Source organism: Castor canadensis, chromosome 11 (genome assembly GCF_047511655.1).
Source record: "Castor canadensis chromosome 11, mCasCan1.hap1v2, whole genome shotgun sequence".
Classification (NCBI taxonomy): Eukaryota; Metazoa; Chordata; class Mammalia; order Rodentia; family Castoridae; genus Castor; species Castor canadensis.
The window spans coordinates 104,098,454-104,170,542 of record NC_133396.1 but is presented as its reverse complement, the minus strand read 5'-3'; the positions used below and the strand labels follow the sequence as shown (position 1 = coordinate 104,170,542).

The following is a 72,089-nucleotide window of genomic DNA, read 5'->3' as shown; positions in this document are numbered from 1 at the left end:
TATGCTGATCTTTAAACTCCTGCACTAGGTTGTTTTTTGTTAGTGTAAGAAGTTACCTGAAGCAGGCTGTTCACAACAAAAAAGAAGGTTAGTTATATCACAGTTATGGAGGCTCAAGAACATGGCATTGGTATCAGTTTGGGTGAGAACCTTATGGCAGATGACATCATGCTGGGAATACACACAAGAGGGAGAGATCATGTTATCAGACTGGAATCCACAAATCAGGGAGGGGCTTTTTAACAACAACTAGCTCTTTTGAGAACTAACTCAGGCTCCCCTTTCACCTCTTATAAGGGCAGTGCCCCCAAATAGCTAAGGATCTCTCACTATATCCTACATCTTAAAGGTCCTAAAATCTCTACACTAGTACACTAAGGACCAAGCATAAAACCTTGGGGGACAAAACACTTGAAAACTGTTGCACCACCTTTGTTAAATTTATTTCTGTGTATTTTGTGTTTCTTTGAAGCTATCATGAATGCCAGGATTTTTATGATCTTTTTTTAAGATAGAATAGGATATTTAGGGTCTTCTATATATAAGATATGTCATCTGGTGAGAGGATTGTACTTGTTCCTTTACAATTTGGATGTCTTTTGTTTTTTGTTGTCTAATTGCCCTGGCTAGGATTTCAACTACTGTACTAAATACATGTGGTGATTGTGGGCATCCTTGTCTTGCTTCAGATCTTAGAGGAAAGCTTTCAGATTTTTTATAGCTGAGTATGATATAGTTGTGGGTTTGTAACACATGGATTTTATTATGGTGAGGTACATTTCTTCTGTCACTAATTTGTTTAGTATTTTTATCATGAAAAGATTTTGAATTATGTCAAAAGCTTTACTGTATGTATTGGGAATCATCATAATATATATATATTTTTTTGGTGGGACTGGGGTTTGACCACAGGGTTTAGTGCTTGCAAAGAAAGTTCTCTGCCTCTTGAGCCACACCTCCAGTCCACTTTGCTTTGATTATTTTGGAGATGGAGTCTCTTGAACTATTTGCTCTTGAGCTTTGATCCTACCTATCTAAGCCTCTCAAGTAGCTAGGATTATAGGTATGAGCCACTGGTGTCTCTGGCTTATGATTTTTATCCATTCATTCCTGTGCTAATATTTTGTTGATGATTTTTTTAAGTATCTATTTCTATCAGTGACATTTCCCTGAAATTTCTTTTCTTATAATATTTTTGTCTGGCTTTGGGTAAATCTATCTTCTAAAATGACTGGAAGAGTTTCTTTTCAATTTTTTTGGAAGGATTTCAGAAGGATCGTTTTGTCAAATTCACCATTAAAGTCTGCTGGTCTTAGGTTCTTCTTTTTTGAGAGGTTTTTAATTACTTGTTCAATCTTCTTACTCATTATTGATCCACAGAGATTTTTATATTTCTATATAACACAGTCTTGATAGGTTGCATGTAACTGGGAGTTCATTAATTTCTTTTAGTTTATCCAGTTTGTCAGCCTATAATTTTGTATAGTCATATATTGTGATCCTTTCTGTTTTTATGGTATCAGTTGTAATGTTTCTTTTTTCATTTCTGATTTTATTTGTCTTCATCCTCTCAAAAATTCAACTGTGGCTTTCTTCTGTTGTGCGGAGCTGACAGGTGTATCGAATAGCTGTGGGTTTGAGTTTGGCACAGGCCCAAACAGCAGAAGGGAGCAAGCATAGTTATACCCAATAAATTGCACTCTTGAGTTGGCACAGCCTCAGCTGCAGAAGTGGGCAAGATGCAGTACAGCTGTTTTTTCCTAAGATGTTTAAGTTGAGAGAGAAGCTGTCACAGGTTTCTCCTGTTCCGGAGGGTTACAATGTCATGCCCTTCCCCTCAGAAATGCCTCTTACCTCGTGTTGCAACTATGTATAATAAACTCACTGGAGGTGGAGGGGTTGGTGTGTCTCCATCTGAGCACCCAGCCTACCTGGACCCAGCTTTATGCATGTTTGGTCTTCTGTCGGTTGTCTTCTCTGCATCTCCCATTGCCCTCAGTTAGGTTTCTAGGACAAGCTTGTGAGGGACATGATACTCTATCTTTTTTATTGTTTTCTTAATCTTTATTTCATTTATTTCTTCTCTGATTTTTGTTATTTATTTCCTTCTTCTGACTTTGGGGGTTAGCTCCTTTCTTTTGAGTTTTTTGAGGTATAAAGGTAGGTTGGTCATTTGAGGATCTTTGTTCTTCTTTAAGGTAGGTTTTTTTTTTCTTTTTTTTTTAAAATTTTATTATTCATATGTGCATACAAGGCTTGGGTCATTTCTCCCCCCTGCCTCCACCCCCTCCCTTACCACCCACTCTGCTCCCTCCCTTTCCCCCCCACCCCCTCAATACCCAGCAGAAACTATTTTCCCCTTATCTCTAATTTTGTTGAAGAGAGAGTATAAGCAATAATAGGAAGGAACAAGGGTTTTTGCTGGTTGAGATAAGGATAGCTATACAGGGCATTGACTCACATTGATTTCCTGTGCATATGTGTTATAAGGTAGGTTTTTATTACTATAAAGTTCCCTCATAAGACTGAGCACGATGGCTCATGCCTGTAATCCTAGTTACTCAGGAGGAAGAGATCAGAAGGATCATGGTTCAAAGCCAGCACAGGCAGATAGTTCTTTTTCTTTTAAAATTCATTTATTCACATATGCACACATTGTTTGGGTCATTTCTCCCCCCCACCCTCTGCCCCAATCCTTCCCCTTCCTCTTCCAGGCAGAACCTGTTCTGTGCTTTTCTTCAGTTCCATTGAAGAGAAGACATAAGCAATAATAAGAAAGACATAATGTTTTTGCTAGTTGAGATAAGGATAGCTATACAGAGAGATTCCTAGCATTGCTTTCGTGTACAAATGTGCTAAGGGCCTCATGCTTGATAGGCAAGTGCTGTACTACTTGAGTTGTACCCCCAGTCCAAATTCAAGATATCTTTTATTTTTTTATTCATTGAATTTTCAGGAATGTGTTGTTTGATTACCATCTATTAGTGATTTTTCCAATTTTCCTCAGATAAGCATTAAGTTTCATTGTTGTTGGAAAAGATAGTTGATATGACTTCAAAATTCTTCAATTTGTTTAGCCTCTGTTTGCAACCGAAGATAATATCTGTTCTGAGGCTCTCGAGAAGAATGGTGTTCTGTTGGAATTGGGTGGAATGTCTGGTAGATGTCTTTTAGATCCATTAAGTATGTAGTGTTATTCAAATCCACTCTTTCTTAATTGAGCTTCTGTGTGGAAGATCTGTCCATTGTTGACAGTGGCATAATAATAGTAAAGTCTGTTACTATTATAGTATTGCTGTCTATTTCTCCTTTTAGTTGTATGAATATTTGCTTCATATATTTAAGTTTTCTGATATTGGTGCCTACATATTTACAAATGTTATGCCCTCTTGATGGGTTGATCCATGTGTTGCTATGTAATGATCTTCCTTGTCTCTTCTTTGACACTTTTTGACTTAAAGTATATTTTGTGTGCTGTATGTACAGTGATCAGTGTCTATTTTAGTTACCATTTGTGTGGTATATCTTTTTTTAGCCGTTCATTTTTAGCTTATATGTGTCCTTAAAGCTAAAATAAATCACCTGTAGGCAGTATATGGTTAGAGCTTATCTTACTTATCCATTCAGCCACTCTCTGTCTTTTGATTACAGGATTTTTATCTTTTTACATTTAAAGTGATTATTGATAGATAAAGACTTTCTGCAGTGTCTGTTTTGTAGGTACTTTCTTTCTTCCTCTCTTACTGTCTTTTTGGGATTTGCTGTTTTTGCAATAACATGCTTAATTTCTTTCTCTTTTGTAAATGTATGCAGATTTTTCCTTTGTGTTATCATAAGTCTTATTTAAAAGCACTTGTAACAGTTTTAAGCTGATAACTGATTTTAAATTGCATACCAAACCCTACACTATATATTCTCCTTTCCTCACATTTTACTTATGTCACTTTTTCATCTTTATTTTATGCCTTTCCACATCCCAAACCTGCTCCTCCCTCAGGATTGAGCCCAAACCCTAGAAGTCATCTTTGATTCTTTTTCTCCTTTACTCTGACATCCAATCCATCAGCAATCCCTGACATCTTTATCACTAATTTTTCTTTGAATTCCTTCATTTATCCCCCTTTCCTGTCACCAGAGAGGGATAAAACTATTAGATTGTGAGGTAGGCAGAGAAAGTAGGCTAGTGAACATTCTCCATTTTAATCCTCTGAGAGGGTAATGATAAGGAGGAGGAATTTGAGGGTGACTTGAGGCTTGGTTAGAAGTATCATTTGGAAATTTTAATATAAAAGCAGAGTAATATGTGCCTTAGGATAACTCTGAGGCTACTCATTAAGGAATCACATTTTAAGTCATAGCACGACAGCTCATACAGAGAAGTTGGCCTATCCCTGCTGGCACAGACATTATAGCTCACACCCCATGGTAACTGACTCTGGGCACTTACTCTCCTCTTCCATAAAAATGGAGATAATATTCTCTTTGTAAATACCAAATTAATGTGATGTGAAATCATAGTGTAAATACAACATACTGTTCACTCTATTGCTTTCTTCTGCTGATCTTAGCTCTTCTTTTACCAGGTTTCCACACTGTCACAGATGCCAGTTCTTCCTGTACCTTGGCCAGGACCAATGGGGAATCTGTCCAGCTGTCATTGAACTCCTCCTTGGGCCCGAACATCTGAGAGATAGATTGGAGTTGGAACTCTGAGGGTAAAAATAAACAGTTTCTGGTGTCTTGGAAGTCTGATTTCCATAGTCCTAAGTGGTTTGAATTTGAAGACAAATATAAGCACAGATTCAATGTGACAGAGACCTTTCTTTTGAGCATTACAAATCTCAGTAAGGAAATGAGTGGACTATACACAGCAGAAATTAAATTCCACTCAGGAAAATACCAGGAGGAAGCCTTTAGACTCTGTGTATATGGTAAGTATGGTTCCATGCCCAAAAAGACATTCCAACAATCAAATGTGACTGTTGTCACTTTTAAAATCATTTTGTTGACATTTTTCTAGTCTATATTTTTCCATCTTTTAAATTCTTTCTGTGTCATTAGAGAATGTAAATAGCACACTGGATTTACCAATCTGAGAGTCTTGGCCTAGTATGCAAGAGATACAATGCATTCAAGTGTTTTTCAACTTTTCACATGTATGAACCTACTCCTGACATTTTATTTGATGCTTTCTATTTAACATAGTTTCTTATTTTTTTCACTTTTGTTGAATTAATAAGCTTTTCTTTGATCCAAAGTTCTTTAGGAATTTGGAAAGTAGACAACCTTTTGCTACTGGTTAGTAAACTTAAAAAATTTTACTTTGGCATTTAATGATAATCGATATATTTTTTCTTTCTCTAAAAAAACAAGGATTTTGCCATGGTTTTCTATTATATTCATATATATATATATTTATGTATTCCATTTGTATATGTGTGTATATATAATGATTACTTATTTTGATTTAACTATAGGTTTCACTGGTTTCTTTCCTCACTGCTGTACCATGTTTCTTCCTCATTCTTGAGTTACATCTTCATTTTTTTATGTACATCTTCAGGTTTCATTTAGAAAAGTGATTAACTTCCTAAGGACTTGTACATCTTAAAGTGTGTATTTTTGCTTCTTTAGTTTAATGCTAGATGGGAAGGGTACAGATTCTAGATATAAATCCATTTAGGTATAAATCTATTTCCCTATGGTGGTCATGGAAAATCTCTGAGTAGGGTCACTTGAAGGAGCCAAGGAGCCATAAGACAGTGATGGGGCATGGACAGTCTAGGGAAGGTCCAGGAAGTGATCCTCACCTTGCTTTTTAAAGTAAACCAACAGTCCACGCTCCAGCTCCCCTTTCTGAACAACAAAGGCCTCTGACTCTGGGCTGGAGTCATAACTGCTGGGTAGGGATGGGGGCATGGGCTCCTTCTTCAGGTCTGTATTTGGAAACTGGGCAATCCCACACTGCTGTATCACAGAGGGCAGAGTGGTTGGTAAGTGTGTGTGTGCCACCATTCCTGAAGCCCATTTTTCTTTTGTCCTCTTATCCCAGAACCCATCCTCCACCCTCAAATTCTGACTCATTCATCATCCAAAACATCAGCATGGTGCAATGTCAGCCTGGAGTGTAGGACCCTAAAGACCACGGATAACTTGACAGTGATCTGGCTGGGCACAACCCTTCCCAGGAAGCTGGAGAATAGAGAGATACTGGCAGCAGGCCCCAACTCCAGGAATCTAAGTCTGAGCCTGCTTCTGAGCCAGGTGAATGGCCAACTCATCTGTGTGGTCAGCAATCCTGTAGACCAGAAGAATGCAACCATAGACCTGGAGAGTCAACTGCCGATGGATGGGTGAGTATGATCTTCTAGGAAGAACTGTGGAAACGGACTGGGAGCTAGTGGGTGGTGGTGGTGGTGAGGAAGACAGGGAAGATGCAGGACAATGTTCAGACTGAGGAACATCATGAGGCTGTTCATGTGATACACCTGAAGATCCTCACCTCAGTGAACAACCACACCCTTATGACAGTTTTCAAAGCTCCAACTCTAGAAGTTGGTCAATATATGGGTTTTGCTGCATCTCTAAGAACATGAATGTAGGACAGGCTGTGGGGAGCCCAGTTCCCAGTGTAAAGGATCCCAGAAACTTAAACAAGTTTACAGAATTCAGGCAGAGAAGGGGAAGGACTTGAAGAGTAAGGCGAGATGATCTCTTAGCACACCCACAGCTTTTGGAATACTCTTATCCCCCACACTCAGGATTCCTCCCAAGATGGGCCAGACATGCATGGTCCTTGCAGGCTAATAGATGTGAAGTGTTTTTACTGTTCACAAGGCATCACTTCCTAAGGATGGTTACCACCTCTGACTATAAAAGTCACAGTTAGCTTCCTCTGAGTTGTTTGAGCACTTGCAGTCACTATGGCTATTAACCACATCCCTCTTTTGGCGTGAGGTCCCACCTTGGATGTATAAATAGTGGATTAGGAGGTGAAAAATTTTACAAAAGATCTGTACCCTCAGCCCTGCTTTCATATAATACCTTTCTTCCTTCCCCAGACTACCCAAAAGGAGCAACTGATGTAATAAAGGAGATGTAATCATCAGGTCAGCTGCCCTGTCCTGCCAATGTCCTCCTGATCTCTGCTTGGTCAACTGAGGATCTCATCTAAACAGTTTCTCACTTGCCATTTCCTAGTTCTCCACTCAGCACTCCACTATGAACTTGCACTGAGCACCTACTATGTGCTGGGCGGGGAGGGAGACACATAGTGTAAAATAAAACAAACCCCTGCCCCTAAGGAACACACAGCTTTGGAGAACTTGTATTAATTTTTATGCCTTTCTACCAATATGATGGATAATAATTGTACCTATTCCATAGGGTTGTTGTGAGAGTTAAAATAGGTAATCCATGCAAATTTTATCAGTATAGTATATGAGCATGTCAATAACTATCGGTTAGTAAATAGAAGAGGTAGAATATATTTCTAAATATAAAGGTGGGTGTTGAAGTAAATCTATTGTGTGGTTCAAGATAAAAAAAGAGAACAAAATAAGAAACTAGTATAGGAGTTGGGAAAGGTATCACAGAGAAGGAAATATCTGAGTTGGGCCTTGACTGATGAATAGGAGTTTCCTGTAGTAGTGTAAAAAAAGATGTCCCAGACAAGGCACAACATGCTATGAGATGTGGAGAGCCCAAATCATTATATCCTCTCTTCCTCTTACAATGTACATTGCTCCTGGGTGTCTGCAAAAAGAAAAAAGAGGCAGACTGAGGGGTGAACAGTGACATCTCAGTCAGGGAGAGCCCCTGAGGTTTCTAGTACAGAAAGCCTAGATGCAGAAATATTAATGTGGCAGTGGTCAATATACAAAGATAGTAGAAGGGAGGAAACCCACTCATGCTGCGGCAAGGGTGTACACTGGTAGACAGGCACGGAGTCAGGCTTGGCCAGGAAGCTCTGACATCAAGTTGTCATTGACCCCAGGTCCTCTTCAGAGAAAATGGCTTTGGAGAGGACTCCTTCCTGTGGTTCTGATGGTGAGTCTGGGGGCTGGAGTGTGGATCTGGAAGAGGAAGGAGATGAAGATTGCGAGAGGCAGGTGCTGGGGAGACCTTGAGGGTTGGGTGTAATGTGGCAGGAGCAGTGGATCGAGGAAACTCCAGGGAGAGTGGGTGGGTTGGCTGTGGGTGGCTGGGAAGTACAATGGCTACATAGAGTCTTTTTTTTGTAGAAGCCTGGAGTGTGGCAGTGTTGAGGGAAGGGGGTATGAGTGCTCCAGATGGAAGGTTGGCTTGTGGCAGGACAGGGCGTGGTCTGTGGGCCTGTGTTTACATCCTGAGAGACAAGGTTGTCTTTGGGCTGAATCTGATTGAATTTTACCTCGCTTGTACTCTCACTGCGTGTCTGTTGTATTAATATGAGTCCACTCTCCTGCCAGCAATGCCAGGTTCAGCAGCTGCTCCCCAGGTCCTTTCTATAGAAGGTTCTGCTGACATGCAAGCTTTTGCATTTGACAACAATGATCCTCCCTATACAGAGATCATCCCCCTGAGACATCCTATGGTGAGTATAAGGGAGTAAAATCAGGACAGTCCACATATACTGAGAGGCCAGGAGCCCCATGAAGTCCAGGATATTCTGCTTCACAGTCAGTCTCTAGATCCAGTCCTTGCCTTGGAGACTATATATTTGTATGCCTGGCCTCCCGTAGCATGTGGAGAGCTGTGGTGCAAAGGGAGGTTATCTTGCACATACGTCTCACATCCACAATCCCAGCAGATCTTTATTCTCACCTACTGAGATGGGGTGGCAGAGAAGTGGAGAGGAGAACAGGTAGGCTAAGTGAGGTAAGTGACTGACCCAAGGGCACACAACTTGGCAGAGGAGTCAGAGAGATGAGAGTCTGGGGAGGGGGGGTGGTTCCCATGCACAGGATGAAATCCAGACCCCAGTGAAGTATATAGAGGACCAGAGGTTTGCTGGGTTGGTGCTGATATACAAGACCCAAAGGAAGTAAAAGCAGGTACCCCTTTAGTGCCTGGAACAGGGCAGACACAAAGATCTGAGGATCACCAAGAAAGGCCCTTTTCTTGCAGGCCCCCCACTCTGTCCCTTTCCCTTTTTTTTGACTGAGCTCCCATTATTAATGCTCCCATTTTGTGTAAAGAGTCTTTTGCTCCCATGATGAAATGTTCTGAAGAGGACAACTTGGTGCCTCCCTGTCTTTAATTGGAAGTTGATGCTATGGTTCAAGATGGATTGATTCCACTCAGGGAAAGACGTGAAGACAGGATGAGATGGGGGAAAGGGCACTGAGGGGAATCCCCAAAATAAATTATCTGGAGGGCTTGGCAAAACTAAGATTGATGGGCTAATCACAGAGTCTCTGATCCCTGAGTTTAGGGTGACTCTGGGAATTTTTATTTGTACCATGTTCCCAGGAGATGCTGATAACCTGACCTCACACTTTGGGAACCAGAAGTGTGATAAGAGTGAAGGCAAGTAGAGCTGTTGTCTGGCTCCCAGGGTCATAGTAGCTGTGTCCTCTCCTCTTGCATCCTTTGACTTCTCTAACAAGTGGATGACTCTGAGTCATTGAGGCAGTGAACTTGAGGGGCTTAGAAATCCCTGGTCTAGTGCCATCAGTTTATATTGGAAAAATGTGGGACCCAGAAAGGTCATTGGAACTTACTAGAGAAGAACAGTAAGGAAGGCAGATGAGGGTTCTCTTCACTCCCAGTCCAGAACTTGTTCACAGTCTCCAAATGTTTCAGTGTGTTGCACATTGTGGCTTCCTTTGTTAGCCTCACTGAATTATGTCACTAATTCTCTGGAGTGTCATTTGAGCCCTTGTCTCAATTCCCTACTGCCAGGGAAGTATAGCAGGGCTGAGGGGCAGTAGTGATTTGGTGGAGAAAAACAAATCAGGTAAAATAAAACCCAGGCCCTGGGCCCTATTGAAGCCCTAGCTTCCTCAGATACTGGCCTTGAGAAGGTCCCAGCCTGCTGGGGAAATCAATGCCCTCTCAGGACACTGGGAGACAGCACAGAAGAGGACATAATGGAGCAGTCAGCAGTGATTGGTGTAAAACCAACTCTGATACTGAGTTCCTGTTTGACTTAGACATATTACTTACCTCCCTGGAACTCAGTTTCCTCTTTTATAAAATATGGATAATAACAATACCTTTCATGTAGGTCGTAATTTGCAGGTTTTCAAAGTACTTTTGAACTGAGCATAGTCCAGATGACATGCAAATTTGTTCAAAAATTATTTATTGAGTGCCTACTGTGCTCCTAGAATTATTCTGATCTGATCCACAGAAGTTAAAAAATCAACAAAAAAGTCCTTTACCTCAAAGGATATACATTGTAGTGAGGATGAGGGTAAGGGGAGAAGAATGAAAAATAAAATGTGTGTGCAATGTATGAAGTATTGGATGATGGTAAGTGATAAGGAGAAATAAAAAGAAAGATAGATATGAAACATGACCAGGTATTTTTTTAAAAAAATTGTAATCTTCACTAAGGATGTCAGAAAAATGACACTGAGAGGGACTGAGTGAGCAATGTAGAGATGTCCAGTGGTCAGCATCTTAGGCAGAGGACAGAGCAAGTACATACTAGAGTTCAAGAAAGGGGCATGGGCTATAAATGTATTTTAGGAGTTATCAGGGTTGAAGCCAGAACTATCTGGTTGAGCAGAAAAGGCCTACAAGAGATGTAGTTTGACTGATCCTGTACCTGATTCTGAGAAGTTGACCAAGACTACTCCTTATACCTATTTGAATTGTAGAATGACATGGACAAGAGCAGCTGCCAAGCACGGAGCCCCAAGCAAACTCTGGCAGTCCACACTGTCTATGAGAAGATCCAGAAACCCAAGGGGACACCTAAAGCATGAAGGCACCTGGGCAATAAGGACCCACCCTCTACCCCAAGTCTTCAGTATATCTTCCTTAAGGTGAAGCTAGACTAGACCCCCCAGTCTTCTTGTCCCATCTTACAGAGACAGCAAACTAGCATGGGCTGTTCCCTTGGGCTCCCCACTGCTATGGTTTGAACAATGGTGTTCCCTCCAAAATTCATGTTGAGACCTAATCCCCAGTACTAAGAGGTGTGGGCCTAGATGCTGGCTGAGTCTTGAGCACACAACTCTTATGAATGGGACTAAAGGCCTGACAGAGGGCACCCATTCCTTTTTGCCTCTGCTACCTTCTGCTGCATGAAGACACAAGACTTTATCCCTCCGGAGGACCCATCAACAAGCCCCATCTTGGAAGCAGACAGCATCCCTCACCAGACACTGAAATTACTGGTACCTTGTACTCCCAGCTTTCAGGATGATAAGAATTCTGGCATAATTGTTATGTGTTTGACAGGGAGAACACACAAGTTGCTATCCTCAAAAAGGCAAACCAGTTAGGCTTCACTTGCTCCTGTCATGTACCAATAGCTGTGCTCTTGAAGTGCAGATCTGATTTGCGTCTTGAACAATTTTTCACACCAGATTCTGGATGGGGAGTTTTTGAATGAAAAGTTCAGTGGCGTTCTGATAGCATCTAATTTCATGGCGTGCCACTACCATCTTGGTGGATTTGTGGGAAGTCTGCTTTGTATGAGTCAGGGTATAGGGATCTCCTTACTTAGTCCCCTTCTCTTTTGGCTGGAACATGATAAGCTAGAGGTTGGGATGGTGGTATTAGCTGTGAATGTTGGGCTGAAAAACACAATTGAAATATCTATATACTATATATTAATCTATATTACTAAATTTCCTAAGTTTTTCATTTTATCTTCTTGAATTCCTAGCTATTAACAAATAACTAGAATTTTTGCTTCTTTCCAATTTTTATTGGAAAAAATATATTTATTTTATCATTAAATATAGTAATGATAAAAGATATAATGATATGCATTGAAAGCTGTTGAAAATGGGAGGTGGGAGGGAAGGGGGAAGGAAGCATTAGGGAAGGGGTTGAATGGACCAAGCAAAGTATTCTCACAGCGGGGATGCATCAAGAAACCCTTTTGAAAATTGACTTAGAAATTAATAATGAAGGACAGGATTGTAAAGTAGGTACAGTGTGTGTGGGGGAGTACTTGTGGGAGGGGCTGACGGTAAGTGGAGTTTAAAGTGAGAAAATATGGTTGATAGACTTCATATACTTATACAAAATATAACAATGAAACCTGCAATTGGTTTTAATGGGGCAGGGAAAGGGTCAAGGAAGAGAAATGGTGGGGAGATCTAACCAATGTACAATATAAGCCTATTTGGAATTGTCCCAATGAATTCCCCCGTACAACAAATATATCCTAATGAAAAAAATTGAAAAAACACAATTGTTTCACTTTTAACTTTCATATAAATTGCTTCTCCATTATCCAGAGTGTTTGGGGTAACCTCCCAAACATATATATATGTATATATATATATATATATATATACAAAATATAATAAATAAATAACATAAATACTAAATATTATAGAATAAACATTTATTGTACACATATTTTATATAAGTAATAATATATTATATAATGCATCAAATATTATATAAGTAATATAATGAAATATATTTATAATATATAATATTGTATATAAATACATATATATTTTATCACATTATGAAAATACCAATTGCTATTTTGACAAAAATTTTATTCAGAATAAAATGTCAAATTTTATCATTTTTTGGTACCTGTGAATATATGGTAAGGTCTTTCTTATATATTAACAATACATTGATAGAATTCCATTGTTGGGATGTATTGGAATAAATACCAGTTTCTCCCTGGGTTGGTACCAGTGGAGAGTGGTGGGTATAAGATTAGGGTGGAGGAGGGAGAATATAGTGAAAGTATTATATATTCATGTATGAAAATGGAACAATAAGACCTGTTGAAACTGTCCTAAGAAAGGGAAAAAGGAAAAGGGAAAAGGGAAAAGGAGAAAGATGAATGGTGTGAAACTAAAATATATTATAAGCAGTTTTGGAAAATGTCACAATGTACCCCCAGTACAACTATAATATACTAATAAATACGTAAAAGAAAAAAACCCAGTTGCTATGTTATTCTTTTAATGAGACACTATTAGATATTATTTTTATTTGGGATTTTTGTTTATTTATAAATGAAATGCTATTGCATTCACTGTATTTTTCATTTTGGTCAGTTTGCTTATTATATATCACTTTATCCTAATTTCTCACAATAATTCAATTAAAAATTAATTTCTAGTTCCTTTTAAAGAAGATCTATTTTAATGAAGAATTCTCATCACTCAGTATGGATTTAAATTATTTTTATTACATTACCTAAATACATACAAATATAAAACTATGTATAAATGTCTTATGCTTATTATAAACTAAAAAGATATACATAATGAGAATAAAAACAAAACAGGAGCACGTGGCAGAGGAACCCATTCACCTCGTGGTGGCAGGAAGCAAAGGGACTGAGCAGAAGGGACCAGGATCTCCATGTTCCCTTCAAGAGCACGCCCCAGTGATCTAACTTTCTCCATTTAGGCCTTATTTCTTAAAGGCTCCATCATCTCCCAAGTGCCATAGGCTGGGGAACAAGGCTTTAACACATTTAGGGAACACTTCAGATCTAAATTGTAGCACATGGTTATTCCAATTAAGCTTCTAACCTACAACTTTAGTGTGATGTGATGATTGTTCTTATTTTCCTGAAATCAAACCATGGATGCTATACATTAATAGGAAAAATGAGGACTTCATATCAGGTTCTATATTTGTTTTTCATTTCTTCTAAACTTTAATGCAAAGAATGCTACTTTATATATGCTTGTCATACAACATTTGATTAAATGGTTTACTCAGTCAAGACAATCAAAATGTTTAGTTTTCTATTATAGCTTAAACACCTCTCTTTATCTACTGATAGAGTTTATTTAATTTATTTTTTAAGGTTTTAAGGGTTTTCTCAACATCTAAAAACATTGCCAATTTAGTCCAGTGGCTTTCATACATTTTAAATGACATATTCATCCATGCATATAATGTTCTTTGATTGTATTTGCTCCACAAACGATTCTGTTCTTGTTTACCCTCCTCCCTCCTAGTTTCCCTTCTACTTTCATATCTTTTAAAAAGTCTAGATTACACATCTGAGAGAAATCATATGATGTTTGTCTTTCTGAGTGTGGCTTATTTGGCTTAATATGATGATCCCCAGTCTACCCATTGTCCTGCAAATGACAATTTTGTTCTTCTTTTTGGCTGAACAATACTCCATTGTGCATATATACATTAAAAATCTATTTATCAGCCAATTGATCCCTAGACTGATTCCTTAACTTAGGCTTTGTGAATACTGTCACAGTGAACTGGTGTGCAAATATCTCTATTATATGCTGACTTAGATTCCTTTGGGTATTTACCCAGGAGAGGTATAGCAGGATCATATGTCAGCTTTACTATTAAGTTTTTTGAGGAAGCTTAATACTGGTTTCCATAAGGGCTACACTAATTTACATTCTCACCAACTATGTAAAAGGATTCCTTACCCACAGGCCCCCCATCCTTGTCAGAATTTGTTGTTTACTTGAATATAGCCATTCTAACTTGGGTGAGATGAATCTCAGTGTCACTTTGATTTATATTTCCCTGACGGCTAAAGATGTTGAACTTTTTTCATGTGTTTTTTAGCCAATTGTCTTTCTTTTGAGAGCCATATGTTTAATTCACTTGTCCATTTACTGATTGGATCATTTGTTCTTTTAGTTTTTAATTTTTTGAAGTCTTTACATATTCTGAATAGAAATCCTCTGCCAGAGAAATAAGTGTCAAAGATGTCCTTCTATTCAGTAGGCTTTTTCTTCACTCTGGCAGTTTATTTCCTTTGCTGTGTGAAAGCTTTTAATTTGAAAAGCAAATTTTTCAATTCTTGCTCTTATTTCTTGAGCTATTGGAGTACTTTTCAGAAAATCCTTGCCTAACTTGAAGAATTTCCTATATGTTTTCCTCTAATAGTTTCAAAATCTAAGGTCTTCCATTCAAGTCTTTGATTCATTTTGAGTTGAAAAGTTTGAGGTGACCTTCAAAAGTTTATTGGGCCATCTCCCCCATTACTGATGAATGGATTAAGAAAATGTAGTATTTTATACACAATGGAATTTTACTCAATCATGAATAAGAATGAAATCTTATCATTTGCAAGTAAATGGATGGAATTGGAGAACATCATTCTGAGTGAGTTTAGCCAGGCTCAGAAGACCAAAAATCATATGTTCTCCCTCATATGTGGACTTTAGATCTAGGGCAAATACAGCAATGTGGTTGGACTTGGGTCACATGATAAGGGGAGAGCACATACGGGAGGTATGGGGATAGGTAAGAAACCCAAAACATGAAAGTGTTTGATGTCCCCAGTGCAGAGGAACTAATACAGAAACCTTAAAGTGACAGAGGTCAACATGAGAAGGGGATCAAGAATTAGTGAAAAGATCAGTTAGAGAGAATCAACTTGGGATGTAACACATTCGTACATAGAAGCAATGCTAGGAATCTCTATGTATAGCTATCCTTATCTCAACTAGCAAAAACGCTTTGTCTTTCTTATTATTGCTTATGTTTTCTCTTCAACAAAATTAGAGATAAGGGCAGAACAGGTTCCGCCTGGAAGTGAGGGGGGATAGGGGAAAGTGGGAGGGGGTGGTGGGGGTAGGGGGAAGAAATGACCCAAACAATGTATGCACATGTGAATAAATGAATAAAAAAAGTATATTGGGCTATCTCAGCCAATAAAAGCTGAGAATGTTAGCATGTGCCTGACACCCAAACTACACAGGAAGCATAAATAGAAAGATTGAGGTCCAGGGATAAAGGAAGACCCTGTCTCAAAAATACCCCCAGCAAAGGGTTGGAGGCATAGCTGAAGCAGTAGAACATCTAGCAAGTGTAAGTCCCTGACTTCAACTTCCAGTACCACTAAAAAGCAACAACAGCAAAGTTACCTTTGCTGTATCCTAAACTGGCAAGGTCTGTTTTCATTTTCACTTGATTGTAGAAATATTTCAACATCCCTCATTCCTTCGAGGAACCCACTAATCATTCAAAAGTGTGGTGGTCATTCTCCATGTGTTTGTGTAGTTTCTCTTGCTATTGATTACACATATATCCATTATGATATGATAAGATGAAAGAAATAATAAAGATTTACTTTGTGGATTAAAATATGCTCAATTTTGGAACATACCATAGTGTTCTGAGAATGTGAATTCTTTAGCTGTTGGATGAACTCTTCTATTGATGGATATTAAATTAATTTGATCTATGGTATAGTTTAACTCTGAGGTATCTTTGTTGAGTTGTTGCCTGTATGCTATATCTATTGATGAGAGTGGAGTACTGAAGTCACCTACAATTATTCCACCTTAGCCTATCTGTCCCTTTCTGTCCAGTAGTGCTTATTTTATGAAACCAGACACACCAATATTTGGTTCATATATATTTAAAATTGTTATATCTTCTTGATGGATTGGTCATTTTATTAATATTTTTATTATCCCCTTTGACTAATGTTTGCTTGATATTTGCTTTGCTAGATTTGAGCTGAGCTACTCCTGCTTGTTTTCAGATTTCATTTGATTGCAATATCATTTTCTCTCCTTTCACTTTGAGTCTATGAGTATCTTTGCTAGTAAGATGAGATTCTTGTATACAGGAAAATGTTGGATCTTGTTTTTATTTTTTAAATCCATTCAGCTAATGTATGTCTTTTAATTGGAGAGTTAAAACCACTTACACTTAAGGCCATTATTGGAAGATGTAGTTTCTGGTCTGAGTTCTAGCATGGAGTGAGAATTAATACCTGCCTCCATGCGCAGTGCAGAATTGGATTCCAATTTATTACAGTTTCCACTCATGGAGCAGAGAAGATGGAAGAACACAACTCGGTTTTGCAGGCCAGAAGACAGGCAAATTTTCTTCCACTAACATCCCAAGTCCCTCATCCAACTGGGTATAGCATCCCAATAACCATCCCATATGTGGGCCTCTTAAGGAAGTGTTTGGTTCTGATAGCTGTTAAGGCCTCCAGAATATTAAATCCCACTCAGTCCACCTGGCACTGAGTTCCTTCTTGTTTCTGTACCTGGTGTTTTCCTGAACCTAAGTTAGATTATTAAAACATTTTTGTTATATATTAGTCAACCACCGCTATGTGATCTGAGTTTGAGAAAGGGCTTCTGGAGTAACTTCAAGTGTGTTCTTTTCTCAAAGTTTGTAAAGTATGTTTCCTCTTCCTGTAATTCCTGCTGCCTACAATCTTCCACACTTCAGGTGGAGGCAGAATTTGTTCAGGCAGAGGCTATAGCCCTACTGAAAACATGACTTACAATGTTCATCTTTTGGTTTCCAGAATAGTCATAAATCCTATATTAGCATTAGAAAAAGTGTATTGTGTAACCTAAAACTCAAAGAATGTGACACAGAGGAATAGCTTCATGTCTGGAACTAAAAAGAAAAGATCTCTGGTAAGATATATGTGTAGTTTTCTCCTAAAATGTGGATGATGGGGAGAATACACACACACATGCACACAGACAAATAGAATTATGGAAGGGTCAATGACATTCATTTGAGACCCTGAAACTTGAAGGGAACTGATAGGGCTACCTGCTGGGGTAGGGGTGATAGAAATTTTGGATAGGTTAAGAAGAAACACAGGGTGAGAGCTGGTTACCATTTATCTGAAAGAGTGCTGCTTTCATTCAGAGATTCAGTAAAGTAGCAATTGTGGTGAGTTGTGTTTTGGCAGAAAAGGTCTTCTAGGATGGTCCGAGTTCCCCATAGCCTGCACGGGATGTTGGGATTCACTAGGGAAAACAAATGTTCAGAAAGGCTTTGGGTCAGAAGGCACCAACTCAGGACAAAGAAGGTCAGAGTGTATATTAACTCACTATAGGAAACTGTACCAGGGACCATGGACATTAGCTTTGGTTGTTTATACTCTCCCAAGAAAAGCAAGAGCAGACACATCAGAAGACCATGCAGAAGATGCAAGCCCAGCATCACCATAAAAGGTACTAAATGTTAAGAGCAAAACAACCTACTAATGCTTAATCTTGAGAGAAAGTCATATTTGCCATATTGCTTTCCACCTGTAGCAAACAGTGATGTACAATTGTGAGCACCCAAGCATTGTTCTTTTATTTTATTCTCACTGCACTGTATGTAAACTGACATAGAAACAAACTCCCTTTCTTTACATTGTCCCAGATCATTAAACCACATAAGCAAACCTGAAAGAAAAACCTACCTACCTAAAGAGACTATCTGAGGCAATTCCACGCCCTATATTCCCAGAATACATACTCCAATGTTAGATGCTCAGCACCCTTTTTCTCAGGTGTGTCTGCACCCATGTCTTGGTTGTAATTTTTTCTTCTTTGCTTTGCTCTGCTAATAAACTTTCTTGGTCTGTAATGCAATGTATTTTGTAATTCTTTAACAATGCTATGAACACAAAACTCCAAGTTGGGGACTCCTTGGCCTTGGAAGAAACTTCTTGGCTCATCTTTGTTCCCAGTAATATGAATATCAGAAGAAAATATTTTTAAACATCTCAGCCATTTTCTACGCATTCCTTCTATGGTATCCATGTCCAAGGACAGAAATTGTCTGAAATTGACCTGGAGTGAGACACTCTCTCCCTTGAACTTGGAGTCTTCTTTTGGGGTCTTTCACACACACTCCATTGTCTGGCAAACAGACATTTTTTTCTCCCATTTCTGATACTACTACCATCTCACTAACTCACTTCAGAGATGAGTACTTTATATAGAAAGTCAACTTTAAAAAGTTGTATTTAAAAACCTACAGAAAAAACATACTCAGAGAAACTGAACAAGAATATTTATGGTGGCTAGTTTTGTGAGGCGTGATAAATGATTTTATTCATCTGCATAATTTTCTATGTTTTACCAATTTTCTATAGTCAGCATGACTAGTTCTAGATATTATTCAGTTTTTATGTTACAAAATAATGGATTTCATTATGACATTTTTGTACATGCATACAATGTACACTGGTCATTTTTACTCCCTCGTGACCCTTTCTTGTGCCCCATTGTGGCTTTTTATTTTAAAGTCTTGGGTTGTCAGTCACAGGGAGGCCTCCGTGTATGGAGGGGTGGGGAGCGGGGTGGGGTAGAGGTGGGGCCAAGGTCTCCCCTCTCAACACTGACCTCCTCAGGTGGCAGCAGCATATGGCTCCCCACTCAGATCCTGGTGCTGATCCTGATTCATCCCCTTCTTTGTGAGTAGCAGAACCAGCCAGTGTGGCAGCTCCATATTGGTCTAGCCTGAAGCTGAGCAATCTGCAGTAAGGAGACAGGTAAACTTCTGTGACTCAGCCTCTTGATTCCTTAATGGGCTGTGAGGGTGAGCGAGAATAAAGGGGTCTTGAGCCTTTCTGGGATGGCTCGACTTACCAGTCCTTTGCACAGGAAAATGAATATCAAACCCCTACTTCAAAAGACAATTAGTTTCCTTACAGCTGTGACCCTGAGAGCAATATCGGGTCACTTTTTTTTTTCTGATTGCATTGGCGAAAATAACTTTGGGGGCTTTGTTATTGCAATGGGCTCCCACAGAGGCTTGGGAGTACCCAGCAGCAACCCCAGCTACCATAAATTAGTTGGAGGGGGTGCATAGTTCGCATCCTTTGTTTGAATCTGCTGGGGAACAGATACTTCAGCTTCCAGACTTACCAACAGATCCTGCCAACTACACCAGCTTGTCATGCCCACCATTTTGGCCACTGGGTCCAGTGGAAAATTGAAAGAATGCACGCAGGACAGGAAGCAATTGCATGTATAGGCAGCTTTACTCCAAGCAACAACACATCAGACTGCAGGAGGATTGAGAGATGGGGGGAACTTGCTGTCCCTGCCTCTTAAAACCTTAAAAGCCAGTTATATAGCAGCCCAGGTCATAAACACAAATACTGCTATAGAAGTGTATTTTGGCATCCAGCTGATGGTCCAAGGTTAGGCTACAGAAGTTAAGGAACACAGTACTATGTGTGGTCTCACACTTCGGGAACCTAAAGAGTGAGTAGAGGGAAAGCAAATAGAGACGTTCTCTGGACTCTCCAGGGTTCCAGTAGCTGTGTCCTCTACTCTCCCATCCTTTGACTTCTCTAACAAGGGAATGACTCTGACACCAAACTTTAAGGCCTTAGGAATTCCCTGGTGTAGTGCCATCAGTTTATAGTGGGAGAATGTGGGACCCAGAAAGGTCATTGGAACTTCCTCAGAGAATATAGCAAGAGAATACTTATTTCCCTTGAACTCAGTTTCCTCTTTTATAAAATGTGGACATGTAGATAGTAGCAATACCTTTCATGTATGTGGTGATTTTCAGGTGTTCAACGTACTTTTGCACTGAGAATACTCAAGATCTTATACAAATTCATTCAGCAAATACTTATTGAGTACCTACTGTGCTCCTAGAATTGTTCACATCTGATTCACAGTAGTTTAAAAAAATCTACAACAAAATTACTTCACCTCAAAGGATATACATTCTACAGAGGATGAGGGTAAGGGGAGAAGAATGACAAAATAAATGAGCAATGTATGAAGCCTTGGATGATGATAATTGAAAAGGAGAAATAAAACAAGAAAGATGGATAGGAGACATGGCCATGTTTTTGAAAATTGCAGTTTACACTAAGGATGCCAAGGCAAATGGCACTGAGAAGAGAGGGAGGCAGTGAGCAACGGGGACACATCAGGTGGTCTAGGGAGGAAGTAGCGTCCTAGGCAGAGGACAGAGCAAGTACAGAGACTGCTGTTCAAGAGAGGGGTCTGGGCTATGGCTGTATTTTAGAAATTATCAAGGTTGAGAGCTAGAACTACCAGGTTGAGCAGAAGAAGCACACAAGAGATATAGGTTGACTGATCCTGTACCTGATTTTGAGAAGCTGATCAAGACCACTCCACAATACTACTTGGATTGTACAATGACATGGACAAGGGGAGCTGCCATGCACAGAGCTGCAAGCTCAGTCTGGCAGTCCACACTGTCTATGAGAAGATCCAGAAACCCAGGGGAAACCTAGAGCATGAAGGCACTAGGGCTAGGAGGGACCTTGATAAAGTCAATCTTGCCCAGTCTTCATCCCAAGCCTTCAGCTATCCTTCCTTAATGTAGAACTGACTAGATCCCCAGCTTTCTCGACCCATCTTATTGAGACAGAAAAGTAGCATGGGCTGTTCCCTTGGGCTCCCCAGTGCTATGATTTGAATGATGGTTTTCCCTCTAAAATTCTTATTGAGACCGAATCCCCAGTACAAAGAGGTATGGCCCTAGAAGCAAGTAGGCTTCACTTGCCCCATGTCAAGCTCCAATAGATGCACTCTGGAAGTACAGATCTGATTTGAGTCTTGAGAAATTTCTTATGCCAGATTCTGGATGGGGAGTTCTTAAATCAAAAGTATAGTGGAATTCTTACAGCGTCTAATTTCATGGTGTGCCCCAGTACTCTCCTGGTAGATTTGTGGACAGTCTGCTTTGTATGAGCTAAGGGATAGGGATGTCCTTACTTATCTTCTTTCTCTTTTGGCTGGAGCATGATGAGCTAGCCTTGGTGGTAGTGTTAGTTGTGAATGCAGGGCTGAAAACACAATTGAATTATGGATATACTACATATTAAGTCTTATTACTGAATTTTCTGACTGTAAGTTTTTCATTTTATAATCTTGAATTTCTAGGTAAATAACCATATTATTAATAACTATTATTTTTTTTAATTTCCAATTTCTATGCCTCATTCTTTTTTCTTATGTTCTTGCTTTGGTTAGTACTTCCAAAACAAGGTTGAATACAGTAATGATTAAAGACATACTCGTTTTGCTTCTAATTTTAATACAATTTTTTTTCATTATTCATAGTACTTGGGGTAACCTCCCAAACATAAATATATTTTATATATATATGTATATATATATATATATATATACATATATATATTTATACTTATATAGATAATAAATAATTCTAAGAGGAGGGATAAAGGAGAAAGATGGAGGCACAAATCTAACTAAGGTATATTGTAATCACTTTTGAAAATGTCACAATGTACCCACAGTACAAATATAATATGCTAATAAATAAATAAAAGAAAAAAACCCAGTTGCTATGTTATTCTTTGAATGTGAAATTATTTGATATCATGCTATTTTGGGTTTTTATATCATCATTCATGAATCAAATGCTTTTGTATTCATTTTTGGTATATGTGTTATACTTCTTATGTATCACTTTATCCTTATAATTTCTCATAATTATTTAATTAAAGATTGATTTCTAGTTCCTTTTAAAGCAGATCCCATTAATGGAGAATTCTTATTATCCAGTGTTGATTTAAATTATTTTTACTGTGTTGCCTAAAAATATAAAAACATAAAACTATGTATAAATGTCTTATGCTTATTATATACTAAAAAGCTCACATAAAGTGAATAAACGGAAAAATGATACCTGTTGAAACTCTTCCAGGAATTAGGGAAGTGGGGGATAAAGGAGAATGGTGGAGGGGGTGAATTCAAGTATAATATATTTGATATATTGTAAGAACTTTTGTAAATGCCACGATGTACCCCCACATAGCACAATGATAAAAAAACAAAAAACAATAAGCCATGATGTGCTATTCATCCTTGCATTCTGTATCAAACACTTGAGGTAAATCACCTTATAAGGAGGAAAATTTAGCTTTAGCTCATGGTTTCAGTGGTTGCCACTCAAGGTCACTTGGCCCTGTTACTTTTGGACCTGTAGAGATGAAGTACACCATAGTAAGGAGCATGTGGCAGAGAAAGCTGCTCACTTCATGGAGGCAGGAAGCAAACGGAATGAGCAGAAGGGTCCGGGATCTCCATGTTCATTTCAAGAGCACGCCCCGATGATACAACGTCTTCCATGTAGGCTCTACTTCTGTTTTTAAAATTTTAGCTCTTTTAAAATTAAGATGTATTTGTTGCATGGGGAGGGTTTCATTGTGACAATTCCAAATAGACTAGGCCCTATTTCTTAAAGGTTCCATCACCTCTTAGTAGTGCCATGAGCTAGAGAAAAAAGCCTTTAACACATTTAGGGAACACATCAAATCTAAATTATATCAAATGGTTATTTCAACTAAGCTTCTATCCGACAACTTTAGTGTGATGTGATGAGTGTTCTTATTTTCCTGAAATCAAATCACGATGCTATGGATTAAGAGGAGAAAACATGGACTTCATATTAGGGACAATATTTATTTTGCATTTCTTTTAAACTTTAATGTAAAGAATGCTACTTCATCTATATTTGTTGTACAACATTTTATGAAATGGTTTACTCATTCAAGATAATCAAAATGTTATTTTTGTATTATAGACTAGGCACCTCTCTTCATCTATTTATGGAGTTTATTTATTTTTTAAGGTATTTAGGGTTTTCTCAATATCTAAAAGCATTGCCAATTAAGCCCAGTGGCATTCACACATTTTAAATGACATATTCATCCATGTGCATAATGTACTTTGATCCCATTTTCCCTACAAATGACTCCTTCTTGTCTACCCTCCTTCTTTCCCTTTCACTTCCTAAATAGTTTCCCTTCTACTTGCATATCATTTAAAAAGTCTAGATTACACATTTGAGAGAAATCATGTAATATTTGTCTCTCTCAGTGTGACCTGTTTGGCTTAATATGATGATTCCCCCGCCCATCTATTTTCTTGCAAATCACATAATTTTATTCTTATTTCTGATTGAATAATACTCCATTGTGTATATATGCCACGTCAAAAGTCCATTTATCAGACAATTGGCCATCAGGCTGATAACTTAACTTGGCACAGTAAACATGGGTGTACAAGTATCCCTATTATATGCTAATTTAGATTCCTTTGGGTATATACAGGGGAGAGGTACAGCTGGATCTTATATCAACTATGGTTTTAAGTTTTTGAACAACCTTTGGACTAAATTCCATAGGGGCTGCACTAATTTACATTACCACCAAATGTGTATAAGAGTTCTTTCCCTCAATCCCTACCCCAATTCTTCTTGTTATTTGTTTACTCGTTGATATCCATTCTTACTTGGGTGAGATGGAATCTCAGTGTCATTTTGATTTGCATTTCCCTAATGGCTAAAGATGTTGAACATATTTTCATGTATTTATTAACCAGTTGTACTTCTTTTGAGAACCATCTGTTCAATTCATTTATCCATTTATTGATTGAATTATTTGTTCTTTTGTTGCTCAATTTTTTGAGCTCTTTATGTATTTTGGATAGCAACATTCTGCCAGATAAATAGCTGTCAAAGATTTCCTACTATTCTGTAGCTGCTTCTTTCCTCTGGCAATTTATTTTCTTTGCTATTCAAAACTTTTAATTTGCATAGCAAATTTGTCAGTTCTTGCTCTTATTTCTTGAGCTTTTAGAGTCCTTTTCAGAAAGTTCTTGCCTATCTTGAAGTATTTTCCTCTAATAGTTTATAGTTTCAGGTTTTACATTAAGGTCTTTGATCCATTTTGAGTTAATTTTTTTGTAGGATGAGATATAGGCATCTGGTTTCAGTCTTCTACATGAAGATATTCAGTTTCCTCAGTGCTATTTGATAAACAGACTGTGCTTTTGCCAATGTAAAGAAAAGGTTTGGGGGACCTTTATTGACAATCAGATGGCACTGTGTGAGTTTATTTCTAGATCCACTTTTTTTTCAATTGATCCATAGTGTTATTTTGGTGCTAATGCTGTTTTTGTAATATGGCTTTGTAATATAATTTGAAATCAGGTATTATGTTACCTCCAACATTATCCCTTTTGTTCAGAATTTCTTTGGCTATTCTGGGTCTTTTGTACTTCCATATGAGTTTTAGAATTGCTTTTTCTGCTCCTGTGAAGACTGTCACTGGAATTTTGATGAACATTAATAGAATCTATAGATTGCTTTTACCTGTATAGCTGTTTTTACAGTATTAATTCTGCCAACCTATAAACATAGAAGTTCTTTGTATTTGCTAGTGTCTTATTCCACTTATTTCTTCAGTGTTTTCCAGATTTCATTGTAGAGGTTTTTAGCCTGGTTGGTTAGGTTTATTCCTGCATGTTTTATTATTTTTTGAGGCTATTGTGAATGGTATGGTTTTCCTGACTTCATTCTCAAAATATTTATTATTGGTAAAATAATAGTTCTGATTTTTATATGTTGATTTTGTATACTGCTACCATGCTGAAAGTGTCTTTCTAGCCTTGGAACTTTCTGGTGGATACTTTAGACTCTTTTAGGTATAGGATCTTATCATCTGCACATAGGGATCATTTGACTTCCTTCTTTCCTATTTGTATACCTTTTATTTCTTTCTCTTGCCTTATTGGTCTGGCTAAGAATTCAAGTACTGCATTTAATGAGAATGGTGATTTACCCCTGATTTAAAAAAAAATGCTTTCAGTTTTTACCTATTCTGCATATTCTTGGCTATAGATTTGAAACATATAACCTTTATTATCTTGAGGTATGTTCCTTGTGTTCCAGTTTTACTTAGTGATTTTTTCTTGAAGGGATGTTGAATTTTGTTAAAGGATTTTCTGCATCTTTTGAAATAATCGTACAATTTTTGTACTTGATTCTATAGTATAGTTTAACTCTTAGGTATCTTTGTTGATTTTTTTGTCTATATGCTATATGTGTGTGTGTATATATATATGAGGGTAGAGTATCAAAATCACAATTATTATGGTTGGGCCTATCTGTTCCTTTCTGTCCAGTATGCTTATTTTATGAAACTGGGTTGCTCCAACATATGGTGCATATGCATTTAAAGCTTATATCTTCTTGATGGGTTGTTCATATTGTTATTATTATTATTATTATCCCTAATGACTAATTTTGGCTTCATGTCTGCTTTGTTAAATATTTGTCTACTTACTCCTGCTTGGTTTCAGATTCCATTTGCTTGGAATACTGTTTTCTCTCCTTTTACTTTCAGTCTAGATGTGTCTTTGTTAGTAAGGTGAGTTTCTTGTGTATAGCAAACAGTTGGCACTTTTTTTTTTTTTAATCCATTCAGCTAGTCTGTGTCTTTTAATTTGAGAGTTAAAACCTCTTAGATAAAGGGCTATTTATTGAAAGGTATAGTTTTTTTTTTTTTGGTCTGAGTTCCAGCATGGAGGGGGAATTAATACCTGCCTCCATGCACAATGCAGAATCTGATTCCACCTTCTCACAGATTCTACTCATGGTACTGGGAAGATGGCAGATACAAACCTGTTTTCCCAGGCCAAAAGATGGACAAGGTTTCTTTTAATAACAGCCCAAGCCTCTCATCTGTCTGGGTGCAGTATCCCTATAACCACTGACTATGTGGACATACAATCTGGACCTCTTAAGGAGGTGTGTGCTTCTGATAGCTAGTAAGGCCTCCAGAATATCAAATTCTACTCACCCCATCTGGCACTGAGTGTTTTCTTGTTTCCATACCTGGTGTTTTCCTCAACCTAAGTTAGATTATTACAACACTTTTGTTATATTTTAGCCAAGCACTACCATGGGGCCAATGTATGAGAATGGGCTTCTGGAATAATGCAAGTACCTTCTTATCTAGAAGTTTGTAAAATATCACTCCTCTTCCTATAATTCTTGCTGTTCATAAACCTCCACACTTTAGGTGGAGGCAGAAGTTGATTCAGGCAGAGGCCATTGCCCCACTGAAAATGTGAATCACAATGTTCAACTTTTGGTTTCCAAAATTGTCACAACATCTATACTACCAATAGAAAAAAATATATTGTGTAACGTAAAACTCAAAGAATGTTGATACAGAAGAGTTCCTTCAAGTCATAAACTAAAAAGAAAAGATCTCAGGTAATATAGGCACCTAAAATGGTGAGGATGGGTCAACACACACACACACACACACGCACACACACACACACGCACACACACACAAAATTATGGAGACATTAAAGAAATGCATTAAGAATGAGACTCTGGAGGATTCCAAGATGGCGGCTAGAGGTAGGAAGCAGAAAGTGACCCTCCTATAGTGAAATCTTGGAGAGACGCTGGAGACACACTTTGCAGGCATAATCACTGAGAAAAGGCATAACTTTGACCCATCCACATCTCCAGCTGGTGCAGAGAATCTCCACTTCACATTAGACAGAGAAACGAGGAGGGCCCCCGGGGCCGCCAGTGGCCGGCGCCCATATGGCTTGGGAAGACGCGGACCAGGTGAGCTTCGTGGTACCGCGGTACCCCCACAGACAAGCCTGGGCCAGAGCAGCATAGCCCTCTGGACAGACTGACCTCCACCCGGGGAAAAAAGAGAAACTGAGTAATAAGCAATAAGAACAGTTAAGACATGCTGGAAAGAAGGTGGGGCACCCTGAGCGCTGAAGATTGGGGGAAGGGAATCCTTCCCGGGACTGTAAATAAACAAGCCAGGCAGGCCGGAGAGGCTCTGGCGGGAGCGGGGCGCGCACCCAGCAACCAGGAGCAGGGAAGCTTGTGAGAGTGGCTGAGGGAGGAAAACTCCACAGGAGAGGAGGAAAGACCCACTTCCCACATGAACTGTAAATAAACATGGCAGCCGGCAGGAGCAGCAGCACCGCCCAGTAAGCAGGAGCAGGAAAACTTCTGAAAGTGGCAGTGGGAGGAAAACCTCAGAGGAGAGGGGGGAAGACCCACCTCCCACATGAACTGTAAATAAACACGCAGGCCTGACAACGCTGGGGCAGTGTCACCTTTCCCAGTGCTTGGAAAGGGGAAAGCTTGTAGCAGAGGCTCCCGCACAGGAGAAATCTGAGCAAACAAAGCCTGTGGGACCAGGTGAGTGCTAAGCTCACCCCTGAGATCTGCATAAATAACGCCACCAGCTACAGGCTGAGAGCAGCAGGCAGGCAAGCCACAGTTGCAGATACCACTCTCAGAACTGTCTCCAGATGCTTTTTCTTCTTTTTCTCCCTACCTTTGATGAGAGAACTGAATTACACCTGCAAGCTGAAAAACTTACTGAAACTGTATTGCATTTGAACTTGGGACACTTGGTGGGGCTTTTGTGTGTGTGTGTGAGTGTGTAGTTTTGTTCTACTTTATGCATCCCCTTTGATGAGACAACTACAGAACAACATCTGAGGCACCAACTCCAGGACTGGAGATTGAGATGGACACCCAAATTATTAAGACTGAAACTGCATTGCATATAAACTTGGAAGTTTTTTGATTTTTTTTTTAATTTTCTATTTTCCATTTTATTTTAATTCATTTCTATTTATAGATATTACTTTCATTTACTTATTTTTTATTTTTTTATCTTTGATTTTCAATCCTCTCTCTGTCTCTCTAATGTCTGTTCAGCTTACTGTCAATTAGTACACTAACACTCCCTGTTTATACCTTTGAAACTCTCTTGTCTGATACCTTGTTCTGCTTTCTCCCTCTTGTCTGTATATTTGTTTTCCCCTTTTCTTTAACTTCTTGCTTTCCATCTCAGCTCACCCTTCCATTCTAAATATTACCATTGTTATTATTACAAGTTAGAAAATACTTAATTGCACACAGTACAGGGACAGTAACAACACCAAGGACAATGACGGGAAGACAGAAAAAACAGGATAACCAGTTTCCCCACAGCAAAAAATTAGTACAGGAACCAGAGGGGAATGAAGAGAACAGAAACTCAGATCCAGACTCCAACAAAATGAAGATAAACTATGCCAAAGGACCCAATAAAGCCCACAAGAATAATTTAAAAGAAGACATACTACAAGTACTCAATGAGAATTTTATAGAGATGATACTGGATAGGGTCAACCAAAATGTACAGGAGACACTCAAGAAGTTCCAAGACAATAAAAATAGAGAATTTGAAAAAGCAAAAGAAGAAATAAAGGAAACCATAGAAGCACTGTATAAACACCAAGTGAAAGAGAGAACACAATGAATAAACGGATAAATGAACTCAGGACAAAAACAGACAACATTAAAGAAGAAAACTGCCAGGATATGGAAAACCTCAGAAAAAAGAACGAAACAGAACTGCAAAACAAAACAGAAGGCCAATCCAGCAGAATAGAACAAACAGAAGACAGAATCTCAGAACTTGAAGATGAAATGGTAATTAAAGGAAAAACCAAAGAACTATTAATTAAACAACTCAAGACCTGTGAAAAGAAAATGCAGGAACCCACTGACTCCATCAAAAGACCAAACTTGAGAATCATGGGCATCGAAGAAGGAGAAGAGGTGCAAGTGAAGGGAATGTGTAATATATTCAACAAAATAATAACAGAAAATTTCCCAAATCTAGAGAAAGATAGTCCCATACAAATGCAAGAGGCCTCCAGGACACCAAACAGACCAGATCAAAATAGAACTACTCCACGACATATCATCATTAAAACAACAAGTTCAGAAACTAAGGAAAGAATATTGAAGGCTGTAAGAGAGAAAAAACAAGTAACATACAAAGGTAAACCCATCAAAATCACAGCAGACTTCTCAACAGAAACATTAAAAGCAAGAAGAGCGTGGGGTGAGATCTTCCGGGCACTGAATGAAAATAACTTCAACCCCAGGATACTCTACCCAGCAAAACTATCATTCAAATAGATGGACCAATAAAAGTCTTCCATGATAAGCAGAAACTAAAACAATATGTGACCACAAAGCCACCATTACAAAAGATTCTGCAAGGGATCCTGCACACAGAAAGTGACACCCAACTTAACCATGAAAAGGCAGGCAGCACAAACCACAGGATAAGAAAAAGCAAGACAGTAGAGAGTAACATCAAGTTAGGTACACACAATCAAACCTTCAAACAACTAAGACAACTAAATGGCAGGAATCACCACATACCTATCAGTACTAACGCTTAATGTTAATGGACTTAATTCACCCATCAAAAGACACCGTTTGATGAAATGGATTAAAAAAGAAGATCCAACAATTTGTTGCTTACAGGAGACTCATCTCACCGACAGAAATAAGCATATGCTTAGGATGAAAGGCTGGAAGAAGATTTACCAAGCCAATGGCCCCCGAAAACAGGCAGGAGTAGCAATACTTATCTCTGACAAAGAAGACTTCAAACCTACATTGATCAAATGAGATAAAGAAGGACATTCCATACTAATAAAAGGGGAAATAGACCAAAAGGAAATAATAATCATCAATCTGTACGCACCCAATGTCAACGCACCCAATTTCATCAAACATACCCTGAAAGACCTAAAAGCATATATAAACGCCAACACAGTGGTTGTGGGAGACTTTAACATCCCATTATCATCAATAGATAGGTCATCCAAACAAAAACTCAATAAAGAAATCCAAGATCTAAAATATGCAATAGATCAAGTGGACCTAGTAGATGTCTACAGAACATTTCATCCAACCTCTACACAATATACATTCTTCTCAGCAGCCCATGGAACCTTCTCCAAAATAGATCATATCCTAGGGCACAAAGCAAGCCTCAGCAAATATAAGAAAATAGAAATAATACCATGCATACTATCTGACCACAATGCAGTAAAAGTAGAGCTCAACAACAAAAGTAAAGACAAAAAACATGCAAACAGCTGGAAACTAAATAACTCATTACTTAATGAAGAATGGATCATCAATGCAATAAAAGAGGAAATTAAAAAGTTCCTGGAAGTCAATGAAAATGAAAACACAACCTACCGGAACCTATGGGACACAGCTAAGGCAGTCTTGAGAGGAAAGTTTATAGCCATGAGTGCATATATTAAAAAGATTGAAAGATCCCAAATCAATGACCTAATGATACATCTCAAACTCCTAGAAAAACAAGAACAAGCAAATCCCAAAACAAATAGAAGGAGAGAAATAATAAAAATAAGAGCTGAAATCAACGAAATAGAAACCAAAAAAACCATACAAAGAATTAATGAAACAAAAAGTTGGTTCTTTGAAAAAATAAACAAGATCGATAGACCACTGGCAAACCTGACTAAAATGAGGAGAGAAAAAACCAAAATTAGTAGAATCAGGAATGCAAAAGGGGAGATAACAACAAATACCATGAGAGTCCAGGAAATCATCAGAGACTACCTTGAGAACCTATATTCAAATAAATTTGAAAATCTAAAAGAAATGGACAGATTTCTAGATACATATGATCATCCAAAACTGAACCAAGAGGAAATTAATCACCTGAATAGACCTAAAACACAAAATGAAATTGAAGCAGCAATCAAGAGTCTCCCCAAAAAGAAAAGCCCAGGACCTGATGGATTCTCTGCTGAATTCTATCAGACCTTTAAAGAAGAACTGATACCAACCCTCCTTAAACTGTTCCATGAAATAGAAAGGGAAGGAAAACTGCCAAACACATTTTATGAAGCCAGTATTACACTTATCCCAAAACCAGGCAAAGACACCTCCAAAAAGGAGAACTATAGGCCAATCTCCTTAATGAACATTGATGCAAAAATCCTCAACAAAATAATGGCAAATCGAATTCAACAACACATCAAAAAGATTATTCACCACGACCAAGTAGGCTTCATCCCAGGGATGCAGGGGTGGTTCAACATACGAAAATCAATAAATGTAATAAACCACATTAACAGAAGCAAATACAAAAACCACTTGATCATCTCAATAGATGCAGAAAAAGCCTTTGATAAGATCCAACATCATTTCATGATAAAAGCTCTAAGAAAACTAGGAATAGAAGGAAAGTTCCTCAACATTATAAAAGCTATATATGACAAACCTACAGCCAGCATTATACTTAATGGAGAAAAACTAAAACCATTCCCTCTAAAATCAGGAAACAGACAAGGATGCCCACTATCTCCACTCCTATTCAACAGAGTACTGGAATTCCTAGACAGAGCAATTAGGCAAGAAGAAGGAATAAAAGGAATACAAAGAGGTAAAGAAACTGTCAAAATATCCCTATTTGCAGACGACATGATCCTATACTTTAAAGACCCAAAAAAACTCTACTCAGAAGCTTCTAGACATCATCAATAGCTATAGCAAGTTAGCAGGATATAAAATCAACATAGAAAAATCATTAGCATTTCTATACACTAACAATGAGCAAACTGAAAAAGAATGTATGAAAACAATTCCATTTACAATAGCCTCAAAAAAAATAAAAAACTAGGTGTAAACCTAACAAAAGATGTGAAAGACCTTTACAAGCAAAACTATACACTTCTGAAGAAAGAGATTGAGGAAGACTATAGAAAGTGGAGAGATCTCCCATGCTCATGGATTGGTAGAATCAACATAGTAAAAATGTCGATACTCCCAAAAGTAATCTACATGTTTAATGCAATTCCCATCAAAATTCCAATGACATTCATTAAAGAGATTGAAAAATCTACTGTTAAATTTATATGGAAACACAAGAGGCCACGAATAGCCAAGGCAATACTCAGTCACAAGAACAATGCTGGAGGTATCACAATACCTGACTTCAAACTATATTACAAAGCAATAACAATAAAAACAGCATGGTACCTGCACAAAAACAGACATGAAGACCAGTGGAACAGAATAGAGGACCCAGATATGAAGCCACACAAGTATAAGCAACTTATCTTTGACAAAGGAGCTAAAAATATACGATGGAGAAATAGCAGCCTCTTCAACAAAAACTGCTGGGAAAACTGGTTAGCAGTCTGCAAAAAATTGAAACTAGATCCATGTATATCACCCTACACCAAGATTAACTCAAAATGGATCAAGGATCTTAATATCAGACCCCAAACTCTAAAGTTGATACAGGAAAGAGTAGGAAATACTTTGGAGTTAATAGGTATAGGTAAGAACTTTCTTAATGAAACCCCAGCAGCACAGCAACTAAGAGATAGCATAGATAAATGGGACCTCATAAAACTAAAAAGTTTCTGTTCATCAAAAGAAATGGTCTCTAAACTGAAGAGAACACCCACAGAGTGGGAGAAAATATTTGCCAACTATACATCAGACAAAGGACTGATAACCAGAATATACAGGGAACTTAAAAAACTAAATTCTCCCAAAACTAATGAACCAATAATGAAATGGGCACGTGAACTAAACAGAACTTTCTCAAAAGAAGAAATTCAAATGGCCAGAAAACACATGAAAAAATGCTCACCATCTCTAGCAATAAAGGAAATGCAAATTAAAACCACACTAAGATTCCACCTCACCCCTGTTAGAATAGCCATCATCAGCAACACCACCAACAACAGGTGTTGGCAAGGATGTGGGGAAAAAGGAACCCTCTTACACTGTTGGTGGGAATGTAGACTAGTACAACCACTCTGGAAAATAATTTGGAGGCTATTTAAAAAGCTGGACATCGATCTACCATTTGATCCAGCAATACCACTCTTGGGGATATACCCAAAAGACTGTTACTCCAGAGGCACCTGCACATCCATGTTTATTGTGGCACTATTCACAATAGCCAAGTTATGGAAACAGCCAAGATGCTCCACCACTGACGAATGGATTAAGAAAATGTGGTATCTATACACAATGGAATTTTATGCAGCCATGAAGAAGAACAAAATGTTATCATTCGCTGGTAAATGGATGGAATTGGAGAACATCATTCTGAGTGAGGTTAGCCTGGCCCAAAAGACCAAAAATCGTATGTTCTCCCTCATATGTGGACATTAGATCAAGGGCAAACACAACAAGGGGATTGGACTATGAGCACATGATAAAAGCGAGAGCACACAAGGAAGGGGTGAGGATAGGTAAGACACCTAAAAAACTAGCTAGCATTTGTTGCCCTTAACGCAGAGAAACTAAAGCAGATACCTTAAAAGCAACTGAGGCCAATAGGAAAAGGGGAACAGGTACTAGAGAAAAGGTTAGATCAAAAAGAATTAACCGAGAAGGTAACACCCACACACAGGAAATCAATGTGAGTCAATGCCCTGTATAGCTATCCTTATCTCAACTAGCAAAACCCCTTCTTCCTTCCTATTATTGCTTATACTCTCTCTACAACAAAATTAGAAATAAGGGCAAAATAGTTTCTGCTGGGTATTGAGGGGGGGGGGAGAGGGAGGGGGTGGAGTGGGTGGTAAGGGAGGGGGTGGGGGCAGGGGGGAGAAATGAACCAAGCCTTGTATGCACATATGAATAATAAAAGAAAAATGAAAAAAAAAAAAGAATGAGACTGTTATATTGAGGTACATTCCTTGTATTCTGGATGGAACTGAAAAACATCATTTTATTTATTTATGTATTTTTTTTTATTATTCCTATGTGCACACAAGGTTTGGGTCATTTCTCCCCCCTGCCCCCACCCCCTCCCTTACCACCCACTCCGCCCCCTCCCTCTCCCCCCTACCCCCTCAATACCCAGCAGAAACTATTTTGCCCTTATTTCTAATTTTATTGTAGAGACAGTATAAGCCATAATAGGAAGGAACAAGGGTTTTTGCTGGTTAAGATAAGGATAGCTATACAGGGAGTTGACTCACATTAGTTTCCTGTGCGTGTGTGAAAAACATCATCTTAAGCAAAGTTAGCCATGTTCAGAAAGTCAAAAGCCAAATGTTTTCTCTCATATGTGGTATATAGACTTAACGAAAATACAGCAATATTATGAAAAGCAAGTCATACTAAGGGGCGGTCATATATGAGAGGGGTAGGGTAAAAGAAGGAAATTAAGAAGATGAATATGGTTGATATACACTGTATAGAAGAAGGAATATAGAATTTTTAAATTGGTTGAAACCACCATGAGAAAGGGACTAAGGTAAAATGAAGAAAAATAGAGGACATGAACCAAATCAGGTTATAATACATATATACATGGGTATGTCAAAAGGAAACTCCCTATGTACCATTCTTAAACAAGAAAAAATGTCATTTTTCTCCTACAAAATCGATGAAACAAGACTGCCTGGGAGGGTTGGTACCAGTGGCAGGGGAGGTGATGGGGGAGAGGGTGTAGGAGGGTGAATATGGTGCGAATACTGTGTACACATGTATGAAAATATAAAAATGACACCTGTTGAAACTCTTCTAGGAATGGGAGGAGAGGGGTATAAAGGAGAACAATGGAGGGGATGAATTCAAGTCTGATATATTTGATACACTGTAAAAACTTTTGTAAATGCCAAAATGTATCCACACCAAGCAAAACAATTTAAAAAAATGAGACTGACAGAAACTTGAAGGGAACTTATATTGCTATATATAGGGTAGGGAGTGATAGGAATTCCAGATAGGTTAAGAGGGAACATGAAAGCACACCATGTGAGACCTGCTTACCATTTATCTGATAGGGTCCTGCTTTCGCTCAGAGATTTGGTAGAGTAGCAATTTTCTGGCAGAAGAAAAGGCTTCTGGAACGGTCCAAGTTACCCACAGCTGCACAGGATATTGGGAGACTCAAAATTGCTCATAGGCCTCTTCAGGGAAAACTAATGTTCAGAGGGGCCATGGGCCAGAAAGCATCAACTCAGGACAAGGGAGGTCAGAGTGTACAGACTCACTACAGGAAGCTGGGCCAGGGATCATGGACGTTAGCTTTGGTTGCCTACACTTTTCCGAGAAAATCAAGAGTAGACACATCAGAAGAACATGCAGAAGATGCACAGAGAGATGCTCAAAGTCGAGGACCAGGTTCCCTGCAAAGGCCCACAATGATTACAGAGATAAGTAAGAAGTATTGAACTCTCTCCCTCAATTTTACAAGGGCAGGGAGGGTGAGAGGAGAAGAAACAAGCATTGATTTAGAGGAGTCTAACTAGTCCTACTGTGCTCACCAAGTGGTTGCTTCTCTGGAGTAGATGCTGCCTACGTTGACTGTTTGTTTTGAGGCATTTCATAGGCTCAATGGCTACCCCATTTCTCCCATGCTAAGAAACTAACACTCACTTTGTTATAAATAATGATTCCAAGTGGCTACCCCACTTCTCCCATGCTAGGAAACTAACACTCACTTTGTTATAAATAATGATTCCAAGGAAAGACACTACTGTCTTCCCCTTCGGCCTCTGATTCTTGGATGGTCCATTTACACACAGAGCCTCATTTGGGGTTCTATTGCTTCTCCATTTGGATCCATCAAAACAATTTCTTTAAGGTCTTATATCCACGAAAAACATGTTTGTTTGACCTATGAATGTTGATGTGACATCTTTCCAATTGGCAGTCCTAACTCTACTTCCATAGTCAGATTCTGGAGCATCTCCCAATTTGGGTTTCTCAGGTGTGAGTCAGACACCTGTCCAGTGCCTTTCCAATCTGCCTTTCCAACTCTCTAAATGTTATCACTGAAGCCCTTTTCACCATGATGAACATAAGTGACTGGTTCTATAGAGTGGGGAAGGGACTTGTAGTACAAATTTCTCCAAAGAAATTTTCCCTCTTAATATCCAACCTTTTTATGCCTTCACTGTGAGTGACAATGTAAGACTCTCAAACCCAGTTTTTATAATTGGGTTTTGCTTGGTGAATGTTGTACCTAGAAGTTCTACTCCAAGGTGTTTGATTGCATTCTCCAATGTTTTCGGGTTTGTGAAGTATTTGATGAATATGTGAAGAGAAAATGGATGTGAATTCAGCTGTGTAGTGTGGGTAACTAATAAAGATAATGGAGAAAGCAGAAAACTCTGGCGAACTTCCCTTCTTTTTAGTGTTCCACTTTCTTTTTTGTGTCACTTGTTCTTCTGTATCATTTTTCTCATGTTTTAATTTTGAGAAAACTTTCACCTGTACAAACCTCAGTTTTTTTTTTTTTTGGTTGCTACAAGCACAATGCATCCTGCAGATTGCTCTGAAACTAAATGAAAGAAAGGTTAGTAATGTGCTTTACTTTATCTCCACCTGCTGCAGAGCGTGTGTCCCATCCCAAGATCCTTGCTGAGTCACTGACCATTGTACAAGGCTGAGGCAATGTCGTCTTGGATTTCAGGGCCATGGGGCCACAGGGGTCTGCTGGAGCAGAGAGGCACAGTAGGACTGGCCTGCAACCCCTGGATCCTGGGTGTGAGCCTGTCCCTGAGCCAGCCAGCCCAACTCCAGTTTCACATGTGGGGTCAGCATCTACTAGGAACAGAAAAAATGATAGCTTAATTCTTGGAGAAGGCTGTTGGGCTCATAAAAGTGTCCAGCAAGGTGAGTATGCTCAGCTCAGGGGAAACATTTTTCTCAGTAGATTGGAGCCATGTTGGGGTGTGATTATCATCCTCTGCCAATCTTCCTAGCCACAGGGAAAATACTAGGTGACAAAATCCAGACACAGAACAGTGTGGGAAAGGGATAGAATCAGGGCTTTTAGGAAGAGAAAAGAACAGCTCTACCAGGCACTGGCGTTTAACTCTGCTCTACTCTGAATCCCTCTTGAAGGGCCACTGAGAACATGAGGAATCAATTGTGGTGGGTGGTTTTGAAATGGGAACTTGAACAAGATGAAAAGAAGCAAGTTTTGAGTCATAATGCTAGAGGAGAACCAGAATCATCAAAAATTCAAATATTTTCTTTGGGACATGGAGAGCTCCCTGTGTCTGGTGCAGTGATAGCTCAGGCACAGTCACTTGATAGAATTGCTACAAATCCCAGGATGGGGTAAAACAATTCTCAGCCACAAAGTCCATGTTTACCCAGAGCCATCAGGTAGAGGAAATACCTGGCACTGAGACAGCCCCTACAGGGAGCATGGCAGCCCCTCTGTCCTGCTCTGTGTCTCACCCAACAGATGACTGCAGATGATGCTGACAACAGGCCTTCTGCTCTTCAGGCTCCTTGAGAAGCTGGGAGTAGAGCTCACTAAGTAAATGTTTGCAGCAGAAGAAGGAAAGTAAGAGCGGCTCAAGCAGCTTGGACAACAGGAGGGAAACTTCATTTCTTTTTGTTGTGCTTTGTCAAGTTTTCCAGATCACATGTAAAATTTTTCTACCTTCTCTCAAGTTTTAAAATATATTTGTGATCACAAAGAATTATTCCTTATGCTTTTGCTCGAATGTGCTAGCAATAGGATTTGGCTCTTAAATTCTTGAAGGAGAAAAGTATAAGTTTTGCAATATTTTCTGTGCCAGATTTTGAGGTTTACATTACCATGTAAATCAGTTTTAATGATTTACAATCCTAGAATCATGAGCTCCAGAACTCTTGCCCAAAGTGCTACAAACACTTAGCGCATCAGAAAGGGAAATGTATTTCCTGAACAAGAACGAATGAGAGACACACACAACTTTTCTCCTCAGTAATCCATCCAATACGTCCCCTTGATTCTAGGAAGGCAGCCTAGTACAGTGAATTGGAAGCAATTCTAAGATCAAGCTCTGGTTATACTGTAGTGTGACCTTGGATGGGTTAAATAACAGGACTAGACATCAGTTTCCATATCTGCCTTAAAATGATGCTATAGAATAAATGAGATTGAGCATTGAAAGCACCTAGCGCATTGTCTGGCCTAGGCTAAGTTGCATAAGTGTAGAAGGCAGCTCCTAATGTGGCCTCCAAAGATACCCCTGAGATACCCCTGCTGGTGCTCACGCTGTGTGTAGTCCCTCCCCGGAGTGAGTGCTCCACCCAAGACCAGCTTCTGATGAGCAGAATGTAGCAAAAGATGGGGTGTCACTTTATAATAATCTACAGAATTAAAAGATCAAGACTTCCTAGTGGCTTACAGACACTTTCTCTCCTTTATCCTCTCTCTTGCTTAGTTTGACGAAGCCAGCTACCATGTTTGAGATGCCCTGAGGAGAGACACAGGTAGCAAGGTATTCAGTATAGTCTTTTCCAATAGACAGTGAGAAACTGAGGTCTTCTGGTCAGCAGCCAGTAGGAACTGCATCTAGTCAACAATTCTACAAGTGAAACTGAAGCAGATCCTTCTCAGGTGAGCCTTGAGATTTCGCCACCATGGTGAGGGAGGGGTTATATCATAAAAGGGGTGTGCGTGTTCTTCTAGCTTCCTGAAGGTGAGCCACAGGGATCCCACAGCCTCCTCAAACCCACAACAGGGAAGTGATCCATGCAGTTTTAACTGCAGCAGTCTAGGGGAGAAGATATCTGTGCTGGTATTTTGTGGTCTGAAATAAGGAGTCAGCAGGACCCACCTAATTAGCAAGTACTGAAACGTATGGGAAGAAATTCACTATTCTGTGAGCATTGTCCCTGTCATTAAGAGAGCACTTCCCTGAAAAGTCCCCAGGTACCACTACCTCAATTCTCGTCACCTTCAGAGTCCTGAATACTGGTCACATGACCTCAGCCATGCCTCCCCTGTAGTCCCTCCCACCCATCAGACACAGGGACCCATTGTTCTTCCGAGGGACCACAACCAACATGGGCAATGTGTCACAGAATGGCCTTGTTCTTGAAGGAGGAATCATCTCCTCCTTTTAGTAGGCAGATTTCACCTGGGTGTGCTGAACCCAGTTCTCTCCCCAAATCTGTAAATTCTTGCTCATGTCAGGTCTTTCCTTCTTCTTAAGGCTGTGTAGTTTTCTGTTGTATATACAGACCTCATTTTCTTTATCCATATTTTCTTCATTTGCTGATGGACACTAGAGCTGCTTCCATACCCTGGCTGTGGTGAATAGTGCTGCTGTTGTGTCTATACACCGAAGCAGGGTACCTGGGTCATACGCTAATTCTAGTTTTTTGAGGAACCTCCTTAGTGTTCTCCACAATGGCTATATAATTTACATTTCCACAACAGCCCACAAGGAGTCCCTTTCCTCCATATCCTTGCTGGTGCTTATGATCATTCTTCATTTTGGTAATTGGATTCCTAATAGGCATGAGGTAACATCTCTTTGGTTTCAATTTACCTTTCCCTGCTTATTAGAGATGTTGGGAATTTTTCATATATTTCCCGGTCATCCATTTCTCTTCTTTTGATAAGCGTCTGTTCAAATCTTTTGCCCATTTTTCCTAGGGTTAGTTATTTTCTTGCTATTGGTTTGCTTGGGTTCCTTACTTGTTTTGGATATCATTAGCTTCTTATCAGATGTATACTTTGTAAATATTTTCTCTCAAGCCATGGTTGTTTCTTTACTTTGTGGTTTCCTTTGCTGGGATTTTTAGAATGATGCAACCTTGTTTGATAATATTTGATTTTGTTGCCAGTGCTTTTGGAATCCCAGCCAAGAATTCATTGCCTCAACAACTGTCATGGAGGTTTTCCTTTTTTAATATTCTAGTTGATTCATAGTTTCAAGGGTTATGTTTAGTTCTTTATCTGTTTTGAACTGGTTTTTATATATGGAGTGAGATAAAGGTCCAATTACATTCTTCTGCACATGGGTGTTTATACTTAGTACATTTGCCAAAAACCAAATCAACTGATTGTATATACTTGGGCTTATTTCTGGGCTCTCTACCTTGTTTCATTGGTCCATGTGCCTGTTTTTATGCCAGTATCAGATTGTTTTGATTATAAGAGCTTTATAATATATTTTGAAATCAGAGAGTGTGATGCATACAGCTTTTTGTTTTTGTTTTATTTCAGTATTAGGGGTATTTTCTTATTTTATATGAGTTTTAGGGTATTTGTTCTATCTCTTTGAGAATCTTCATCATTGGAATTTTGGTAGTAGTTCCATTGAGTTTGCTACAATTTGTTTTACTCCTGGAAAAAATGTTATTTTCATGAAATCAAATGTATCAAGATTGTAGTATTTATTGGTTTCATATTTTGCTTAAAAGGTTAGCCCTCACTTTAAAATGTTAATACCAGGTATTTGGTAACCTGAGGAGTTAATGGGGGCTGTGTGGGGAATCAGAGTGACAAATTTCCTTTGTTTTCTTCAAATACTGTTGTGGTTTAAATGTTTATGTTTAAATCTTTAATCCACCTGAAATTAACTTTGTTGTCAGCTGGGTGACATCATTGGACAGTATAACAGAGTGACTGAAATATTGGACTTTATAGTCAGTGAGATCTGAGTTAAGTCTGGGTCCTCCATCTTCTGACTATGCAAACTTAAGCAATTACTCAACCTCTCTGGCTTTAGCTTTCTCATCTATGAAGTAGAACTAATAGTACTTACATCATGAACTCTTTTTTGGATTGAAGCAGAGAAAAGCTTCCAACATTCAGTAATTCTTCTATGAATATCAGCTGCTGTCATTATCATAATGTGTATTACTGGACCACACATAGTTGGGTCAGAACCAAACACTTTCAGTTTTAGACTGGTGTCCTTTCCTTCCCACCAGATATCCCTTCCCCAATCTCAGGGGTTGTCTCCTGAACATAAAGATGAGATGCAGGAAGTCAAAACTCTTGTAGGCCAATCTCATAGAGGACTGTAGGTGTTAAGGTCCAAACAGGGTTTTCCTGTTTAGCAGGATTGTCCTGTTTAGCAAAACCCTATGTTTACAAGGAAATTTGTCACTTTGATTCCCCACCAGCCTCAATTAACTCCTCGGGTTATTGAATACCTGAAAACCTCCATACATGAAGGAGAGGGGAACTGGGCATCCCAAGCTTGGGCTAGGACATTTTAAATTTAAATTTTCTATTATCAAATCTATTTGGTTGGGTCATATTCTCCTGTCTTAAGTGAGTTGTTTTGATACACAAATTAATTTTATGTTATATGAACACATTTATATGATTTTTGGCATTCATCAGGTGAAAGTTTGAAGTATGCCTCACTCCTAAGGTGAACACTGTCATTGATGTGTAACCAGAAATACTATAAACCTATGAGATCAAGGGCATCTGTTTATGAATGATTGCAGTGCTCCTGATGGCTGGATTTTCTTGGACTCCCCCTTTGAATTGTTTGTAGCATCATATAGTGTTCTCATTAATTAGTGAGGGAAATAAAAGTATTGTGTAACGCTTTGGACATACATCACATTCTGAGTTCATACATTCAAATGTATAAGTTTTTAGTCTGGGTGTGGTGGCTCACACTTGTAATTCCAGCTATTTGGGAGGCAGAGATCAAGAGGATTGTAGTTTGAGGCCAGTCCTGACCAAAAGTTAATGAGACTCCCAAACAAACAAAGCCAATAATCCTAGCAACTTGGCAGTCAGAGGAGGTACGAGCCCAGCCAAGGCAAAAATGTTAAGCCCAATCTCCAAAATAGCTAGAGTGAAAAAGGCTGAGGTTGTGGTTCAAGTGATAGAGCTCCTGCCTAACAAGCACAAACCCCAGTACCACACACACACACCCCAAAACCAAATGTACAAATTTCAACACTGAAATCAGGCTGAAGAGGAAGAGCCCTTTCTGATCTTGGGATCTGGAGAAGTAGCCACAGGGACAATCCAGGGTCTTCTCTCTGAAGGAGTCCTGAATGAGCTCACCAGTTATTAGTCCCTGTCAGGATACAGGAACAGGATAGGTCACAATAAGACAGGGTAGAGACCTTAAAGTAGCCACAGGAAACTCCTGTCTGGGTGGAAGTAGGGAACCCTAGCATTCCATACTGAGAGGGGCCTGGTAGGTGATCTGTCCCAGAAGAGGGGACTCCACAGAGGAGGGGACTTGTCCTGAGTCACATAGGGCAGAGCCAGACTTGGACCCCAAGATGCACCTTATCAGCTCCCTTATCCTGTGCCTATCCTACCCAGGTTTTCAAACCTTTCTGCACTGTTGTCTGACTCCACTAGGACCTGCACAGCTGATGGAGTCTCATTCTCCTACTGACCTTTCCTGGAAAGGGCACAAATACATGCAGTGTTTATCAGAGCAAAGACTTCTGGTTAGATGAAGGTTAAACAGCCAGCCTGGCCAGACTCCTCACTCCCTGGAAGAAGAAACCACAGAAACACAGGGGTTTCAGATCTCAGCCTATGGGGAAGCATCAGCCACAGAAGCTGAATGATGGTCAACATCTGTGAGGGAGAAGAAGAAAGACAGAGAGACTTAAAGAGAGAAGGGAAGCAGCAAGAGTTCCCTGATCTATAAGATGCTAATCCTGAAGAAGAAGAGAAAGAAAGGGCAGGAAGCAGGTGGGAATTTACAAGGTAGAGTTCAAATTCAAAAACTCAACAGTCAGCAAAGGCATTGTTCATTTTTCTGACACATCACGATCACCACTCAGGAACTAACAGTAGTTTTCCTTTCACCTCCTGTTTGGAACACTAACTCCTCTCTCTGGTGCTGTCTGCACTGTCTCCATGTCTGTCTGGAACCCATACAGGCAGGAATCCTTCTCCAGCAGACATAGGGTCAGCAATCAATCAATGTGGCTATCATCATGGTGAGGAAGTCCCCAAGTCCAGGACAACCCTCACTGAAATTACTGTGTTGATGAAAAATTTTAGTGTAAATTAGGCACCTTCTTTTTTTTTTCTTCCACAGGTCCCCTTCCACCCCAATGTGCATGAAAGGATTACACACACACACACACACACACACACACACACACACACACACACACACACAGAGTATGGGCATTGAAAACAGTGTCTTCTGCTTGCTAGGCAAGAACTATACCACTTGAGTCATGCCTTCAGTCCTTTCCTTTAGGTTGTTTTTCCGATAGAGTCTTATGGTTTTTTCCCTGGCTGGTCTTGGACCATGATACTCCCAGCTATACCTCCCAGGTAACTGGAATTACAGGTAAATGCCATCATCCTTGTTGAGATAGAGATTTCACTAATTTTTTTGCATCAGCTGGCCTTGGACTATGATCCTTCTAATCTCTGTCTCCCAAGAAGCTGTGATTATAGGTATGAGTTATCATGCCCAGCCCAATGTGTTTAATATTTTAAGAATGGTAAGGACAAATTTTCTACCACCACCCTCATTATCACACTTTCATCACCCATCTTTCTCCCCGAGACAAGGGTGAACTTGAACAGGGGAAGATCCATAAACCAAAGAAAATTGCATCCAACTGTGGAATGTCCATCTTCTAGAAAAGAAGCAGAACCAATTAGGGGTGGTATTCCTTCTGACAGCCTCTGATCAAAGCAGTTCAGAACCATGGAGGTCAGGCTCATGGGACAAATAATTTCTTCACTTCCTAGTTCCTGTATGACCCTGAACTGATCACTTTCTTTTTCTCTCCTTAGATTATTAACCATTAAGCATGGCAGACTCTTAGAGACAAACTCTTGTATTAGTATACCTTCAATGCATTCTTTCCTTTTGTGTCAGCTACAACCTTCTGGAGAAACCTAAGCATGACCAGAGGTGCTTCTGTCTCCCATTTCAACATTTTGAACATGTGCTTCATGACCTCAAGTTGATGGTGCCCCAGACCATGTCTGCTGTCTTTCCTTCCTGGACTATGACTTTAAACTGAGCATTGTAAGGAACGTACTCCTTAACTGAGCAAGCTCAGGGATGTGCCACCCCTACAGTGCTTTGCTATAGGACTATATGTTGGCTCCTAAGTAAAACCCCATTTCTTCTGTTCAGGGAGGGCGTTGTTTTGGGAGTTACTCCTTTGCTCTCTTGAACTCCTGCAGGTAATAAACCTTTCTCTACTGTTTTATTTTTTTTGCCCTGCTTATTTTTGACTTTGTACTCACCAAGGTGCAAACCTATTGCATTCAGTTACAACATTGCCTATCCCTAAAATGAGAAATTCTAAGTCCTTTTTTCCCTTTTTTCTTTCATACTTCTTTCTTTTTCCCTTTTGTCCATCCTTCCTTCTCTCTCTTCTTTCATTCCTTTTGTAATTTTCTATCCCCAGTGCCTATGAAGAAAACACTGGTACAATTTAACATATTTATCCATTTAAATATCATTGTAAAAATGCTAAAGATCTTTATTTTGCTGTGCTCAAGTTATCTTCTGAGGGGATCCAACCCCCTTGGTATTGCAGAGTTTATTACTCATTCAATACCTGTTTCTCAAGTGCTCTCCAATCCACTACATTTCATATTATTAAAGTAACTTGTGATACTCCAAGGAGGAGGTCTCCAAAAGGGAGGAGGCCTCTGCCTGGCCTTTGTGTACCGAATTCATGATGTTGTTACCAGAAAGAATTTTAGAACACATCAAGGTAGAGACTAAGGTTTATTAGTAAAACAAAGCAAAGCAAAGCAAAGGATAGACAGGAACATAGTACACAGCAGGCACATCTGGTAAGAGGTGCAATGGGTGTTTTAACACCAAGAATGTATGTATGGTGAAAAAGTGGATTGAGGTTTGGCTTGAATTTACCTTAGGAAAAGTGATCCTCATTTTTCTGACACCTGGTATAATTAGTTGCTTTTGTTGTTATACTGCCTTCTCAATTTGGCCTAAAGATTTTAGATTTTAAGGTTGATCTGTTGATTAAATTTGAGTCACTACGGCACAGATGTTTGAACATCCCTTTAAATAAAGGATGAGTCCTGCTAGATGCTCCCTTCAAGACATGTGTCCATCCTGGAATTAAGTATTTTTCTTTGTAGACATGTTTTATGCCCAAAGGAGTCATTTCCACAAGGGTTCTTTCCCAGGATAAATGTCTTTCTTTAAGATATCCTTGTTCTGTTCTCAGAACACACTATTTTTGGGCAAGTGGACAAGGTCAGGGGAAGAGAGATGCTGTTTTTTCCTTTTTTAAATTTTTAGTAAATGTTTCAGTTTGCTGAGGAAGTATAAGGCTTAAAGCAGAGAAGACAGTATCTGTATGTTTTAATTGAGCTATCATTAACATAACACATATTTTATAAATTCTTGGCTGCTGTTTTCCATGCCTTTATTTCCCTGATCTATCCTAGCTCAATATGATTCCTGAAAGTTCTTTTAGTGAATGGTATATTTAAAAAATTCCAACAGTAACTTCCTTCACAAAAATTCAGATCCATACATCTTGTTATTTTCTCATTAGTTTCTGTTTTATTTCTTTAGATGTTTAAACATAATCTTATGTCATAAATGTGACATAAAGTCATAAATGTGATGTATAGCTTATGTGACTCAGAATAATTAGGTCAGTATCTTTTTCAGTTCTTCTTTTATTTAACTTCCCATAACCTCTTTGCCCTTCCTCATTTTTATTTTTATTTTTGTAAATGGAATTTATTAAAAGTTAGGGAGGGGGATTACAAAAGACAGGGTGCTTTTCTTTTCCAGGAGCTTTGAAAACTATGCTCACCTATAGGAAGGGAAGAACCTGATGATTTCCAACCAATAATCAATGAGTGGGAAGGGACATGGGTGATCCCTGGGTCAGGTGAGGGTGTTTTGTGTTGTCCTTGAGCTAGGGTGTTGATAACCTACATACATTTGTAATTGAATAGAAGCCTCAGAGAAAGAGAGGAATGTAATATGAAATGCAATAATCTTCCTCATTTTTATTACTGCTCAGTTTCTGCTCAGTTTCAGTTTCCTGTAAAACCATATTTTCTTCCAAATACCCATAAACATGTGGGTATAAAACCCACTTTGGGAGGCTGTTTGTTCTTTTTTATAATAAGGAATTAATGATATCCAGCTTCTTGAATCTATGTATCTTACCTCATGGAAATTGGAACCACATTCTGGCATCTCCATGAATCTGAAATAAAGACTAAGGTACATGGCTATAAGGAAAGGCAGGCAATTTAGAAAGGCAAGGGAGAGCATCAGTAAAAAAATAGAGACCAGGGAAAAATCGTAAATATTAAACTTTGGAGGCGTAAATGAAACAAAGGGGAATCTTTGGGCAGAGCCAGAGCAGCCCTGTGCTCTGAGCCACTCTGTCTCTAGATCCACTTGAGCCACACCTCCAACCCTGCTTCCATAGTTATGTGGCCAGAGCTAGTTGCAAATTAAATATCAGTCTGGGAGTCTTGGGGGGAGATGGCAAACCTTTCTTCAGATGAACTGGCCTACCAACAGCCCTGAGTCCCCCACCTCCGATAAGGTGCAGGTCCAGTGCAAGCCATTGGAGTAGCCAAACTCCATCCTTAGATCTGGCCATATGTCAGTGCTAGCCACATGGTGGACACTACTTTACAAATGGAACTCCTGCCTGGTGGTGAGGCAGGCTAAACTTAGGGAAAGTTCAGGACTCGTAGAAACTTAATATTACATTTCAGATTGACTACCTTCATCTGGCCTGGGAACTGCCCATGCCCCTCCCATTGAGTGGAAATCACCTGGTTCTGCCTTTCCCATGGGTAGCATAGGTTTTAAAAGTACTTGGAAAAGAGAAGTAGGTTCTCTTGGCCTCCAGATTCCACCTGGGCCCCTCCACTCTTCCTTTTCTAGTTCCCTTCCTTAACTTTTAATAAACTCCATTTACACACATGTGTCCGGTCATGGATTCTACCTGTGGGACACAAAGAATTTGGAAGTCTTCTGATCATGTTATGGGAAACTTGAACAGAGACACAAGACACTGAGACAAGGAAGCAACACTTTATTGTGCCGGTACAGACTCAGTGGACTCGTGTCCAAAGGCTGAGCACAAGAGCAAAGGAATCTCACCTTATATACTGTTGCAAGCAGGTTACAGAGGCAATAATTAAAAAAAAAACCCCACAAGGTTTAACCCATATATGGTTACATGTGATTCTATTGGCTACTTCAGCCTAGTGCTAAGTGCCCTTCTATCCCAGTGCTACGTGACCCACTTCACATTTGGGTTCTTTAGGTTTTATCTCTCTGCTATGCCATTCCTTCCCCTCTGCTATTTTTTTTATCAGAACGTAGGCCTGTCTGTTTCTCTTCTGGTCCTCCTCCCTGCTACATATTCCCCACTTTGATGCTCAGATCCACCTAGGGACAAAGAGCATCATCTTGACTTAGCAGTTTATATTTCCATAGCATCATTACATGGGAGGCCGTTTTTCTTTTGACCATGGCCTCAGTAAGGCTGGAGAGAGACCTTACAATCTGGGCGACCAGGCAGGGCAAAACCAGGCAATCCTCTAAAATCAAAAGTATAACACTTATGAGGGTTTTGAATCCCCCAAAAGTTGTAAACCATCCTCCAAATAATTCTGGAGGGTACCAACCTTTCCAAGTCTTGACTGGGACATGGGCGATTTTTCTCATTCGGTCTGTGATTTCTTCTATGACCATTACTTCATCACCTATCTGTAAGCAGCAGTTGCTCAGGTTAAATTTTCTACATACTCCTCCCTCAGATGCAAGCAAATATCTAAGGCCAAGCGGTTTTGATAGATGGCATTACGCATTTCAGCCAATAAATTGAGGGTAGTCTCATTAATTATAATCTCAACAGCTTGTAGCCTGTGATATGGCTGAACATATAGATGGGAGTATATTACCCACAGGGCCCGTCTTGTGCCCAGGTATTTGGGCCATAATAATGGATTATGCACTCAGGGGCCATTCATCATCCTTCCAGTTGCCAATTTGTAAGGCATGCTGTTTTCTTTGAGTTTCCCAGCTGTCATATTCTGGAGCTCCTGAGAACCTCCTGGCAAGTGGAGCAGGAAGAAGAATGGATGGATTACACACAGTATTCTGGGGGAAGTACAGTGTAGGCTGTTTTCCCACATGTCCAGTATAGTCCACCTGGGCCTTGCCATATGATGTCTGCATTGACATCGTTCCAGGCCTGTCAGAGATAGCAGAAATTGGACAAAGGGTAGGGTTTCGTTCAGTATGGTTTGAGGATCCCCACCATTGGGTTTTCTGGGTGGTTACACTGTAGAATCTTTAGTCTAGGCATGTCAGGCTTCCAACGGAAGTGTTAAATTGTCCTCCCCATCAGGCAAGACAGTTCTTTTTGATAATTGAGGTTTTGAGAAGCCAAACCCCAGTGGCCGGCTGGGGCTATCTTGCCTCATTATAGGGCTCATGGGGATCCAGCTCTCTAGCTCCCAGGGCCATTGATCCTCCATATTAGTTCCCCCACAGACATATCAGGAAGTGATTTTTTAAAGATTGAGCTATAATTCCTGCTAATTCTAGAAACAGATTTCTGGTAGTAGTGAAGATGGGGGACACAGATCTTTCCATTTCTTCATAGAAGGAGTGAAAAACCTGGTGGGACCAGGCTTTATGAGAATCTGTAATTCTTTTAAAGAACAATACAGTCCCCAGGTCTTTGCCCCACCATAGATATATATGGCAATCTGCTGGTCATTTTTCCACTTAGGGTCTTCTGGATTAAGGATGGTAAAATTAATAGGATTACAGGCCCCTAAGTGACACCCTGAGGTAGTGACACCCTTTTGAAGGAGTGTTGTCTTATCTTTACTTTGCCAGGTGGCCCAGGAAATACCTTTCCAGATGGGGCAGGGTGGGGCACATTTGTAAGTCTCGGTTATTTCACACATATACTTATCATTGAATCTGTACTCCTGTTCGTAAGATAGGCCTCCACATGGACTTTCACAGTTGGTTTCTATTAGGGCTCTCTTACTTACTGCATACAGATGAGATGACTTGTCATGTTCTAGGGCCCCACACATATCAAATTGTGTTGACACTGGCTGTCTTGGATTGGTGTTCTGGACCCTTTGAATTATGCAGCCTTTCTTGTCATGGCTCTTGACTTCTAACCGTTCATCATTTGGGGAGTACTGTGGGTCAAAACAAGTTTATTGGTCCTCTTGCAGGCAAATAGAATAGGTGGTTTTGTTATGCCTGCAGATCCCCAAGACCGTTCCTTGGCAGGAGAAATGAGCATGATAAAGCAGGGTCTAAGTAACTCCCTGACGAGATCAAGCTATGCAAATACATGGGTCACAGGATGAGGGCTCTGGGACCATGGAGGGAAAACACACAAGTAACAATAAACAGTAGTTATGCATCCTGCTCAAAAGAGGTAGAAGAGAGCTAATAAAAACTTTTCACTGAGAGTCCATGTGGTGGGGGTGGTTTTGGCCAAACTTATGGTGAAGATTAGGGTAAGAACTACAGCAATAGACACAGACAAGGGGTGACAGTGCATTACGGTAAAATAACTGACATAGAAAACAGTTTGTCTATCCCATTAGACAGTTGATTCCTCATGCTTCTGCCATGTGTAGACTAAACAGCTTCTGGAGTGACTAGAGCAGGGCTTCCTCTTGTTATCATGGTCCTCTATTGTTTCCTGGGAAGTGGAGTTCTGCTGAGGAAGGGAGTTGACATTCTGGTGGGTGATCTTACATGGGGATGCACTCCCACTTGAGAGAAGCTGGTTTGACTCAGCTGTAGTGGATCCAAGGAGCTATCTGTGCTACTTTAACTGTGGTAGGGGTAGACAAAATAACAATGAAAGGACCTCTCCAATGAGGCTTTAATGGTTGGACATTCCATTCCTTTATCCAGATGGCATCCTCTGGCCTATAAGGGTGTGTGGGAGTTGTCAGGCTGACAGGAATTCTCTCCCAGACCCAGTCATTGATTTTTGAGAGAGTCAACCCAAGGGCCTGCGTCTCTTGCCTCAAGGTGAGGTCACCTATTTCCTTAAGGTCCCACTAAGGCCCTTGACTAAGGAGGATGAGCATCCATAAAGGACTTCCAAGGGGGAGAGCCCTGTGTGCTTCATGGGTCAAGACTAATCCTTAGTGATGCTATGGGCAGTATTTGATCCCACTGAAGATGGGTCTCCTGACAGTTTTCCTAACTGTAATTTTAGGATTCTAGTCATGTTTTCCACTATTCCTGAACTCTGGGGGTAGTAGGCCATATGCAACTTCCAGGTGCTTCCTAAGCCCCTATCCATTAGTTATACCACCTCTGCCACAAAGGCTGGCCCATTATCTGACCCAATAGACACAGGTATTCCAAAGTGAGGGATGATTTCCTTTAACAGACACCTGGCCACATTCCAGGCTTTTTCAGTTTGTGTGGGGAAGGCTTCTAACTATCTTCAGAAGTACAGGCAAACACCAACAGATAGTTGCAACCTTGAACTCGTGGCATTTCAGTGAAGTCCACAATCAAGTTTTCAAGAGGAATTCCACCAACACTCTGCACTTGAGGAGGTGCTCTTGGCCCTTGTCTGTGATTATTTTTGGCACATAGGCTACATCTCTCACATACTGCCTTACTTATGCTGGAGAGCTTGGGGACATAAAAATGCAGGGCCAGGGTGGTCTCAAGGGCTGTTTGCCCTGAATGAGTTCCTTCATGGAACTGATTGACAAATACATGGGCTAGCAACTCAGGTATGGCAATTCAGCCATTGGCAAACTTCCATTGTCTGTTTGGTAGAAAATTTCCTTCTTCAGTTCTAAACCAAACCTGTTCTTATGGTGTGTACTGTATGTCGCTAAGGTGCATGGGAACAAGGCCATCAGAACAGCTGGGGCTGGTCCCCTCATAAGGGCCACTAGTTTGGCCTCCTTATCAGCTTTCTGGTTTCCCAGAGCATCTCCCTTCTGGTGCCCTTGGCAGTGTATAACTGCCACTTGTTTAGGTCCCCACACAGTGTCTAGCAATTAAGGATTTCCTGCCCATACTTGATATTTTTTCCTCCTGAGTTAATGAGTCCACTCTCTTTATATAAGGCCCCAGGGACTTGAATGGCTGTGAAGGCATATTTAGAGTCAGTGTAGATGTTTACAAGTGCAGCCTTTTGTGCAGAAGCCCTAAAAGCAGCAGGTGAGACTCAATGACCAAGTCCAAAGTCACCAAAGTATACCTGGCAAAGCGTGTGCCATCCTGGAAAAAGCTGCTGCTGTCTGTGAAATATTCAATGTCCAGATTGCTGATAGGCTGAATGGTTAGATCTGGCCAGCTAGAGAAAACCACATCCATAAGCTCTAAGCTGTCATGCTCTGGGGAGCCTGAGTCAACCAGCAGTAGAGTGGCTGGGTATAGAGTCTTAACACCTCCAGCCAGATGTGTGGGTTTTCATGTAGCATACTCTGGTGTTTGACCATCCGAGATTTAGTCAGCCAATAATTTCCCTTATACTCCATGAAAGTCAGGACAGAGTGGGGAACGCAGTGAGTTCTTGTTCTAGGGTGAACTTGTTTGCTTCTGTCACCAGGACAGTGGTGGCTGCTAGGGCACGCAGGCAAGGTGGCCAGCTTGGGAAATGGCATCAGTTGTTTTGACAAGTAAGCCACTGGAAGGTGGCAGGAGCCCAGTAACTGACTCGGGACCCCAGTAGCTGTTCCCTTTTAGTATGTCCTTTCACTCATGGACATACAGGAGATAGGGCTTCATCACATCCAGCAGGCCTAGAGCAGGGACATTTGTGAGTGCCTTCTTGATTTCTTTAAAGGCTTTCTCTTGCTCCCCCCCATACTAAAGACTCCAATTCTCCCCCCTTTGTGGCTTCATTGAGGGGTTTGGCCAAGAGGGAGTAGTTAGGTATTCAGATTCAGCAGAAACCTGCAGCTCCCCAAAATTCTCTGATTTGATGACAGGTCTTAGGGGCTGTAATGGAACAGACAACCTGTTTTCTCTCAGATCCAAGACTGCATTGCCCTTGGCAATGCAGATGAAAGCCAAGGTATTTGCAGTGTTTGGGCAAATCTGGGCCTTTTTCTTAGAGACTTTGTATACTGCTTCCTATAAAAGAGAAAGAAGGCACATCCTTTCCATACATTCCTCCTGAGTTGGTCCAGTATTTAGATGTCCTCCAGCCAGCAGGAGGTCATCTACATACTGGAGGAGTGTACCGCCATGATGGTCAGCTGAAAAGTCTTTTAGGTCAGATGCCAAGGCAGTTCCAAAATCAGTGGGTGAATTTTTGAAACCTTGTTGCAATTGAGTCCAGGCTAGTTTCTTGTTCTTCTCAGTACTGGGATTTTCCCATTGGAAGGCAAAAATAGGTTGGCTCTTTGGGGCAGGTGAATGCAGAAGAATGCATCTTTAAGACCTAGGCAGATAAAAGTTCTGCCTCAGCTGGGGCAAGGCCTAAAAGCGTGTATGGATTTGGGACTATGGGTTACAAAGTGACAGTTGTTGAGTTTACTGCCTGGAGGTCCTGACTTGGTCTGAAATCCTCAGTCTCTGGTTTCTGAACTGGTAATAAGGTGGTGTTCCAAGATGATGAACAGGTCAGAGGGTCCCATATTTTTAGTCTGTCAAGGTGTTTTTGAATTCCAACCTGGGCCTTGGAGGGAATGAAGTACTCTTTCTGGCTGATGGCTTGACTCCCTGCTTTAGTTCCACCACAACTGGTGGCACATTTCAGGCCAAACCTGGGTGGTTATCTTTAGCCCATACACCTGGAATCTTGAAGGGAAGCTCAGGAATCCCAAGAGGCCTCCCTTCAGGGTAATAGAGCCACCATTCCTCTTCTTGTGTAACAGCGAGGATTAGAGTCTTTGCCTCAGGTCCTCTGAAACTTAAGGCTGCTGTGTCATCTGAATCAAAAATTATCTGTGCCCTCAGTTTGCATAAACAAGGTCCACAGGGCAATCAGGGGGATAAAGGAATTCATGCCTTACTTCATGACCCCCAAGATTGCATCATCTGGACCATAAGAAAGGGTGGTGGATTTGATCCCCTGTAGCCCTGATAATTGTTTTATGTCTTTTGGAAAGAGAACCCACTGGTTGGGTCACAACTGAATGTTCTGTTCCCATGTCCACCATCAGATCAATGGGATGGCCTCCTATTTTCATTTGGACCAGTCTCTTAGGTCCAGTAGATGGAGCCTGGTCTGTCCTAGTCCTTCTCATAGCCTTCCAGGCCTGCCAGACTGACAAAGTTTTCCTCCTGCAGGTAGGCTGATATTTTACTTCAACAACCTGGTCTCTGTTTCTGGTATAGGGAGCATTTTTGGGAGTCTCTGGCCCATTAGGGACATTCATTCTTCCAGTGGGTTCTTACCAGTCTGATGGGAGGTGCCCCCCCTCACTGGTTCCTGTGCTCCACTGGGTTCCATTGTGCGTCCAAGGTCCTCAACCCGACTCACATGGAGGAGGAATCCCTCTTGTGCATCAAACTGTCCGTTGGCACCTGGTGGGATCACTTCGTCTGGTGGTCCAGGGGACACATCCCAGCAACAAAAAAACCCCCACTATCTCTGCAATCCTGGCAGCGAGCCCCCAAGAAATGTTATGGGAAACTCGAGCAGAGACACCTCACACCAAGGCAAGGAAGCAATGCTTTCTTGTGCTGGCACAGACTCAGTGGATTCATGTCCAAAGGCTGAGCCCTAAGAACAAAAGGGTCTAACCTTATATACCCTTGCAAGCAGGTTACAGAGGTGACAATAAAAAAACCCCATGGTTTAACCCATATGTGGTTATATGCAATTCTGTAGGCTACTTCACCCTACTGTTAAGTGCCCTTTTACCCCTAGTGCTACATGACCCTTTTCATGTTTGGATTCTTTAGGTTTTATCTCTTTGCTATGCCATCCCTTCCCCCTGCTACTTTATCAGAACACAGGCCTGTCTGTTTCTCTTCTTGTCCTCCACTCTGCTACAATCACAGTCTGCACCAGACAGCCATGTGGCCCAGGAGGCCATGATGGGCATCAGCCATGATGGCTGTCTCCCATGGCACTTGGGCTGATTCTTCTCTGTCCATCCACTACCATGACCTGTCCCATGCTATGGGCTGCTGGGGTGGGGGGCGGTTCTGGAGGGCAAGGGAGGGGCACGCCCCATCCAACTGACCCAGGTGTTAAACTGCCTTCAGAGGTGCTACTGAAAAAATGGCCTTGATGGCTCTTGCCTCTGGCAGGAGAAGATTGAGTAAAGTGACAGCAAAGTTTGTTGGGAGGGCATTATGTTCTCAACAGACTAAAAGCAGGATGTCTCTAAAGTGGGAACAATGGGATCAGGTTTTAAGGTTGGAATATTTACTAAGAAACTGTTAGCTTTGGATGCTTTTGGCCCCTGGAGTGAGTTTCTGAGTTTGGGCCATTGTCTTGTTAAGAGAGACACTGAGTAATCTACTAAGCCCTTCTCTGATTGATAGAGAATTTCTGTTTGAAATTCTTAACCTTTGCTCTGTCTAGCTCCTAGGTTTGGGAATTTGTTTTGTTAAATTTACTTGTGAAAACCTTCCTGCTTCAGACATCATTGCTTAAGATATGGATCACTCTTGTGTAAAGAGTGAATTAAGTTTTAGGGAAGTGACTAACTTTAGAATTTCCTGTGATAGCCTCTGGGCTCTGGCTACCTGATTTTAAATAGAGATAAGTGGAGTTGCAAAGTTAAATTGAAATAATTTCTTCCTCTGGCCACCTTTTATGCCTACCTGCATAAAAGGAATATCAGAGGAAATGGGGATGTATCTGAGCCCCCAGGTATCTGGTCCTGCCTATCAGAACTAGCCTGAGAGCATCAACTCAGAGGCTAGGAGGCTTGCAGCACCAGCCTGTACCCCACCAGCAGTGGTGTTATGGTAATATAGTCAGACGAGAAATCAAGCGACCCTTGGAGGAGTGGAGAACTCAGATTTTATTTTATGCCAGTGGTCTCAGGTGTGTACTGTGTCTGAGCCCTGAAAAAAGGATTCACAGGATATTTAAAAGGCAGTGCAGGGCATCAGGTTACAAGGAATGTACTTTCCCATCAATTAGGGGCTAGTAGTGAGTTAGAGACCTAAGCTTGTTTAGATAAGAACAGCAGGGGAGTCTTGCTTTGGAAAGTTTATTTACAAGTGGAGGCAAAGGAGGGTGAGAATGAATTTTTATCTCTACATGATGCCCTTTACCTTGATCCTGAACTTTTTGCATGGCTCTAATGAGCAATTCCTCATGCTTTACAGCTCTGTCTGAGGTTACAGCTTTTAACTGACAGCTTACCAGGTTTTATGACCCTGTTTGGAGGCTATCTTCCTCTTCAGTGGTAGCAGCAACAGTGGTGCCCAACAGGAGCTCAATGCTGCTGTCGGGAGCCATGAAACCTAGCAGGTCAGAGAATGGCACCAGTGCTGGGTGTGCACCAAGACCTATCACCCACATGGCTGGGCAAAATGGCCACTGTGCCATCTCTGCTGCTAAAAGCACCAGCTCTGGTGGCTGCCTCACCAGGCCTCAGCCTGGACTGCTCTTTCCTGTGGCTGCCATGCATCCATAGCATTCTTCCCCTTCCCACTCTGTCCACCTCTCTTGCCTGCCTACTCACCATGCCTGGTGCCAAGTCTGGCCCAAGCTCTCCTTGTCCCCATAGCCTGCAGGGGTCAAAAAGTGTTTGCCCAGAGGTCACGTTCCCCTGTCCCAGGGACACATGCCCTGGGTCCATCAGTAAGAGGCTGGCATCCTTCACAAATGGTATTAATGGTATTATTTGCCAGATTCAAAAAGATACTTTTTAAATCTCCTTTCTTTAGGGGAGCTAACAAGGATTTGCTTGCATAACAAATGTGAGGCCATGAGTTTAAATTCCACCTTAGTTTGCTTCGAATATTTGGTCTCTTCATTAGAATCTCATATGGGCAGTAACACCTGTCTCTCAGGGGGAGGTATCTTTTATTTCTATAATCAAATTGCTATTTTGAGCCTGTATGTTACATGTAACACTTCCTTGAGAGACCCTTTGGAGAGACCAAGTGGTCACAGAAAATGCTGCCATCATGATGAAACCACCAAATGTTCAAAACCATCTTGCCACTCCTAAGTGATAGGAAACTCATGGGTGATGCCATCTTGCCATAAAATCTCTAAGTTAACATAGTTTCTATACATGTTGTTTTTAATACATTAATTAGTTAAAGATTGGACAAAGAAGAGGGTGTTTGTGTTAAAGTTTTATTATAAACTACTTAGGAACTTAGCTGACCAACTGACTAAAAATAATAAGAAATGATTTCTTTAAGAGTGCACTCTAAATTAATGTGATTGTTTTGTGCCATGGCCTGTGTGGCTAAGCTGCTGAACCTGACTGAGAGCAATGGGGAATTAGAAAAAAAAGACACAACACCAAGATACAAAGCTGGGTTCCAGAGGACTGCACATTCCTGGTGGGATACGTGAGCGCCTTCCCAAGCCAGAGTGTTTATTTTATAGGTCAATGCAATGGAATGAATCAGGTGAAATACAATGGAATTTTATGCAGCCATGAAGGAAGTATGAAATGCTATCATTCGCGAGTAAATGGATGGAACTGGGAAACATAATTCTGAGTGAGGTTAGCCTGGCCCAAAAGACCAGAAATCATATGTTCTCCCTCATATTCGGACTTTAGATCAAGGGCAAACACAACAAGGGGATTGGACTTTGATCACATGATAAAGCAAGAGCACACAAGGGAGATATGAGGATAGGTAAAAGACACCCAAAAAACTAGACAGCATTTGTTGCCCTCAATGCAGAGAAACTAATGCAGATACTTTAAAGTGACAGAGGCCAATAGGAGAAGGGGACCAGGGACTAGAGAAAAGGTTATTTTGAGAAGAATTAATTTAGAAGGTAACATACATGTACAGGAAACCAATGCGAGTCAAGTCCCTGTATAGCTATCCTTACCTCAACTAGCAAAAACCCTTGGTCCCATCCTATTATTGCTTATACTCTCTCTTCAACAAAATTAGAGATAAGGGCAAAATAGTTTCTGCCTGTTAGTGAGGGGGTGGAGGGAAGTAGGAAGGGGGGAGAAATGACCCAAACATTGTATGCATATATGAATAAAAGAAAAAAATAAATTAAAAAAAAATCAGGTGAAATATATGTCAGCAATTCTTTTGATCAAAGGTAAAAGGAATGGAGTCTAGTGGGCTATTTTTTTCAGGCTTGTTGAAGCATAACTAGAAAACATCTGGTCTGGAGATCGTCAGAGCACACAGAACACCTTATCTATAGCTATTGATTAATCTGGCATCAGGGAGTCTCCAAACAGTTCTGGATCTTTATCTAGTTTGGTAAAGGGAGTTGGTATGTGGTCACAACAGGTTGTTTTTTCCAAAGGAGATGTGGGAGTAAAGGTCAAGACACCAGGTGCTGGGAAGAATGAGAGTAGGAGAGCTCTGCAAGCTCCTACTTGGAAAGACTTTGCAACCTCCAATATTTCCCAGTCCAAGATCCATGCCTAGTCTCCAACAGTTTTGTGTGTCATTGTGTTTTATGTCTATGGTTTAGTCTGTCTCCTACCAATTGTGGCCATTTTATTTTTACTTTTTTGAGTTACTATATGTGTGCTTAAACTGACATTTTTTGGCATGCTTAGGTCAAAACATCTCTGTGTGTGTGTGTGTGTGTGTGTGTGTGTGTATATGTCTTTAAGATGGTTCCTAAGCTACTTTTGTAAAGTTAAACGTACAACTGTCTCAAAAGTTATCTAAAATTCTAATGCCAACCAAGCCTAACTATCCTCTGCCTTAGGACAAAAGAAAATTTATGGACAATAACGTAAATCTGTTTCATTCTACCGTGGGAGCAATTTACATTTAAATCTTTTATAATTAGGTTTATTGACCCATGTGTTCTTGTACATTACTATTATAAAAAAGAGAGTTCAATTTAATTTTTTTCCTAAGTCTTTTAAGGTATAAGGTTGCTAAGAGTTTTATTAAAAACACTGGTATCTAAAATTGGGTTTTTTACAAATATTATTTCAAGATACAAATTAAAGTCTTAAACTTTGTAAGTTTATATATGTGTGATTTGTTTGGTTATAGTTTAAAGATTGCCAAGGGCACCTTCTAGGGTCAAAATTTAAGGTACTAAGTGTATTTAAAAATGAGTTTCTATTTTATCAAAATAACTGTTGGGATTTTTAGTGCTATAGGCTGATACAAAATTTTACCAAAGCAAATGAAAGTTCACTCTCCAGATGGGATGATAAGCTCTTAAGATTTTAGGACTCTAAATTATAGGTGTCATTAACACTCAATGACTGAGCCTGTTATTTTTGGGCTCTAGGGGTTGCTTATAGGTCGACAACAGCCCTGCTTTTGTCCCAAGCCATTCTGTTAGTTAACATCAACAGTCTAGGATGTGATATCCCAGCCATGACTCTCAGTCATTGGGGTTCCTAGCTTTGTGCTTACTCCTTTATCTTTGTTTGTGTATTTAATCATTTGAGACATTAATCTTGTTGGTTCATTGTTATCGTTTAAAAAAATATACTTGTTCCCCAAAAGGATTTCTATTACTACTTGTAATAATAACCCAAAACTATTCAGTTTTCTTGCAGAGAAATTGTTTCTTCATTATTGACTGCTAACTTTAATCAGTCAAGCTTACCTTGGTGTGATTTGGATTTGGAAATCAATTCTATACTGGTTACAAAAGTTCATAGTAAGATGTTTCCCTTTTTAACATTTAGCAGATTGTCTTCCTGTATATTGCTACTTTTCATTTTACATGTTCTTTTTGTACCAGTCTCTTTGCCCAGTGTATGAGTTCTGATGCTCTAATAGTTGGGTTGGCACTCAGGATCAGCATCCCATTTAGGATCCCTCATGCAGGGGTGTAAGAGACTTGCCCTTTGAAGATTGGTAGGAAGTTGGGATACCCGACTGCTTGTTCATGTAGAGATATTTGCTGGAGGCCTTTTTAGGCAAGCAAGGTCTCTAGGACCTGCAACTGAGACTTCCAAGATATGAGTGGATACCTTGAGGATGTTGAAATGATCTCACTCTCTCTCAAAGGTCAATCTTCCTCCTTCCTTTTTCCTCTCTCTCTCCATCAGCCAGCATGGGGATTTCCATTCAGCAGCCCTCATGCAAGGGTGGAGAGACTGACCCTTAGGAGAATGGTTCTCTCTCTTAAGGGGTAAATTCCCTCTCTCTTTCCATCAGCCAATATAGAGGTAGCCAACACATTCACTTGGCTGTGTCCTTAAATACTGGGAGTGCTTTGATTCTGCTAACCAAAAATAGATGACAAGCTCTCTACATAGCCCATTGAAATTACTCACTATTCTTTGCATACTGCCTAAATTAGTTTTTTGCCAGACACAAAACCCCTAAGGTGTTTTTCTGGTAACACTGATGAAACGAAGTTTGAACTAAATAAAAATTCTTTTAAATGATTCTAATACTGCTGGTGCCTTATACATGTATCCAAATGTCATAAAATCATTTATAAAGTTAGAAGTGTATATATACATGTAAACAGCCATAGTTCTTTTATCTAAGGTACATCCTATCTAATAAGTTCTTTGACATTTCTGCTTTTTATGACGCATACTAAAAGTTCTGTCATTTAGGTCTGATTTCTATTTGTCAGGTAAATACTGGTTTATCTGACAGCTGTTCATCAGATAAACATTGAATTATCTGACATTGAGTAGATAAACATTGCTTTTTATATATATGACATGCAATTAAGCAGTAAAACAGGGGCTATTTAAAATTACTGACTGCCTTCTCCTAGTCATGAAAAAAATTAGGGTTTCTAATTGTCAGTACTGCATTGATAATATTGATAATCAATAACTTGTTACTTTACCTAACCAAAATTCAATATTTAAACTGTGATGTTGCTACTTGTTCCTTTATGTGAGGTGTCTTTGTGTTCTTCAAGTATATAAGTCTTCTAAAATAGTTATCAAAAGGCACTGTCTTAACTCCTTTTACAATTTTTTTGTGTATGTCCCCAATTGTAATAAGAGGATTTAGTAATAATATACTATTATATTAATTCCTAAACTGTTAACCATGGTTATTTTAAGTTTTATCATTACAGTTCTGATCCTTCAGGAGCATTTATAGGCAAGCCTGAAAAATGACTCTGACAAGTGCTTATCTATCAACCAGGACAGACATTTTAAGTATTGTGGTCATTTTGTAATTTCCTTGTTACATTCCCTATCGGACCAGCAATTAAATGTAATAAAGACCAACCTAAGAGTCATTTTAAAAATAAATCTCTTTGTTGCTTAATGTGGCCAGAAAGGTCACATTGGCACTGACTTCTGATCTGTTTGATGTGTTACTTCCCCTCCTTCAAAATCTGACTTTCTGGAAGATGCTATCACTTTCTGAGAGAGCTACTCCTGCTCTGGGGGACAAAACTGCTAAATTGGCAGAATCTCCAGAGAAACTATTCAGAGAAACAGTTTAAGAGGATGTGACCCCTGAGTAGTTGGCATCCCCCAACTTCTTAGAGGTACAAGGGGTGTTTAGCCACCTGAGACAGTTCAAAAGGACTGCACAAATGATGGGACTTCTCCAGATCTATCTGGAGTCAATAACCAAAGCTGAGAGATTTAAAAATGGAGCTCCCTGGTACACCTGGCCTCTAACATAGATACTGCCCCAAACAATCAGTCCTTCACTGCTCACTACAATGACAGTCCAAATAGAGGGACATCTAAGGCTTAAAAATAGATATGGGTATAAACACATATAAAAAATAACCATAAGACTCTCAGTCACTTTTTCAAAATGAAAAGTTATATTCTATATGCTTCCTGCTATACCTGGAAGGCCCTTTCTGATGTTCCAATCATTGTTCATGTCCAGGTTATGCCTTCTAAACCAAATTTATCTTTTCCAGAATAAAAGCTTTTAGGACCCATCATGAGCAACAGGGCTATCAATCTCTAAAGATGAATGAGATCTCCATGAGCAACCCAGATCTTCATGAAGAAGCTTGACTGTGTTGGACAATAATTCAGACACCTTGTGTCCAAATGAGTCCCAAGGGAAAAAATAGAAGAGACAATTTCCCATTTATGTAGGGTCTGCTGTCTCTTGTCAACTTGAAGCAGATTGCCCCCCCCCTTTCAGTAGCCCCTCAAAAAGGATTTTTTGGAATATTGTCTATCAGGGAATTTGAGGCAGGCTAAAACTGGGGAAAGTTTGGGACTCATAGAAACTTGGTATTACGTGTCAGACTGATCACATTCTGGCTCAGAAATCACACTCACCTGGCCCAGGGACAGCCCATGCTCCTCCCCATTCAAAAATTATTGGGTGGGAATCAGTCCTGCCCTTCCCATGGGTTAGCGTATGTTTTAAAGCACCTGGAAAAGAGAAGCACACCCTCTCAGTCTCCATATTCCTCATGGGCCCCACCATGCTCCCCTTTGTATTTCCCTTCCCAAATTTTGATAAACTCCATTTATATAACCACATGTCCTGCCATGGATTCTTCCACCTGGGACAAAGAATTTGGAAGTGTTCTGACAGAGACTGCATCAGCACTGTTCACAGTGGTCTACAGGGTGATGGCAAACCTTGCTGTGGACAACTGGAGTTACCTGGAGCCTCTGAGTCATCTGGCCAGGACAAGCAAGCCCTGGAAAAATGTCGATTAGTAGTGCACGCCTCACCAAATAGCTGCATGTGTAGGTGCTCCATCCCCTATTTCCCCAGGTGCTGTCATGGCTGCCTGGAGCCACTGCACCCTCACCAAAACTACAGATTTGGGTGGAAGCTGCTCCATCCCAGGACTGCACTACCCCTTGGAGATGCTGCTACTGAATAGGACCTGGCCCCTTCCTCTCCAACCATTGCCCCAGGCCCAGATCCATAGTCTACCACTCACCAGTGTGCATAGGCTGCAACTAGAGGGGAATCATGACAATCCCAGGCCCAGAAGTGAAACAGTAGCAAAGACATCAGGAAAGCCACAGATGGAAGGCTGAAAGCCAGACATTGGAGGAAAGCAACTGCTGTACTGACCAAGCACAGCTGCTATACATGCTCCTTCCCAGCAAGAAAGAAATACAGACTTTTATATTTTAAAACATTTTACTTTATTATGCTTAATTTTTTCTCTCCTTCTCAGGGAAGTGAATTTTTCACACTAATTTCACACCCAAAACACCAGGTTCAAGTTCTAGCTTGGCCAAAATATAAGCTGTTTGACCATAGCCAAGTTAACAGTTTCTTTAAACTCCAGTCTCCTTACCTGTAAAGTGAGGATAATAGTCTCCAATGGCTGTTGCCCTGCACCTTGCTCTTCACCCCTAGAGGGGCAGCTAGAGCTGCCCTTTTTCTGGATCCTAATAAATGTCACCTTCTGACTCCTGTATACCTCAGCAGTTCCTGCATGGCTACGTCATCTCAATCTCATTTATAGACCACTGACTAATTTTTCTCAAGACTTGTGGTGGGAGATTTTTTAAGAAGCTACAGTGAAGGGGAGGGAGGTCAGGCCTGTCCCAGGCAGCATCTCCCTTCCCCACACCACCTCCAGTGGAGAATATGTGGCCTGAGGCTGCATCTCAGTCACAGGGTCATTTTATATTTCTCTCATAAAAACCTTCTAACTGACGTCTGCTGACACTTTACAGCAATTTAAAGCATCAGTTCATCCTCTAAGGACCAACAATTAGATTTAATTAAGCCCAGCCTAAGAGACATTTTTTAAATAAATCTTTTTGTTGCTTAATTTGGCCAGAAAGGTCACATGGGCACTGACTTTTGATTTGTTTGAAGTGTTACTACCCTTCTCTGTGGGACAAAATCTGACTTTCTGGAAAAGCTAGACTTTCTAGGAGAGCGTCTCCTGTTTGGAGGACAAAACTGACGAATTGGCAGAATCTTTAGAGACAACTGCTCAGAGAAACAGCTTAAGAGGACACATCCCTGAACAGTTGGCATCCCCCAACTTCTTAGAGGAACAAGTGGTGTTCAGCCACCCAAGACAGTTTGAAGGACTGCACAATTGAGGAGAGTTCTCTACATCTACATGGAGTCAATTATGCCAAACTTCTAAAAGTAACTAAAGCTGAGAGATTTTAAAAAGGGGTTCTTTCTCATGTGCTCTAATATTAAGCCTTCTAGGCTTCTGACAAAATGCAAACTCATGTCCTTCTCTAAGGCCTTCTGTTTAAGGCAATATATTAAGGCAATATAACTTTCAATGGTATCTAACTTCTGTGAGTCTTCTTAATGTACAGAACTGACTCATTAAAGTTTATCCTCTAATTGGACTGACACCTGCTCACTGGTACACCTGGCCACTAATATAGATACTACCCCAAACAATCAGTCCTTAACTGCTCACTACAATGACAGTCCAAATAGAGGGACATCTAAGGCTTAAAAATAGATACAGGTATAAACACGTATAAAAAATAACCATAAGACTCGCTGTCGTTTTTCAAAATGAGAAGTTAGATTCTTTATCCTTCCTGCTACACCTGGAAGGCCCTTTCTGATGTTCCTATCATTGTTCAGGTTATGCCTTCTAAACCAAATTTATCTCTTCCAGAATAAAAGCCTTTAGGATCCAAATCATGGGGCAATAAGGCTATAGATCTCTGCAGACAAATGAGATCTCCACGAGCAACCCAGATCTCATGAAGAACCTTGACTGTGTTGGGCAATAATTCAGACACCTTGTGTCCAAATGAGCCCCAAGGTGAAAAAATAGGAGAGACAATTTCCCTTTGTAAGTAGGGCCTGCTGTCCCTTGTTAACTTGAAGCAGATACTGAAGATGGACTGTCTCCTGAATTCGGTACCCCCCAAAAAAGAATTTTTTGGAATATTGTCTTTCAGGGAGAATTTGAGGCAGGCTGAAATTAGGGAAAGCTTGGGACTCACAGTATTACATTTCAGATTGACCACATTCTGGCTCAGGGACCCCTCACCTGGCCCAGGAACAGCCCATGCCCCTCTCTGCTCATTGATCATTAGGTGGGAATCACCTGGTTCTGCCCTTCTCATGGGTTAGCATAGGTTTTAAAAGCACCTGGAAAAGAGAAGCATGCTCTCTCTGCCTCCACATTCCATCTAGGTCCTACTGTTCTCTCTTTTGTATTTCTCTCTCCTAACTTTTAATAAACTCCATTTATACCCATATGTCCTTCTATGGATTCTATCCACTGGGACACAGACATTTGGAAGTCTTCTGATCAGAAACAGCACCAGTGCTATTAATATTGGTCTAGGGGGAGATGGCAAACCTTGCTGTGGACAACTGGAGCTACCTGGAGCCCCGGAGCCATTTGGCCAGGGCAAGCAAACCCTGGAAACATGTAAATTAGCAGTGCACACCTCTGCTGTATGTGTAGGTGCTCCATCCCCTACTTCCCCAGGTGCTGCCATGCTTTCCTGGAGCCACCCCACCCCCATCAAAACCACAGAGTTGGGTGGAAGCTGCTTCATCCCAGGACTGCCCTACCCCCTGGAGATGCTGCTACTGAACAGCACTTGCCTCACTCCTCTCCAAACATTGTCCCAGGCCCAGAGCCTTAGTCTACCACCCATAGCTGTACCTAGGCTGCAACCAGAGGGGAATCACAACAATCCCCAGCCCAGAGGGGAACCAGTGTCAAAAACATTAGGAGAGCCACAGATAGAAGGCTGAGAGTCAGAGACTGTACTGACCAAGCAGAGCTGGTGTACATGCTCCAGCCCAGCAAGGAAAAAGTACTGACTTTTATATTTATTTTAAAATATCTTTTCTTTATTATGCTTAATTTTTTCTCCACTTCTTAGTGAAGTGAATTTCCCACACTAATTTGTTACCCAAAACACGAGGTTCAAGACCTAGCTTGTCCAAAATATAAGCTGTTTGGCCATAGCCAAGTTAACAGTTTACAGCTTCTTTAAACTCCAATCTCCTTACCTGTAAAGTGAGGATAAGAGTTTCTAGTGGCTTGTTGCCCTGTACCTTGCTCTTCACCCCTAGAAGGGCATCTAGAGCTGTCTTTTTTCTGGGTCCTGATAAATGTCACCTTCTAACTCCTGTACTCCTCAGCAGTTCCTGCATGGCCACATCTTCTCAATCTTGTTTACAAACCACTGATTAGTTTTTCTCAAGACCTGTGTTGGGAGATTTTTAAGAAGATACACTAAGGGGAGAGAGATCAGTCCTGTCCCAGATAGCATCTCCCCTCCCCACACCATCCCCAGCACAGAATTCGTGGCCTGTGGCTGCATCTCAGCAGCCCTCAGCCAATCACAGTCCTTTCCCCTACACCAGTTTCCACAAGTAGGCCTAAGCCTCAAGTTCAAGCTACAGCCCAGACCTGCAATGGCTGTTGGCCTGAGAATTTGGAACCTCAAATCACTGTGAGCACTGCCCTCCTTCCCGGGGGCACTGATCACTGTCCTCCACAGGAGTCTCACAGTCTACTTTCAGAGGTCTTTTTTCTTATTCTAAGCATCCTGTCTGTCATTCCCACCACATTACCTTTAAAACCTGGAGAAGCCCCCACTGGTGGAGCGAATGGTCAGTCCCAAGCTCATGCCCAGTACCCATCCACCAAGAGCTCCTGCTCAACCTCTGCAAGTCAGTTGCACATCCCAGCCACATCAGATGGGCACTATTCAGCTGAGCTTGAGCTTTATAGAGAAGTGGGAGCCCAGTTACATGTATTTCCTGAGTGGTTTTTGGCTCAATGTTTCTCAGCACTTCTCTGTCCTGCGGTGGAGAACTGATCTAACACCAGCACAACTTCTACCCACCCCAGGGCCACAGGTGACCACTACTCCACCCACTCCAGGAAGGAGTGTGGCTCTGCAGATCTCCCCTCCACATAGTCCCAGAACATGACATCTTTGAGCCAACTCTTCATGGGGCATCCCAAAGGAGCTGCTCAATGGTAAAATGAACTCCCATTAATGGGAGTCCACCCTATCCCTTATGGATCACAGGAGACTCCATTATCGTCTTCTACCTCCCCCACCCGCTCTTTGTCCAAGTAGTAAGACTCCTCTCTGCCAGTCCTTATCATATTTCTGCTGACCCTTCAAGATTCAGCTCAGACGGCCCCAGGAAGCTAACCCTGACCTTCACCAAACAGAATTAAGTGGCTAGGCTTTGGAGTTTTACTCACTTGTGAGTAAAAGTTTGGAGCACTGGCTTCAACCCTCCCCTCTGATGCAGGACCTAGTTCTGTGAACAGCTAAGAGCAAGCGGCCCTTACTTACGCTTGTGCAAGAGTAGGTATGGCAATTGAGCTGGGTCACCTCCCCTTGTCCTCACTGTCTCTGAAGACCCTGGGGTGTCACATATGCTCAGGAAAAAGGCCAGCAACTTTCCACTAAACTACCTATGAGCCTGAACAGGTTTCTATCCCATAACTATTTATAGAGCTCACCTGTGTCTTGGCATTGGTAGGGCATTATCTGTCTGGTTCTGGTTACCATCTGCTGCAGTCCCAGGGCCCTGAGGCAGCTATACAACAACACAACCTCAACCAGGACCTCGTCCTTTGAAAGACACTGTTGCTCCTCTCAGTCCTCTGTGGTCCTCCAACTCCTTAACCCTCAGACACAACTCCATCACAATTTTGGCTCCAATAGCAAGGTCTAGTTCAGCTCTCTGACGCTGTGGAGACACCCCTAATGCAAGCTTAATTTGCCCTCAACAACAACAACAAACCAGGAGACACAGAAAAAGTAGCAGTTAAAACTGTGTAGCAATTCTACTATGGTAAATCTGCTATCGCCAAACACTGAGGGCCTTGGAGTGAGTTGGAGATGGGCTTTGGAATTCACATTTCTCCTGGTTCATCTCTCTTTTCCCACTTGCCTTCCTTGGAGTCAGTCATCACTGTTGCCTGTTTAAACACTAGTTCTTCAGCAGGAAAAAAAGGCTTCTGTCCTGTAAATAACCCCACTATGGCTGATTTCAAACTACAAACATCTGAACACAGAGTTGGAACGAGATGTACAAAACTGGCTGTCACATGCCGGGTCCTGCAGGCTCCAGAATACCACTGTTTGCAGGTGAGTCTAATGTTCAAAAGTGCAGGACACATTCTTCACTCAGTATGGCTCCCGAAACCCAGTCACCTATTTTATCAGAAAGAACAGTCAGTCTTATCCACAGCAGAACAAAACTTGCTGGAGCATATTATTTTGCTCTTCAAATGGCAAGGGATTAAGGAGAGCAATTTTATTTGTTTAATTAATAAAACTGTATATATTGTGTACAGAATGTTCTTTCCACTTATATATACATTATGGAGTGGCTGAATAAAACCAATCAACATATGCAATAACTCACATACTTATTTTTGTGTTATGAGAACACTTAACATCTGTTCTCTTACCAGTTTTCAGAATATAGCAGAACATTATTTACTGCAGTCAGTCACTCTTATTTGCAATTTATTAGATGTGATTTTTACTAAATGCAGTCAAAGGAAATTCAAAAGAACAGGGAACATGGCAGCCCTAGAACCAGTACCCAGAAGCCTCTGCTATGCTTATGGCTGACTGAACAGGAATAGGAGTGGGGACTGTGCTGACAACGGCCTTTTGGTCCTCAAGTTCTTTGAGAAGCTGAGAGTCAAGCTTACCAAGCAGAAGAGGGGACGTGAGAGCTGCCTAAGAAATCTGGATGAAGGGAGGAAAGTTCTCTTCCTTTTTTGTGTTTTTTCCAACTTTCCATAATTGAAATTTTCATAAACTTTATAAATGAAGTGAATTTTCATCATTGAAATATTTGTATCTTCTGGCAAGTTTTAAAATTTTTGTCACAAAAATTATTCCTTGCCTATTAGAAGGACTCTAATGGCAATAGGATTTGACTCAAGTTCTTGTAGGAGAAAATACATAAGTTTCACAATAGTTTCTGTGTCTGTATTTTTAGGTCTATATAGACATGTAAATCAATGTTACTGATTTATGTTTCTCCAGAAACTGTCCAGTGAAGGAAGAGTGACATGATTCAACTTACATTTTGAAAAGAACATTCTGGCTGTTAGTTTATGGATAAACTTTAAGGAGTTAAAGACAAAAGCAGCTTGCAATCCAGCTACTAAGGAGGTGGAGGAAAGAGGATCACAAGTCCAAGGCCAACCAAGGAAAAGTTAATGAGAACTTACCTCAAAAAACAAAGTAAAAACAAAAGGTCTGGAGGTGTAGCTCAAGTGGTAGAGTGCTTGCTTGGCAAGGGAGTGTCCTTGGGTTTACATCTCCACTACTGAAAACCAAACCAAACCAAACCAAAACAAGAACAGAATCAGGGAGACTGTCAGGCTACTAAAATGGTCTGGGTGACAGATGACAGTCATATTTAATTGGGGGTGTGTGTCTTGTGTATTGAATGAAAAGAGCAGCATTTGTACTTGGGGTGTAAGAAAAAAAGTGAGGCTGAAGGCATCATTTTGTGGCTGGAGCAAATGTCAGGACAGAGCAGACATTGACTGGAATGAGAACATTGTGTAGGAAGCATTTTTAGAGGTTTTAAACATAGACTTGTCAAGATGGGAGGCTACCTTTCAAGTAGAAATGTCATATAAACAGTTGGATGTTCAAAATATGGAGTCCAGTAGAGGGTTCCAGTATAGAAACTTCAGAGAAGCTGAAGTATTTAAAACCACAAGATACTATGACTTTTGTATTATTTTTAATTCCTTTCATACTGAGTCACCATGTACCTTGTATCTTAACACAACCCAAACTTACCTTTTTTTTTTCAGTACTGGGGTTTGAACTCAGGACCTTGCACTTTCTAGGCAGGTGCTCTATCACTTGAGCCATGTTCTTGAACTTATTATCTTATAGTTCTGGAGGTAAAAAGTTTGTATGAGTATCATTGGAATAAAAATAAGGTGTCTTAAGGTGTCCTGTGTGCCTTTCTGAAGACTCTAAGGGAGACTTAAATTCCTGTCTATTCAACTTGTTCCTTTTTCTCCACATCCTCGCCAACACCTGTTGTTGGTGGTGTTTCTAATGAAGGCTATTCTAACAGGGGTGAGGTGGAATCTTAGCGTGGTTTTGATTTGCATTTCCTTTATGGCTAGAGATGGTGAACATTTTTTCATGTGTTTTTTGGCCATTTGAATTTCTTCTTTTGAGAAAGTTCTGTTAAGTTCACTTGCCCATTTCTTTATTGGTTTGTTAATTTTGGGAGAGTTTAGTTTTTTGAGTTCCCTGTATATTCTGGTTATCAGTCCTTTGTCTGATGTGTAGCTGGAAAATATTTTCTCCCACTCAGTGGGTGGTCTCTTCAGTTTAGAGACCATTTCTTTTGTTGAGCAGAAGCTTTTTAGTTTTATAAGGTCCCATTTGTCTATGCTTTCTCTTAGTTGCTGAGCTGCTGGGGTTCCATTGAGGAAGTCCTTGCCTATACCTATTATTTCCAAGGTATTTCCTACTCTTTCCTGCATCAACTTTAGAGTTTGGGGTCTGATATTAAGGTCCTTGATCCATTTTGAGTTAATACTAGTACAGGGTGAAAAACATAGATCTAATATAAGTTTTTTGCAGACTGCTAACCAGTTTTCCCAACAGTTTTTGTTGAAGAGGCTGTCTTTTCTCCATCGTATATTTTTAGCGCCTTTGTCAAAAATAAGTTGGATATAGTTGTGTGGATTCATATCTGGGTCCTCTATTCTGTTCCACTGGTCTTCATGTCTGTTTCTGTGCCAGTACCATGTTGTTTTTATTGCTATTGCTTTGTAATATAATTTAAAGTTGGGTATTGTGATACCTCCAGCGTTATTCTTTTTGCTGATTATTGCCTTGGCTATTTATGGTCTCTTGTGTTTCCAAATGAATTTTAGAGTAGATTTTTCAATCTCTTTGATGAATGTCATTGGGATTTTGGACTTGTCCTTAAAGAATCATCTCCTTTTAGCAGGAGGGATCCACTGGGTTTGCCACACCCAGTCCTCTCTTCAAATCTATAAATTCTTCCTGTGTCAAGCCTTCCTTCTCTTTTAACACTGTGCAGCATTCCATTGTGTGTATATATATATATACATGTATATATAAAACACATTTTTAATATATTCATCTATTCCTGGACACGGGTTGCTTCCATGTTTTAGCTATTGTAAATATGGTGCAGGTGCAGTACACATGGCAGTGCAGATATCCCTTTGACATCCCAACTTCAATTCCTTTGGCTATTTTCCCAGAATCCACTGGATCATAGGTTAGTTCTATTTTTACTTGATTAGGGAACCTCTATACTGTTGCCCACCAACAGTGTACAAGGCTCTCTTTCCTCTATATCCTTGCCAGTGCTTATTATTATTTTTTTGGTAATAGCCATTCTGACAGGCATACATGATACCTCATGGTAGTTTTAATTTGTGTTTGCCTGATAATTAGAGATATTGTGCATTGTTTTGTATATCTTTGGTTATACCATTCTCTTCTTTTGAGAAATGTCTGTTTAAATTTTTTAAAATATGTTTTAATATGATGATTTATTTTCTTACTTTTGAGTTTCTTGAGTTCCTTGTATATTTTGGACATTAGCCCCTTATCAGATGTATGGTTTGCAAATAATGTCTCTCAGACATAGTTTGTATCTTCACTGTGTTGGTTCATTTGCTTTCTTATTGTGTAGAAGCCTTCGAATCAGATATAATCTTGTTTGTGAGTATTGCTTCCCTTGCTGTGCCTTTGGGGTCCTAGACAAGAAAATAATACCCATGTCATGGAATTTTTTTCTTAATATTTCTTCTAAGAGTCTTATTGTGTTACATCTGAGTTTAAGTGTTTTGTCCATTATGAGTTGATTTGTATGTGTACAGAATGAGATAAAATCTAATTTCATTCCTCTGCATGTGAATATCTACTTTGCCAACATTCACTGCAGAGATTGACCCTTCTCCATTGTATATTCTTAGCACATGTGTCAACAATCAAAAGAATTGACTAAATACTTGGGCATATTTCTGGGTTTTATGTTTCATTCCATTAGTCTAGGCCAGGTGTCTGTTTTTATGCCAGTACCATGCTGTTTTCATTACAATAGCTTTTAATATATTGAAATCATAGATGTGATTTATTCAACTTTGCTCTTTTTGCTTTTGTTGTTTGGGGTCTTTTCTGATATCACATGAGTTTCACTATATGGTTTCTATTTCTGTGGAAAAAGTCATTGAACTTTTCTTAGGAATTCAGTTAAATATGTTATAATTTATTTTACTTATGTACCAAAGCATTATTTTCATGAAATGAAAAGTACATTTTTAGCACTTACGTGTTTCATGTCTTAATGGAAGGGATATCCCTTCAAAATTTCTCTCGTTTTCTTCAAGTCCTTTTCCACTTTCAATTTTTAATCTTCAGTGTTTGATCCACCTGAAGTTTATTTTGTTGTCAGCTGGGTGACATAGTTGGATAGTATAACAGAGTGGTTGAAATATTGGGCTTTAGAGTCAGTGGGATTTGAGTTAAAGTTCAGGTCCTCCATCTTCTGGCTATGTGAACTTGAGCTTTACTTATCCTCTCTGGCTTCAGCTTTCTTGCTTATGACATGGAAATGTCACAAGGAAACTCCCTATATCTCACTGAACTGTTCTTTTAACTGGAGGAGAGAAGCTTCCAGCACAGTATTCAATAATAATTCTGTGACTGCTAGCTGCTGTCATTATCATGAGGAGTATTATGGGACCAAGTGTACTTGGGTCAGACATCCCCAGTTCCCAGGCTACTGTCCTTTTCTCCCCGCCTTTCTCCTTTTGTCTTTTTTTTAGGGCTGGTGGAGTAGCTCAAGTGG

The 72,089-nt window shown here is 40.2% G+C and overlaps 1 long non-coding RNA gene across 1 annotated transcript; it reads right to left on the bottom strand.

The window, feature by feature from the left end:
* Positions 1 to 49,044: 49,044 nt before the first annotated feature.
* On the bottom strand, positions 49,045 to 67,459 carry LOC141413897 (uncharacterized). Its single transcript, XR_012438895.1, has 3 exons — positions 65,811 to 67,459; positions 61,589 to 65,440; positions 49,045 to 49,450 (listed from the first exon to the last, which is right to left on the bottom strand). It is a non-coding gene; the product is annotated as an uncharacterized lncRNA (long non-coding RNA).
* Between the last annotated feature and the right edge of the window lie 4,630 nt (positions 67,460 to 72,089).